Here is a 72,089-nt window from a genome sequence, read left to right on the forward strand (position 1 = left end):
TGCTCTTGCTATACATGGATAATCTAGACCAGGTACCAAGCCTAAGATGGAACCCCAAAATTTGTGGTTATGTGGAACCAATTCGAGCACATACTTAATAGAGATTGTCAAAGTTATTACGGATGTAAGAGCAGGCTGCTTGGGACGACCAGCGGCCGAAGAATTTTATAATTTGGTCAGAGATGCCCAGCCTGGCTGCTGTGGAGGCTGCTCCTCTACAGAAGGAATGTACTGAATAGTGTTCTGGGTATGAACCAGGGATGCAATGAATTCATCTAAAATGTTTCCTGATCAAACCTGGTGGCCGCTTCACAGGTTTCAGAGAGGAAATGTGGTTCTCAAGTAACAAGTTGGTTGAGACACGAGTGCAGTCGGAGGATGTGGATGGGACAAGATGCTGCGAATTAGTCAGTACTGCTTCTGCAGAGAGTGAATATGAGCGAGTCGGTAGAGGATAAAGGGGTGATGACAAGGAAATCGTAAGGAAGATGGAGAACGTAGGGGAGTATGTAGTTGTTGGTGAGGATCCAATATAGAGTTTTGGAAAAGGAGACGAAGATTTGGGCGCTGCTTCTCCAGCTGATGGTGGGACAAATGGCAAAGTAATAGTCGCCATTCCAGGACATGCCATAGAAACACCCGAAGTCGGGATGAATGGGCTTTGAAGGCGTTTGTAATGTCTGTTTTACAGAGCCAAGCACTGTATACTGCCAAGCAAATGAGATTAATGCCATGGTCAATGGTTGCATACTGCATGGAGAAATGGAGTGCATGCTGTGGCTGGCTAGCTCACAGGACAGCGATGTACTGGTGGCAGTAAAGTTCAGGGCTGAACGGTGCCCCATTAAGTCCCTTGGCTGAACTGCTGTAGACTCCCTGCCATCTCTGTAGCAAAAAGATTGTAGTAGTTAGAAAAGCCTGTCCCTTCAAAGCGTAGGGCCATGTCTAGAATGACTGAAAGATGCTCCTCTAGTCCTAGCCGTTGGTCAGGGTAAGATTGACAGATTACATGTCTGCAAATTGAACAAAGTAGTGTGAATACAGTAGGGGTTAAGCCTTTTGACTGGGAATGAGCTGGCTGGCTAAGCTGCATTAACCCTTGGCTAGTCTGCAGTCCTCTGGGCTGACTAATGTTGACAAATTTGCTGGGCGATAGATTGATGAGGCCGGCTGGACTGGTGGAGCTCAGGTGAAAGACATGTTAGATGTTGAAAAGAACATTTGGGTTTCCGGGAGGGGAAGAAGGATAGATATTCTACCTCAGCAGCTCTAGCTCATGTGGTGTAGTGGCGTGTCCAAGGTCGGTTGTTCAATCACCCACTAGAGGGGGGTTAGCTGTGCTGTACCTGGACGAGGGGGCGGGGCTGTGACGTCACGGGTCACGCCCCTGTAGGTGGATGGTTCAGGTGAGGATGCAGGAAGCGCGGGAGGTTCAGAGTTTGTAGTGGCAGGAATGAATGCCGAAAAGAGCTCGAGCAACCTCTGTTTGTTGTCTGACAGGCTGAAAAGAAAACCTCTCCTCCTCAAAGCGGTCTGCAGACGGACCTGTCTCTTGTTGCGGTTTTGGGTCTTGGAGAGGTCCGATGCGGTGGAGACGTGCGCCATGTCGCGCTGTTGGGATTTGGAGGTGACGGACGCGGCTGAGGTGTGTGGTGACCTGCTGTTCCGAGGCCTCGTGAACGGAGCCAGAGACCGATTTGGAGATGGAAAGTCTCGTTTGGTGAGCTTGGAGGTCTGGGAATGCGCACGTCGGAGCGCATGCGGCTTTGGAGCTTGGATATAGTCTCACTGCTGAGTGGATGTTGTGGCTGGAGGGAAACTTGTGGAATAGACGGTCGCCTCAATCGGGTGAATTGATCAGCAGTCCGGGATCCATGGTGAGTAAATGAACTGCTTTTTGAAGTAGCGTTGGAATGACGAACAGTGCTGGATGGGTTGTGTCATAAAGTGATCCTCTGCCAGAAGGGGATTGAAGGCTGTTAGAGCAGTTATTACTTTGTCACTGCTATTTTTTAACCCGCTTTGTGGCCTGGATTATAACCAATCCAGTTGTTTTCAGCTGTTAAAGTAGCTTAAAATTGCCTGTTTAACTCATCTAATGCAGTTTTACATTTTCCTAATTGTGATAGGGGACATTGTGACTGAAATGACTGATTTCACTCCTGAGGTTACATTTGAGAGATAATAGCTTATAGGATAATTGCCAAAGAGATAATTTCTTTGTTTTATGTATGAACGGCATCCAGAAATCATGTTAATTACAGTCTGAAAATAGTCTAAACATTGGAGAAAAAAAATCAATAGTATTGCCTATAATGCATCTTAAAGGTAAGGCCTGATTACACCATAAACTGTAAAAACGGTTTCACAAGAGACACACATTTGTCATGACCACAGAAATATAATTATAGTTATTTGAACATAAATTGAATTTAAATGCCACTCATTCCACAGAAACACAGGTGTCACCTGTAAGTCTGCTGCTCCTATTATATAGATAAATACTCAGCAGGACAGTTTGGAGATACACGGACATTACATGATTGATAGATTATGCTGCAACCTATAGGATTTTGTGCTCTTGTCTGTTGTCATTGTGCCTGTGTTTGAATGGAGCTCTCAGTGCACTTCTGTGCTTCTGTGCACAGCATATATGCTTCAACCATCTCTGGGGATGTGGAGGTCATGAGACACAACATCTTTGACCTTTCATACAGTGTGAACATCATGTAGTTTCAGTAAAATCTTGAAGTAGGTAGATATGGAAGGCCTTGTAGTGAGGAAAATGTTTCTTCCTAACGATACAACAAAGTATTAGGGAGTATTTAAGGGTAAAATCTGGTTCATTAAGTTTACATGAACAGCAGCATACCTGAAATGAAACTTAACTTTGTTCCTGGTGTTACTGCTCTCCTGCTTGTGTTAGTTGTATTGACTGTGTGTGTGTGTGTGTGTGTGTGTGTGTGTGTGTGTGTGTGTGTGTGTGTCGGATGTGTGTGTGGGGGGGTGAGCTTCCACATTGTCATTCCCACAGCTTAGCATGGACGTACTTCTTTGTAACACAAGAGGAAATCATTCACAAAAAATGTTGCGTTTTTCAATTTTACCGGAATGAAAAAAGTCCCAGCAGAGGACCACTCTATTGTGCAATCAAATGAGATAGCAGGATGAGTTTCCTCTCGCCGAAATTGAAGTCATAGCGCAGTTCAACCATGACTGATTGCCTCTGCTCAGGCCCAGTAGTACACAGAGATTTATCTCTATCATTCTTTTGCTGTGTGTCTGCAAGCGTAAAATGAGACACGCTGCCGTTCAGTGTGGCCGACTCTTGTTGCTGCTGATGGCTGTTCATGGGGAAGCAGATCCAGAATGACATATGCCTCTTCAACACATGGCAGGTCCAACTGAGACTCGCATGTTTGTATTCTGTTACAGATAAATAAACGACAAAGAATTTATCCCTGCAAAAATATAGCAAGGTATAAATATAGTTCACATGCTGTTTTTATAAACTGAGTTTTCATTTGTAACTCTAAATCTTCCTGTAGTCATGAACAGTAAAGAGACATTTAATCCTGGCTCTGCTCCAAATATAAAACAACTCCTGTACAGATTGTTCCACGTCAAATATATTCAGTATCAGCTTGTTTGCTTGCAGATTGATGTTTGCAATGAGTAATATTTTCCTATCGGAGAGCCCACATGGTGCAGTGTGAAATATTCTCAACTGATTGAGCATCATCTTCTCTAGAATTAGAATCTGATTTACTGCCAAGTAGGTTTTCACATACAGGGAATCTAACTTGGTGTTTTTGGTGCAGGAAACACTGGAACATTTTCAAGGATGAAAAGATCTGAAACATAAGACAAATAAGGAACAAGTCTTGAATAGGGGTACTAAAACTGTCAGATCTCCACCAAAATTTCAGACAAAGTTATGCAAGTTTTAACAACATTTAGTTGCCTTTACAGCATTATTTTGCAATGACAGACAGGCTACTGCTTACTGCGTCAAGCTCATCTTTAATCAGTCATCAATACAGTATCAGTGGACCAGTATATGAAAATATAGTACCAGGAAAGACCATCCAAATTCAAGAGAAGTTGAAATAATAATTTTCTGGCTTTAGCTGCTTGCAGCTGACAGAAACTGTGTGTAAAGGCCTCACTCTTAGTCATACTATGATGTCTTTTAATATCAACACATGGCTAAAATACACTAAGATATTCCATGTCATACTTACCTTAAGACTAATACGATTACAAAAATAGTCTTTTAAAAATGGGCTTCTTTAAAATTACTTGAAAATTGACAAGCTTCTCAAAGCTGACCTTTAGAATAACCTGTTTAAAAAGTCACCATATGAATCCCAGCATAACAGTCATAAGAGAATCAGATCTGAATCTTCCTCTGACCAGAATAATGATAAAGCATCACTGGATTAACTTGGCTGAACGAATCATATTACCAGATGCCTGCAAGGTGCCGATTTCACAGCAAAATCACGTATGCTTACCTCAAACTACGTAAAACGACTTATTTTAATACCGTTGTCATCAGCAGTGTCGAGTAAACAGCTTTTTGAAAGCAGTTTTAATGGGTAGAGTTTTAATTTAGTACCAATTAACAGCAGCTAAAATTAATTAAAATTAGTCACAACTAGCAGAGAATGATAAGAACACACAAACAACATCACACGAAATTAAACTCTAAAAGGCGAAGGGACTAAAGCAGCATGTCGTGTAGCCACCTGTTTACTTTCAAAACTTTCCAGACTGAGTTTGGTTGAACTAAGTATTTGAATAAATCTTCTGTCCTGTCCAGCTGGTTGCCTGAGCTTCCTTCCAGGTGTTTTGAATCTTTTGTCTCATTCCCAAAGAATGAGGTCAGCTGACTACCTGAATATACTGAATGACCAGGTCTTTCTATCAGTGGAGTTTTTCTTCCCTGATGACATGGACATGTTCCAAGATGATGATGCCAGGATTCATGGGCTCACATTGTGGATGAGTGGATCAGGGAGCATGAGGCAGCATTTTCACACATAGATTGTCCTCCGCAGAGTCCAGACCTCAGCTCCTTTGAGAATCTTTGGGATGTTCTGGAGAAGACTTTGTGCAGCGCTCTGACTCTCCCATCATCAGTATAAGATCTTGGAGAAAAATGAATGCATCTCTGGACAGAAATAAATGCTGTGACATTGTAGAAGCTTATCGAAACGATGCCACGGCAAGTGTGTGTCGTTCTCAGAGTTAAAGACGGTCCAATGAAATGTTAGAGTGTGCGGCTTTTTTTTTTTGGACTGGCAATGTATCTTTACAATCTCTCTGATTTTGTTGTGCAGGCTGTAATTTTACTATGACAGTCTAGTTCAGTAGTGCTTCCTAAGATTTTTGTTACAGTTTCCTCCCGTTAAAAGATATTAGGAGATGTTTTTCTTTATCCAAATGCAGGCTCTAAGAATAGAGAATGTCGTATGCTGTATAGACTGTGAAGCCAATCCAGGCAATTGTAATATTGAGCTATTAAAAATTACTTGATTGTATCAGTGAAATATTCCTGTTTCTGAGAAATATCTCAGCATTATTCAGCTTTATACAGTTATGTTCCTAGACAACACAATCACTTAGGTTAAGTTTAATGAATGATCAGGGTCTTGGTTAAGTAACAAAAAAGTCTATTGATTTGAAGTGCAAGTTGATAATGTATTTAATCAAATCGTCAGTCTTTTCCCTATTTGTTTTTGCTGCCTGAACCTAATCAGAGGCAGGATTGAGGATACAAACACTGGTCTCCAGAATGATATGAATCATCTTCTCTCTTGGCAAAAAGAAAAGTGAAACAAACAAATGTGTTTCCAAAACCATCATAATATTCCCCTGAACTGCTACTTTTCATCAAAATCTGAAAATAAATACAGAAAAAGGACCAAAATGTCGGCACATGGGAGTGTTCAATCTTTGGTGTTGAACTCAAAGATACTAAGATGTCTGCGAGTGGGTTCTTTGGCTGTTGAACATTAATTAAAATTTGATCAAGTAACCGATTAAATAAAACACATTTAAAAGTGATTTAAGCCTTTAGCTGTATACCAAAGAGCTAATTTGCAGTCAGAGACTTTTAACACACGGCAGCGTTGCTTCAGTGGTGAACAGGTAACACGACCTGTTACTATTCTAAAAATATCCTCGGGGTATTTCTTCTCTCTTCCCTCTTACCTCCACTGAGCCTTTGTCTCCTTTAGCAGCTTTGAGCCCCTCGGTGCTCTCGGTCCAGACTAATGATCTTTATTCATTGCGTTCTCAATTGATTCACTAATCAGTGAGCTGAGGATGCTTCAAAGTTTCGATTGCCTTTTTTTTCCTCCCCAGCATGATAATCTACCTCAGGTCATTGCAGCTGAGCCACACAGAAGAGCCAAACAAAGCCAAGCAGGGGAGGATTATTTGAGCAGGAGATCAGATGTGTGAAGAAAAATAAAAAGTATTTATCACATGAACTTCATGTTTTTTTTCTCTATGAATATTTCCACGTTTCCCAGCTAGCAGGAAGATATATTCCATTTATTATAATGCTCAAACACTGTTTAAGGATATTTATCATTTCAAATAATGTTCCCATGAGGTTAAAAGTTAAGTATGGCACATTCTTGACATGATAAAGAAAGAAAGAACACTGTCCAACCAACATTCAGAAGATGTTTTTAAAAACTTATCTTAAACAATGTTATGTTTGAGGAATGTTGCTAAGGAAGCTCATTATAGACTATTCTTCGATAAAATATTACCACAGTTTTCAACAATGTTAGATGATAAAGGAAGAGGATTCTCAATGCAACACTCAGAAAATATTTTAATCATGGTGGGATGTAATGTTCTAATGATGTTATCACCAAGCATTTTATGCCTTTTATTCAAGAAGATCATTCTGGGAATTAAAAGCAAACTTCTCACTGAAAACATTAATAGAAATTTGTAGAACTTTCTCAGAAAGAACTTTCCAAGAGCAAAATAAAAAAAAAAGAGAACTCCAGCTGGGTCACTGTGACATGTCAAAGGCGAACAATATTTTTACTGTATCTTGTTGCATATTTGGTGATTGTGTAATGCTGCATTTATGGTCTTTTCTTACTAATAACATTGTTAGTTGTTTTTTTTTTTTTTTTTTTTTTAGAAATTAGTTTAATCTCAGTTTGCAAAGATGTTTTTTCCACTTGGAAGTGATGAGAAGTACAAACCTCGCTTTTGTGGCTAAATCCAATGTTCTCTTGAGCAAGGCATCTCACAGCTGTGCTGAAAGTGCTCAGTCATGATGATGATGATGGTGATGATGATGATGATGATGATGATGATGATGGATGAGCTGAAGCTTTGAAAATGATTGTAAAGAGTAGTGATGCAAGAAAAAGACATGAGTTGAAGACTGTGTACACGTTTTACATCCTTCACAAAATGCGGTAACGGTCATTTTATCTCTTCCATTGAAAATCCAGGCGAGGATTAACATCAATACCACATGAAGAGACCAATCAGCCGAGCCTGATTCACCTTTCTCTCACTGAAACCTCATCAGCAATGCTGCTCATGAGACCGTCCTCTTCCATCCAGTTTCATTGTAAATGCACATAATCAAAGAGCGAAACAAGGTGATTCCTCTCCACAGACCCTCCGCAGTCTCTGACCTTTCATTTACATTCCTCAGTAAGTACATGTTAATGGTGGCAGAGGTAAAATGCCACCTGTAATCAGGCTTAGTAGATCAATCCATTGATGACGCACAGCTAAGAGTTGTAATTTTCTCCAATGACAGTGACATGAGTGTAGAAAAGTGCGTTAAGCAACTCCTCGGTGTAAAACAAGTCTATAAGCAAAGCTGTGATGGAATTGCTTGCACTCAACGCAACATAACAAGGCAGTCATTTTATTTCAACTCCAGGAAAATTAGTCTTTAAAGATGAAAAATGTGAAGGCAGTTTATTGTACTAGATGCAGTGTCGTTTTCCCACAATGACGGCAAAGAGGATGAAGCTAAATTGTTTTAAATCTTCTGTATTGCTTTGCAACTCTCAGGGAAATTACATTTCCACAAGTACTTATGAGTCCTTTACATGAATCAATCAAAACAACCTTTAAATGTGATATTATGCAAGCAGGGTATATGAGGATGTATGAGAATTTTTGACTAAATGAATTTAATCAGGTATTCTCTCAGCAGAGATAACAGAAATGAATGTTACTTGCTTGAAAAAGATTCAAAATGGGCATGTTCAACCCCAAAAACATTTTATTGCCACATCTATAGCACTTCAACATTGTATAACCATCAGATATAAGCCAATAGTGTATACCTATGTGGATATATAGAGATAGACAGTATGTTTGTGGGGAATCCCTAAACAAAATGAATGGCTTTGAAAGACATTTTAGTGTCTTCCTGTCTAAATATGTCTAATTATTATGATCGGAGAAATTTTGTTGCTAATAAACTCACTCCCTTTGCTCAGTTTCATCTTCTTGGTTTGGCGATTTTTGGTGGAGAAAAGGAAAAAGGGAAGGACAATGTATGATTCAGTATGCTGAGGTATAAACAGCCACGACTGCACTGTGATCTGCATCGTATTCTACATGTAACAGTGTGAGAAATGGCAGTACCAGCAGGAATACATGACAGGGTATTTAGATGTGGAGCCGTTATCTGTGTTTTAGTGCCCTCTTGTGATTATTTCCAAACATGAACTTCATGCCCCCACAGCATGCACAAAATCTACATTGTTATCATTCTCTCTCAACACTGGCTATTTCAGAGTTAGGTAGCATTGTGCTCTAGCTGTTCATTGACACAAACGTTTATGCTGATTGAAATGTTCAAACCCAAAACTAATTGTTTTTTCCACTGCTGCACTTTTGAATCAGATGGAAATGATTCAGCTGGTTCTCTGTGCATGATTTTAGACACCAGAACTGAGGAGTACTTCAAAAATGAATGTATTTGCACGGTCACTTTATCTTTTACTGATGTTTGCATTCAATTAATTATTGAGCTATTTAAAAATAATCTAAATGAGTCTGACAGTCCGGTTGTTACATTTGAGAAACAAGATCAAATAGTACTTCGCATTTTATTTTAATTAGCTGATAACTGGTTATGTATGAATCACTTCTTTCCTACAATCTCTTTTCTATTAGAATTCAAGATAAAGCCGTGTATGTTTTTAACAAGTTGTATTATGATTTTGTACTATTTGACTCATGCTGACTTTCCTGAAGACTACAAACCAATGCTGCTAGGAGTTTGAAAATCAAACATTTGTCTGTATAATTCTATTTATCCCTTTTTATTGAGGACTGTTGACTTTCTCTTGGACTTTCTGAATCCTAATGTTGTGAGTTCAACATTTTTTGGCCATTTTTGCCAAGTTTCAAATCACAATGTCATGACCACATGATATTTGATCCAGCCTTCTGGGCCATAATTGAATTGAAAACTATGTTCAGAATGACTTTGTGATGATTGTAAGAAAGCGCTTTGTGGACTCGGCCCCCCAAAAAAGGCCTTTTCAAAGCCATGAGACATCGAATTAAAACACATTCAGTTTAATATTATCATCTTGAGTTGATGCCATACATTCTTTTCAAATCAAATAAATATCACAAACAAGACCCACACACTTATTTAAAGAGCTTCCATAACAGTTCTTCCATTGTACGACTACTTCTTTCAACGGGTTTAGCTTCTTGCTCTGATTGTTTGTTCACATCCGTCAACGTTTCCTCGTCCCTTCAGGTGTTCCTCCAGAGAAAAGCTTTGTTGCCCAGCACACTGGCCAGTTTATGGTTGAAGGGCTGATGGAATTTACTGAGGAGTTCTCTGGTGGATGGAAGCATGGGACCAAGATTCCTGTCTGCCGCCCGCCGAGTGTTGGACATGGGCTGTTTGGTCAGCGCTGCCTCCACCTGCTCCGACAGAGGACCTGCAAGGAAGAATGAAGCAGAATCAAGGCACAGCCAAGAAGATACAGGCTCTCTCTATTATATTTGAAGATTTTAAAGTGCAGAGAGAACGCCGGTCTACGTACCCACACTCAGAAAGTCAAAAACTTTCTTTATCGTCACTTTAAGGTTGGCTGCGTAGTCCTCCAGTCGAAGAACTAGAATCTGCTCCTGATGGAAAACCGTCAGCCAGTCCAGTAAGAAGACGATGTACATCCCCAGATTCAGTCTCACCTGCGGGGAAAAATCAAAACGAATCAACATAAGTCTTTTGTGTTGAGATTGTTTTTTCAGCTGCTGTTTCCAAGGTCAATAGTGAGATTCCAATCTAATTAAACTAGAATAAAAAGTCTTCAAAGAGCTCGTGGTGAGATTGTTTTGTCAAAGACAAGACAAGACATACAAGCTGTACATCAAATAATGTGAACTACGCTTGGAAATTGACTATTGTGTCAACAAATCTGTTGAAAATGTACAACATATGCATCAAAAGTGTAATATAGCTGAAGCCTGTGTCACAAACTGCATAACAACACATCAATTAGCCACATTTTTCTCATTCAGTACAATGACTGTAGACATTCAAGATCATTTTGATCTCACATAAGACATCATGCTGCTGCAGATACTTGCAGATATTTGTTTTAACCGTGTTTTAAGCATTTTTGTGAAATTATTTATTCATTTTATATGACAAAATGTGTTTATCTATTTACATCTTAAGTTACAAGAAGAGGTATTAAATTGAGTACCACAAATACATACAAACACGTTTTTGGTTTTGTTCTTTGTCACGGTATCTCTGTCAAAAAGTACAATACAGATGATGTTAAGCCTCATTTTTTAATTATTCTTTTCCTTTTTTTCTTTAAAGTAACTTTACCTCAGCATAAATTACTGTATATCCATAATTTCATATCTGTAAACATGAGAGGTTCACATAGTCTTTATTATATCTCTTTTCATCATTATTGTACTTTTGTATTTATTTTACAATGTATTAATTTATTATATTTGTGTTGCTATGCTCCACTAGATTGTAGCTGCTGTAATGTATGAATTTCCTTGTGAGACATCAATAAAGTTTATCTCATCTCATCTTATTGTACAACGATGGCTCATTTTAGGGTAGCTAGCAGTTAGAAAAGCTTGTCAGCTGCAATCAGTACTTTTATATATGAGCTTTCAAAGCAACATGAGAAAACTATTAACCGGGTTCAAATAGACCAAATTATTGATGCATCAGTCAACAAAAACTATGCCCTCAATTCTTCACTCAGTGGAGTGCACCGATGCTAGAATTCAACATTGGTACAGAAGCTGAAACTGCTTGTTTAAGACAGAAAATTAAAAAAAAAAAAAAAAAAAAACAAAATTGGGGCCAAGCTACAAAGAATTTCTTTCAAAAATCTAGAAACTGTTTTAGCCGCATCTTTAAAATAATCAGCAAAGCATATAATTGACATCTTCAGTATAAATGGAGAGAGCCAACACTTCAAATTGTGAAGCAAACTAATGTGACCCCTATGTGTACAAACATAATATTATATAGATATAATTTAGTGGCTTTTCTTTGTGTCCATGAAGTGATGAGTGAATTTGCTATTAAATCCTGATTCACAGACACTGTGAGTCCTGAAGAGGGCACCACAACACAACACCACCTGCTGAAACCCAGCTACTGTGGCCTGATTCATGCAGAGAGGCACAAAGTTGAACAGACCTTCATCTTCGTCTCCATAACAGAGGAGTCGTGTAAACAAAGCATCTCAGGGTGTTTTTTCTGAGCGTTTCTGTTGCATTTGAGATGAATTCTGTTTCTCTTCCAGTGGTTTAAGGCAGAGCTGATTGCTGCTTTCACTGCAGTAAATCTCTGAAGATAACAGTGTTGTCACCTGCGTGCTGTGATTAGGAGTGACCAGCTGACAGCTCGTAACTCAGCTCACTCCTGAGGGAGCCCTGCCTGATAGGATATATGCTGGAAGTGATTCCGGGCTGCAAATTGGTAATATTTTTTCCCTGCACAGCGTGAGAGTCACTTCAAAGCAGTAACATCCAGGTAAAATGTCTTTGAAGACAGATGGAAATTCTCAGAGGTATATATCGTCAAATATGGCCTAAAAGCTGCGATTTTTGTTAAACAGGTAAAAGTGAGAACTTCATTTCAGCTAACCGGCATGACGTTGGAGAGGCTGGTGTTGTAGACGCAGGAACGCAGTGACCTCCCAGACAGACAGGACTGAAACAACTGTACGGACTCTGTGACCTTCTGGTGGAAGTCCTCAGCTGACTTGTTGGCCATCTTAAAGTACAAGTAGTCAGAGTAAAGCCTGGAAACAGAAGGAGCAGGAGAGAACATTTAGCTGGATGTGCCATAGGAATTCTTATTTAAAACATAAACATGATCAAATGGAAGCCCTTTAGAAGCAATTAAAACTGTTAGAAACTGTTTAACCGCAGAGTATCACATCTGGGGCTATACGAGCAGATGTGAGGATGGATTTCTTTGTACCTTTCTACTGGATCTCTGAGCATGATGATGATTTTGGCATCAGGTTGGACGGCGTGGATGAAGTCCTGAGCCAGGAAAGGGGGCCCTGTTTCCTCCTCCCTGTCTCCATGGAGATAGCTCCAGGCCTGGTTGTCCCACATTGTGGATGCACTGGCTTCACCTGTAAAATGACAATCTTAGTATAACCTCAGTATAACCTTGGGTTCATTTAACATGCAGCCGGTAGAGCACACAGTCAGGAATAATGTGACAAAGTGAAGCTGAGTTTTAGTCCAAAATGTGCTAGACTGGGAGCATCCTGCCTCATAAATATATGTTTGAGTAGCTCTGCAGAAGTTAGCTTTAAACGTTTTAGATTTTAAAAATTAATTGTGGGATTTATTTATTTATTTATTGGGATGCAAAATCCACGTGTTGTTTTCACCTCAGCAAGCTAATTCAGGAGAATAATAAAAAATGACTGCACAATTTCAAAGACTGTTAAACATGCAGTGATTTTTTTCTAAAACGGGACTAATTTCCCTGAAAAAAAAAATCAATACTCCTACTTTAATACAGTACTATTTAACTTCACAAGTGTTTTTTTTTATTACCATGTTGACTTTGTAGTTTTTTTCCCCAATTGTCTTTCAAAGTTGGCCAAAGTTACCAACCAATCAAATCTTGAATCACAACTTGAACAGAATGAAGAGTGAATAAAGACCGTTGTGACAGTACCCAGAGGCATCTGAGCTTCTGTGTACACTTCTAAAGACACCGGGCTGTCCGTTTCAGACCACAAAATATCTCAGATAATGTGAGCGGTATTTCCCCTCCAGCGCTTCACATGAGCGCCGAGGTGCTTCTGAGGTGAGAGCCACTTGCGGGGAAATCCAGTGAAAATGACAATGAAGGAAAAGGACACAAAAGAGAACCTGTAATTTGAGTCGCGGTCGGGATCCGATTGTTCGGCTGTTCAAAGTCCCTCAAAATGAAAACTACAAAGGCGGGATGTTCTTCCATCTGGTGCGCGATGTACGTTAACAATAGCAAAACATTCTCCAACCCACACACACAAACACTTTCACATGTGTTCACCTGTTATGAGCTGGAGAGTGCGGTGGGCTCCAGAAGAATTTCCACTGATTCCTTCTTGGATGTTGTGGGCTGCCAAGTCAAACAGATCCAGGTAATCTTCCACAGGAAAACTTTCCTGGAAGCCGTCTTTGAAACGGATATAACCTGGTACACCACAATAACATTTATTATACACTCATTTATAGACTGCTTTGCCATAAATGTCACTTAATGAATTGTGTAAACTGTACCCATGGTAGAGACAATTAAACACATTTAAACCTCCTGTGGAAAATAATCAGCAGTGTTTTTGGTCATCTACATGCACATAAAAGTAACTTGCACACAGTAGGACTGGATTTATACATTAGACTGACAATAAAACCACAACCAGAAGGAAAAAGAATCATAGATCCAACAAAGTTCAAATGGGAACTTGAAGCTCTTGCAGCCCAGTTAAGAGTCATGACTTCCAAAAATATATGATCAAGACAAATAATTTTCTCTCGTTGTGTATGTTAGAAGAAGCATGTTGAAGTAAATTTGGAAGTGAGTCATCTGACTGCATTTTCAATCAGCTTCAACTCAGAAGAAATGAGTTCATCCACTAAGAACAACAGTGTGGTTCAGAAAATACTGCCGTTTACATAAGCACTGCTTATTTAGAGTAAAGGTCCTGTTGAAGGAATATTTTGACATTTTAGGATATATGACTGTTTGTTTTTTTGCAGAGTTCAATGTTTAGTTTTATACCACAATCATATTCATCATTTGGAAACAGCTAGTCTGGCTGTTCAAAGTAAAAAAAATATATTTAAAAAAACTCACCCATAACCCATTTTCCCTTTTATTTTTGTTTAAATTGTCTGAGGTAATTTTGGTCATTCTTGTGAAGTTTGTGAATAAAAGTCATCATTAATACAACACAAAATATACATTTGTTTAACCTTCTGAATCCCAAAACCCACTAGCGAGTTAGAAAGGCATGTTAGCTTTGCGTACGAGGTCAAATTTTCAACTTTCTGACAGTCCTTGAACTCCTCACCTGTGATTCACAATTACATCTGAAAAGTTAGCCAAATCTTTATCAAGACTACTTTATTCTACGTGTTCCATTTTTAAAAATCACTAAAAAAAAATAAACCGTATCCATGAACCAGATCCTGTAAAAGACAAAAATACTGCAGTCCTTGGTGGAATCATGAATCCGTTAGTGGCTTACCTGTACTCAACAGTCATATGACAGAAATTCTGCAACTTTTTGGCTAAACTGGACTGAACTGAAGGCTGTGTTTACATAGAGCTGATAGGAGACAAGTATGGGAACTGTAGAACTATAAAAATCTATAAGGTTATATATACTATTTAGCGCCACCATTTGTGGGCACTTTCAAGATGTTCTACATACAGGTTATTTTTTTACATGTAAAATGAATAGTCAAAGAAATGTTGCTTTTTATTACTTTTTCTGATTTATGGCATTATAAGTTATTCTGCACAAAAGAAATGTTTGAGTTGTTCCTACTTCTACTTCTAGGACTTTATACTGCGGTGAAAACGTTGAGTAAAAATGTGACAGGGGGAAAGAAAAGCCTAGAAACTATCTGGAGTTCAGAGAGTTAATCAGCACAAAAAAACACAGAGTGCATACAAGAAGTTGTGGTTTTATGGAGGGTCACAGTGGATGTGGTTGCTGGATCATTTCTTGGCCATGACCAGCAACTTCCTGCAGTTTCTGTTGGTTGCTGAGCAACATCACAGTGAACACAAAGCTTCCGGATCTTACTTCCTGCTTTCAAGAAACAGTCCAGTGCATGATGCTTGTAACCCAACTATCTCCTGGTTGTATCTTTAAATAGAAGTGACAGATATGACCATACTATGATGCTTATCATCCAACTCTCTGCATGGAAACAAACGTGTTTCCTGTGCTCTTGATCCATCATCTCCTCCACAAAACCATTTCAAAATCTAATCCTGAAGACTTACCAAAGCGTTTCCTGGTCCACCAGTGAGGCTCCTTCATGGTGTTGAACTTGAGCTCTGGATGCAGCAGCAGTCTGTGGAACAAGTCTGTTGTGCCGCACTTTGGTTGACCGATGATGTAGAAGTACGGCAAGCAGCGCAGACGGAAGTCTTTGCCGTCTCTGTGGTGCAGGTGCTGGTGGAACTTGGTCTTCAAGTGGTCGCATACGGTTTTGAAACTTTTCGAGCGCAGTGTGAAGAGGTTCCTCCTGTATGGATCAGTGCTGAGTTCACTGGAGAACTCTTCATACCAGCATGGACTCTTGATGCCGGGCAAGAAATAGCGAGGAATTGCTGAGAACAACTGCAGAGAGGAGGACAAGCATTGTGTGATATCATGTAGTTTTTTGGTGACTCATAATTTAAAAACTAATATTAGGTTCTATTTCTGTTAAAACTGTCAGAGGTGCCATTCGTCATTTTTGTGAAGCTTGCAGCTTGTGGTGCTGTTACAGCAGAAGTCCTGCCACAATGTTCTCCTTCAGTATCTGTGTGCTTGAAAGGAGGCAGCTAAAGATGACAGCTTCTACTTTCTCAGAGATCAGCAGCTATTTTCACCTTCAATTTGTCACTTTTATAGCACAACAGTGGTTACAAGTTCTTGTGACATAAAAAAAATGTCAAAAAGTCCTTAATTTTGGATTGTATGACAAGATTTTGAAACTCCGCAACTGATGTGTCATCACTTCTTTGCACAACTGATTGTTCCTCTTAGATATCCTTACGTCTGACACACACCACTAACTGACATTTAGCTTAACGACTCACTTGTGTTGCTACATTCGTGATTGTGACTTATGGCGTAACTACCACAAATGCTGACGCTCTTCCCATAAATGCTGTGAAATTATGTATTGGGACATGGATGTGTATGATGCAAACACGCTTCAACACAGGAGACGTGCATTAGCACAGTGGTCAGCAGGGCTTTAGCAACACTTAGTGAGAATGTTCCTAGCAGACACTGGTCATTATGAGCTTCACCAAACAAGCATTTACTGCAGGGTTGATTGTAAGTTTGCTTGTTATTCATCAATCTTCTACAAGTCACGATTGAAAACAAAAAATAAAGAAATCACCAGCAGTCACTTGTAAACATTTTCAAATATGGACTTAATTATCATTTGCCAGTATGTGTGTGTATTTCCACTGACTTACATGTCCGTCTGTTTCAATGATGTCCTTTTCATCAGGAACCCTCCTGGGTGTGTATTCCTGTTTGGAGCTGATGATCTTCACCAGCATTTTCATGTCTATTAAATTCTTCTCTGATGAAACTGCTGCTGTTGCCGTGCCGGTCAGAAAGACGGCAGGTCTTAGCTGGTAGGGTGAAGGAGTGAACAAAAGTCCTTTCTTGTCCCACATCAGGATATAAGAAGCCATGATGAGGAATGTCAGCGTCAGGCCCAGGAGGAAGCTCACCACTTTGACTTTAGGGATACGCTGCAGGTTTGTTAAAAACAGCAGCGGAATGCACTTAACGTCCAGATTTGCCTGCACATTTGTGTGCCTGAAGTCGAAAAACGTCCTGACAGACTTTTTCCCGTAGTTTTCAGCCATAGGCAAGCTGTGGAGGCTGTGATTGTGGTCCTTGGGGGGGTTGCTCCCATATTTGCAGTCTGATAGTGACATTCTGACATGGAAGCAAAGTAGGCATGTAGAAAAAGAAGCAAGGGAGTAATTCCTTCAAAAAAAAAAAAAAGTTTAGGTTTCACCGAGAAGAGCTTGCCTTTTTAATCTCGAGTCCATCATTTGTCTTCATTTTGTACACACTCCTCAGTCTTCAGCAGGGCCTCCTGTAAAACAGAAACAGTTGTTAAAACACGACATATGGCTTTTCACTCAATATGGAGTTTCCTTTGAAGTATTTCAGTCATCCCCCGTAATACCGAGAAAAGTGGCATGAACATTTTTAATATTAGAGTATTTGATGGTGCCTTATTGCTTCTCTGAGGGAACCGTATGTGAGTTCCCAAACTATAGTGCCTTCTATAGCAGGAGTCACCTCCATGTTTGAGGTCGGCTGCAGAGTGTGTGTGGCCTGCTGTACGATGAGCCCTCGCTTTATGATGAAGGCTATACGGCACATGCAAAGGAGACCTCGGCTAAGAGAGTTTCAAGGTCAGAATAATAGTTACCCTGTAATTCAAAACTAAAAACACATTATTTTTCTCTGTGAGCTAAAAGCCTACTGAGAGCTTTATTTTTGTAACCTGCAAATGCTGTTTTTCAAGATCAAGGTTTTTCACAGAAAACCCAGTTAGGTATTGATACAGGTGGACATACAGTGTGGCAAGTGCATGCGTTATGTTTTCTTTTCTCACCGCGTGAATAGTAAGAGAGTAGGCATTATTATTTCAGGGGCGGCGTGCTAATAAAGTCCTGACACTGAAGCGTGAAATGTTGTTTAAACACTTCTCTGACACTTCCTCCGCCAGCAACGTATTTCTTTTTTCTTGTGTTGCACGGTTTGTGTGATTTAACAATCCCACTGGACCAGGGAATGAAATCCTGCACCAGTTCTAGCTGACAGCGTTTTTTTTTCTTACTGCACAAGAGGGTCTGTTAAAATGCAGCCACAGTAACATTATGTGACTCAACCTGTTCACACTCAGATCATTAGAGGCACAATTAATGAAAGGTGCCTCCACCTCAGTGCTTCATTTCATTTCATGCAACTAATTAAAGCAATAAAACAATTCCAGGAGAGAGATGATATCACTGTAAGTAAAACGGAAACCAGCCCACAACCATTTCCACAGATCCTGCAGCCACATACAAACGTTGCTGGCAGGTTGCCATCATAACCGTGGGGCAAACCTCTCCTTTAGCCTGCCATGTTTGTTGCTGACACCAAACCACGTCTACGCCTGAAGACGTCTCCAGAAGTTCTTGGCCGTGTTGTTGAGCAAGAGATAGAAAATTCAGATGTTCTCAGACAATGCAATTAAATTTTTATACTCTGTTCATATGCACATTAAAGTCAGTTTTCAGAGGCAATCCACCAATTGTGCACATCCTGTTCAGTGTCTTGAGGACTGTAACTCACGTCTTGTCGAGAGAGCTTTCCAAACTCTAAAGCAAATAACCCTGATGATGTAATAGAGAGGTTGTCTGGATTATCTCAGCGTGGGTCTAAAGATTTCTAACAGAGAGCCTGCATTGTAGACTGGGGGTACAGGGCTTGAAAGATGTCAGAATTTAAACAGAGGAGAGTTTAACGAACGACAGTATCTAGTTACATCAATGGAAATATAGGATCCAGCATTTAGGAGAGCGCATTTTGGCATCTGCTGCTTTGATACTAATCATTGTTTTTTCGCCAGAGTCCTGAACACATTTTCAAAAATCATAACTGATGTATCTTTGGATGCTCAACTAAAACACAGTGGTCAAGAGTGATGTCTACACATGGAAATCTGTTCTCTCCTATTTGTTCTGATACTTACAGTTTTCCACTTATCCTTCTTTTAATGTGTAACAACGCTGCTCAAAGTTGTGGATTTGCAAATGCAAAGTCTGCCTTAGCACACATTTGATGAATACGTCCACGAAGGGCTTCAGAAGTCCTAAGAAAAGCCCCCCACGCACTTGCAGATTTCATAATGGGACAGCTCTAAGCCCTCGCAGACTTATCAGGAATGCATGTCGATATCTGCTCTCCTGCGTGGGTAGCGGCTGCGATTGGAAAAAGAACTTCTTTTCTTTTTTCTTTTTTTTTAAAAATCCCACTGGAGGTGTTATGGGCCTCATTTAATGAAATATCAGATAAAGGTGAGCTCTTTAAAATGCCAATGACTCACTAAATGCAACTCTAACATCAAAAGCAGCAATAGTTCAAGTTATTAGTGAATGGTGCTGCCTCTGATATTGATTTACTTTTATGTCCATGTTTTATTGATACGTAGTGCCCTTTTGAGCTGTTTTTCAAAAAGTATCATATTAATGGCTTCTATTTTTTCCTTGCCTCTGCACATCTTTATTTCTACAAACTCGGGTAATTATTATCTCCTCTGTTCTCTACAACTGTTAATCTATTATTCCCATCAAACATCACTGTCTGGCTTGTTAGAGCAAAATTTCAAAGTGTGAGGGAAGAGAAAGATTTGGAAATGTGACAGCGTAAAGAGGACAGTAAGAGTCAAGGGTAAAGTACAGAGAGGAGAAGTGAAGCAGCACAGATGAGAAAAACAGTGTGAGAACTAGCAGGAAAAATCGCCTTTAGACCTCTTTGGTTTAAAAATCGATCTGAAGCAGAGAGCAAACAGCAGGCGGGATTGACTGAGGTGAAACTCCACCATCTAAATCTTGATGACTCAAAATAAAAACCTGCATTCATCACGGCACTCGATGCTTTTGTTGTACTAAGTGTCAAGCTAAACTAAATGCCAAGACAGATCTGATATCAAAGCCAGAGCGGGATATCACTCATCTTGTTTGTAGCAAAAGTGTTGGATTGTTTACACTGTGTATTTATCAGATTATCTAAATCCTGCAGATCCCGGGCTGCTTTTTTTTTTTTTTTTTTTTTTTAAAAAGGTTTGTGCACAATAAATATCAGTTTATCACATAAATAACAAGAGCTGCAGTAATGCTACAGCTTGGTGAGGCTATACTTTAGCACACTGGTGGTTTCAGCTAAACGCTCTCATCTGTGTACCAACATGCTCAAAATGACAATGCTAAGTTGATGCTGAGCAAGTCTGTTTACCATGTTCACAGCTTAGTTTAACAGTTAGCATGCAAACATTTTCCAATTTGCACAAGTGCACAAATCACAACTGTGGCTGCAGGTATTTGATCATAACACAAAATGCCTGACATTTTGAGGGGATGATAGCATTAAATGAAAATACAAAGAAATCACAGAACAGTTATACAGTTTGCATCTACAGTTGAAGTTAAACTAAAATCATTCATGAGGTCTTAGGTTATCATTTATTAGTCCGCCAAGGAATGCAGCAGAGTTACGTGACGATCGGCATACGTTTGTCTGTCTGTGCACAACATTATTAAAAAATGGAATAACGGATTTGGACAAAATTTTCAGGGAAGATCAGAAATGACACAAGGACCACCTCATTAGATTTTGACAGTGATGCGGCTTATAGTCTGGATCCACAGATTTGTTAAGGATTCCTCTATCATTGCGAGATAGCGTCATGGCGTCACTGTAACTATGACAACAAGTGAACACTACGTCAGCTGCCTGTTGATGATCACATGATTGCGATCCTACTACAAATCCACCGCTGCAGACTTATTGGGACTTATCCGTTGGAAATGATACAAGGAACAATTGATTAAATTGTGGGGGTGTTTCTGAGTCCCATCAATTCCCGCCGCCATATTTAGCTACATATTTAGGTCACACAATTCGTTATCCGTACATAATGTACACATGCATAACACACGCCTGTGCTCAGCGCAAGGTCATTTTGTTTGTGGGTACATTTATATTAAATGGACACATTCTATGTTGCTGTGATTTCTGATCATCAGTAAGTACTAAAAAAAATGCTGCATTTCTACATAAATATGCTGCATTTCTGCCAATGCAATATGGGGGAATGAACAGCCTTGGCAGAGTGCTTTTCTTGTTATTTTTGTGCTCGTTTCATATACATGTGTTTTTGTTGCTGTAGAACTATTTCTAGTGGAGTAACTTTGTAGTATCTCAGCATAAATTTTGAAAAATTGCCAAAGGGTCAAACGGTTAAGGTTTGAAGCCAACCAAAGAAGATATATTACATCCCTGAAGTGGTTTTGGGCTTAGGAAAGAAGGCCTCGGCAGTTTTTTATACAGCATGGAAGCTGATAACAGGGTTATCTTTACATCTGTGTATACTGACCATTGAAGATTTCTGACTGTATGTTCATTATATAACCTATTCTATTTGTAGTTCTCCTTCGATAATCTGGAGAAACCCTGTTATTCTGCATATTGTATACAATAGTAAATCTGCCAAGGACCCAGGGAAGTGTTTTGTGTTTTCTGAGTTTAATGATACTGCAAATTTCCATGACGATAGCAAGCCAGCTGCTCCAGTTTCAACCAAAATAGTAGTAAAATCCAACAGATCAACAATGCCATTCATAGAACCATGCCACTAACACTGCTAACTATCCATACAAATATCATCACATGCATGCATAGCTCCATTTTTTTCTCCACATCCCTGATTCTCCATAAAAATGGTGACATCAGTCAGACAGTTGCTGAATCCGCCCCACACTTTGGACCTATTTAACATATTACAACACCTGCTGGCTAGATGTCCTGCTGGATATTCATGGACCGTGGAGAATAAATAATAATTTTTCACTGAGTTTCTGACCTTTCCATTAGTGCCACTATCAGGCCAAGATTTCCTGCGTTTTGGAAAATAAATTAAATTGGCAGTCTGCCATGTAATTGAAAGACCACAACTAAACTCTCACAGGAAGAACTTTATTTTCCATTTTGGACACTGAATATTACTCTCACCTCACCCTCATGTCAAATTATAAAGTCTGCACAAGATATTTTATGAACCGACGTGCAGATTGCCATGAAATTTGTTGGATTTGTTCAGGCTGAGCAGGCAAAACTATTTGATTTAATTGTCCCATTTACTTTTTGCTCTATTGTCACTTATTCGGTCAAGAATTTCACTGAATAATTAAAACCCAGGAGTCTTTTACATACAGCTGACAGGCTTGAAAATCACAGGTCTCTTCTGTTTCCATACAATCAGATTATACAATTGAGCCATAACTGTGATTTTTTTTTGTGCAATACACTGAACAAAATCCATTTGAAAATTACAGCTCAAACCCAGTCACTCCTGTCATCCTGCACCAACTTAACTGTACTTCTTTATCTTTGTTCAGTCCTTTTTTTCAGATGCCATTAATTTTACTGACTAAAGTACAAGATTGAGTCATAGGTTTAATTAATGCAGAAACACTATCTGGATGAATAATGCATTTTAAGCAGCTGTGAGTAAGTTATGAGTAACAACTGATCCCTCATTCAATAAAAAAAATGATCTGATGATGGCACCAAATGAAAGATTAGGGTATCAAAGACAATGAATGTGTGAAAATTTCACAGTAAGCTATGCAGCAGTTATTTTAATAAAAAATAAATTAAAAACATGGGGCTGGGCAACAAAACTCTGGATCCTCAAGTGAAAATTTATACAAAATTTTTTGCCAATCCATGCTGTTGATGTTGAGATGTTTCATTGAATAGTAAAATTAGTTTCTTTGGAGATGATGCTTCTTCATGCCCTGTGTAGACACTGAAAGTCACAAAGGCTATTGTGAAATAATTATTGTTTTACTGATAGTAATTACAGCATGTTCAGTAGTAACAAAGGTTCCTCTCATCAGTGGCTTGAGGCTGTAAAAATGGACAAATGATGATGCTCATTATTTTTAACCAGCCCCAGCTGTTCAGATTCCACAGCTGTGTGTCATATTTGGAATTCAACCTATTGCACTAATGAAAAATATGAACAATTTCTGCTGTAAACTGCAGGCCCATGCCAGATCCCCTGTCTGTGCTTCATCCTCCATATAGAAGAAAAACTGGCAGCTTATCAAATCTTGATTTCATTTACAGATAGATAAGCTGTTCTGCACATGCTAGAAATGTGCTTTGGGTGCAGGTTATGGCATTACATGGGCGTGTAAAACCATGCAGACATTCATATTAACAATATGCACACTTTATGCATCTACATACACAAATATGTGCCTTTATTTCCACCCCCTATCTACCTCCAGGATAAAATGAAGCCAATCAGACGCAACTGGTGTTTTGCAACATCAACCCTGCAGAGGTCTTTCAGAGACAAAAAATGCTGCGTGTTTTAAGCAGATGTACAGCTTTGTTTAGCCTCAACATTATCAGTATGAGAACTAGTGCTTTCCTGAATGTGAGGAATGCCTCGAGAGGATAAACTCTGACCACAAAATCAGCCAGAACATTGTACACATACATATTCTCGCCTCTCCTGAAACATATTTTAATCATGTCATTGTGTTTATAACTGTGTAAACACATCCTGACCTTTTACAGTACGCTCTGTGACTGGAGCTTGGCTGGATCCCAGCACTGGGAGATGGGAGGCACAAGAAAAACTTGATGCCACAAAAGGAAATAAGACAGCCTCCCCGTCCATGGGGGAGTCAAACAAAGATGGATGGCAAACCCAACGGAGGTAATAATAAAAACTTTCTCTGTGCGGATGAAAAAGAAATCAAAAGTCAAAGTAATCTGAAGGAAAGAAAACAACAATTACTTCCTGCTAGGAGTTACTCACATATCAGGTTTCTTTCTTTCCTCAGGTTTCTGAGGCCCCTTTGCACAGTCAGATTATGGATGAAATCTTCACAGGAAATCTAAAAGCGCCCTGAGAGCACAAATATCTCAGGAAACCGACTTAATCCACCTCATCGTGCTGGTAGTCCTCCCTTTTCCTTTCCACTTACCACTAGAAGTGAAAGACAAATTGAGCGGGCCGTTTTTTTCTGTCACTGAGAATGATGTTGCCTTCACAGGAATCTGACTGCTTAATCTGCTAAATATGCAGGCTATTGGAGCAATAGTGCAGCCTAAACAATCAGACGCATGCTAAAAAGAGAAATAAATTAAAGCGCTTGTTTCACCACAGTCCACCTTGACATCTGGAAGGCAGATGTAGTCTTCGGTTACATTTGGTATTTATGGATGCAAGTCAGTGTATCTGCGTGCATGTGTTTTTCTTGTAACAACACGTGGTGTGCTTCGGCATAACTTTAAAACCAGTGTGACATTAATAGCAAGCAGAGAACATCTGACATGTTACCGACTGTTTTTTAAGTGAGAAGGAGTAGGCAGCTCTGAAGACATGAGGGCCAGACAGGGTGAGCAGAGCAGCGTTTGTCACTAAAAGGGGAATTCCTGTTTATTACACCTCGAGCTCTGGCTACTGCATCTATTTGCTATAAAAACTCTGTCCTCATGTTGAGCTCTGGTACGTGATGTCAGATGCTCCAAATAAGAAAACAGATTTGCACATTTTTCATTGAAAGCGAAAGCAAAAGTGAGCACACATGAAATACTAGCAATGTTAGGTCACAAGAGAAGCAGATGTCAGTCTGAGAACCATATGGATGTCTTACTGGAAATCAAAAGTCATGTCTCAAGATGGTTTATTCCAGTAAAAGGTGCTCACCAGACTTCCACAGATTTCCAGGTTTCGGAGCCCGTGGATTATTCATATTAAGCCACCCACGTTGGGCTTATTCTCTTCCCAAAGACTGTTCTCCCGTTAAAAAAACTACCCGTGCCATTTATGCAATCTTGTGATGTTGTTCTTACTGTTAAATGAACTCGTGGTCGTGGAAGACAACATCAATCATCAACACATGTTTACACTCAAGTGACAAATTTGCGGTTATTGAGGTTATTTTAGCTATTAAGGGAGGGAAAGGAGGAAATGTTGTGATGCAGCTGTAAAGCCACAAAGTTCACATAGGGAGGAGGTCAGGGTGGATGGATGGGTTGCCAAACGACAGAGCTTTAACATGAGAAGCTGTTGTTTGCTTCCTGTTTCATGGTGATACTTAACGCTGTTTCTTTAATTGGTCTCTAATATCTATTATTTGTGTATATTGCAGTAAAAATAACGACTGACCTCTGACCTTAACAAAGTCTAGAGATTTAAAACAGCTTAGAAAGAAAAAGTTAGAGGACTTGTTGGCTTCTACAGTGTTGTTCCATTGTTGTTCACATTCTGTTAACATTTCAGTTTAATGTCTCTTGATTGCTCATGCATGCTTTCTGTTTCTCCTTCTGTCACGCTCTGTCACTAGTTGGTTAAATGACAATTATTTGTGAATATATTTCTATGCCTGATGGCAATGTCAGGTCACCAAAGCCAGCACTGAAGTAGTTGAAGTATGAAGATATTGAAGAGTTTTTCATTTCTGTTACATCTGGAACTAAATGTAATGACACTAGCTCACGTCCAGCTTTGTGATGCTTAGAAAGATGCATTTCTTTCATAACGATTGTTTCTTTGGACCATCGAGTGTAATGCGACCAACAACTGTGGCCACTAAGCCAAACTTGCCTCACAGCCAAGCACTGCTTTGTACGGCTTGATAAGGACATTTGGGGTCGAAACACTACGTTTTGGCCACCATTGGCTCAGATCACATGACTGTCCATGTTTCTGTCTTTGATCTCAGCAATTGACTTGGTGCGGACAATATTTTCCAGTAAACCAATCAGAGTTTAAGTAATGTTTTACTGTAATTCAAAGATGTTTAATCACATTTACAAACAGCCGGTTGAATCTGAGCAGTGTAATTCTTCTGCCTGATCACATTTTCCCATTGATTAACCAGATTAATGTGCAGAAGAGGCGAAAGCTCTGCTGCAGTTTTACTATGTGGCCAAATCTTTGTGTTCCCTGAACCCGACACATCTCTTCTTGAGTTGTGACCTCCCCTTTCTGCAGCTCATTGTGTTGGTGAAAAACAGCTGAAGACAGAACCTGTCAGTGTTGTTCAACTGCTTTTACTTGTGCATACGTACTACTGTAAATCCTGCTTACACTCACAAAGTCTTGTTATGGGACATGCAGTAGCTTGATTTTAGTAGGGTGGTTTCTTTGTTCATTCTTGTGAACCTAAAGCGCTTGTAATGTACTCAATATCTTTACAAAATATGTTCGTGGTTAAAAAAAAATCTCATTTTGACATCTTTATCTTTAGACTGTAATTATTGTGTGCCATGAACATAATAATTATGTCTTTTTAATGAATCATGACTTCTTAGCCCATGTTTCACTTGGAGTACTGCCTGATCCCACATTATAATGCTTTTATACATTACAGGAAATATTTTTCTTGGCTGGTGACTCAGACTGGATTTGGAGCTACAGTACGTATGCGGCTCATTAGAGTTGCATTTTTTTGTTTAAGCAGTTTGGGGGGTAACATGTTAAAACATGCAACTTTAAAATCTATTCTTTTAAAAAAAAAAAAAAAAAAACAAGTTGGTTAAAGTGTTTAAAGTCACATTAGAATAACTTTGCAAAAAAGAGCCATAATGGCCAAAACATGGACTGTATATGTGCATCTAAATGGATGAAATAAAATTTAGTCATCATACGCCACCTTACAAGTGATTTGTGTGTGTTGTCTTACATACAAATAAAACCAAGCAACTCCATTTTGAAGCTAAAAGAATGACAGAATCGCAGCAAAGTGTAATCTTTTTGGTGCAATAGCAGCAACAACACATCATCAGATGGCCAAGAAAAACAAACTCAGAAAACTCCCAGTGGAAAAACATCATCCATCAAGAAAATTACTCAACAGCAAGAGCAGAACAACAAGCGAGTGATGGATGCAGATAAAAGTTCGACTCCACTGAATCATCTTCTCTAAAACAGTTTTCATGTTAGAAATAATGCAGAGACAATCTCGCATTATCAGAGCTCGTTGTCATCTCAGATTAAAAACTACCGACTCTGGAAATAGAAGCTCCGACACGTTGCCAGAACACTTTAGTATCATGCCGTCCTCCTACATTCCTAATGCTCTCTTACAGAATCATTTTCTTCCATTTGTGGTGGACCCCCAGAGTCCAGTCTAAACAATCTGATATGGTACAACTCACTCACTCACTCACTCTCCCTCTTCCCTTCTCATACTTCTGGCATTACCTAAGCCTTCCAATGCCGGCCCTTGCCAAAAGAAGCATGACTTTGACATCTCAGCAGCTCCAGACATTCGTTCTGCAAATTTGGTGGTAGTGGGGGTGGGGGGTGGGGGCAACCTAAAACCTTCCTGCCCAGCAGACCAGACAGGCTGCAGGGCTGGGTGCAGCACTGAGGTTTACCTTGGGTGTGTGTCTGTGTGTGTGTGCAGAGTTATGGGGTGTGGAGAGGTGGTACAACTTAAAAAAAAAAAAAACAACACTATATCTGTCTCTTCCTTCGCTCACACTCCACTCCAGCTCCCCTCCAATTAACAAAGAAATACAACTTTTGGAAGCTGCACCGGGAGTCCACAGAGGCGGGTTTGTCCAAAGGTCATCTGCCTACCTGTCAGGACTTAAGCTCTGCAACCCCGAGCGGAGCTGCAGCCCCTTTTAATAGACTGAAATGGGGAAGAAAAATGAACTTAATGTCAAACAGAAATGTGCACAAACATCTCACATACCAGATGATCTCACTCTGGGCTACAAAACCAACCCCAGCAATGGAAAAGAAGACACTTCATGGTTTGGTTGCTGGGGACGCATGAGAAAAAAATCTGGCTTAATGAAAGGAATTTACAGGGGAATCTCCCAAATATTTGGATGTTGCAGAGGACGCTCCGGTTGGTTATCTGATGATGGCGGAATAATAATTAGAAGATAAGCGGATGAGTTTGGAAGCATCTACGCAAATGTTTACAGTTTATCTTCGCCTCATGACACAGTCCTGTTTGTGATTCAGTCTCTGGTAAACTAAGCGTCTTCAACCCTCCAGAGACTTGTCAGTGTGAGACTCTGCAGCTGCTCGGTGAAGGACACAGTTTAAATGTGAGGATAGATAGTTTTATTCCGGAAAAAACAAACCAAAACTTAACTTTGAGGAGCATCAAAGCTCATTAGTGGACAATTGATGTTATATTTTGTAATGTTTCAGTTCGTTGTAGGCTGTTAGTGAATGTTACTGCTGTATAATCAGAGATGCAGATTACCACAGTGATCCCTTTAAGATCAATGTTTTTTTCTAAATGGTAAAAAAGAAACCAGAAGGATGAGTTAAACTGCAATTTTTAGTCTCAGGATAATGGACTTTTAAATAATTAAACAGACCATGATTCAGCTGAGAAATAATCCCCAGGAATCTGACAAAAAAAAAAAAATCATTCTTGGAACAAATAAGATACTCACACTGGAGTTGAGTCGCTCTATTCCAGACGTCTTGCGTGCGTCCGCTCACGAACCGTTGTGGCCACAGTCAACCCGAGCTGACAGGTGTCTTTACCAAACATTGGGAGAAATAAACCTTCAGCAGGCGTATCCTCGGTGTGAACGGCGTTCATGTTGACAAGCGCCGGCGAGCTTCTGTCACGAAAACGCGCGACTTTCCGGAGTCTCCATCAGACTGACTGAGCTCCGCTGCGCGCAACGGAGAGGAGAGGAGAGGAGGCGAAGTGGGAGGCGCGCATGGAGGGCATCACCACCAACAGCAGCTGATCCGGTGTAGATTTCTGCCTCAAAGTGACTTCGCTGGTGAGATTTGACTTGCTGTTAGGATAAATGCTACAGTACTTATAATTAAAATCAAGCAAATGAGTGGAATCTGGTTACTTGTGCCAACTTTTAGGGCTCTCAAAACCTCCTTAGTTGATTACATGTTATCCTAATGGAGGAAACACTTGATGACATTCAAAAATGAACAAATGCAACGATCTGGGGTCCCTGGAGCAAAATCTGCGGCATAAAATGTATCTATGTGTGGATGATTTATCAAAAATCCTGTACACTGGAGGTATTTCTGTTACTTTTTGTGAAACCCTTGATTACACTTATTGCTTCTAATTTGTCTTGTAACACCAACTACCTGACTGGCAGCACTTTTTAAAATCTAAATGTTACTGTTTACTGTTAAAAGTCAAATTCTGTGTTTGTGGAAACCAACTGTTGACACACAGCCCTAGCTAGAATTGTATTGTTCTAAAAACATTCTGGGGAAGTTCTAGTAATGTTTTTGGCAAGAAGTTCTATTGGAGTTGCCAGAATGTTCCTGTTAAAGGCCAGATAAAGATATTTTTCTAAAAATTACCTTGAAACATTTGCTGAATTTTGCATTGAGAAAAGCTTTCTCTTGTTATTGTGTAACATTGTGGGAACATTTTATGTTTTTCTATGATGTGTTACCTCAGCAACGTCCTCAGAACATACTCAGAATCTTGCAATTAAAATGTTCCACCTTTGTTTACATGTAACATTAGAGGAACGTTTCAGAAAAAAACACATCCTGTCTTCTGAGGTCTTGAGAACATCTTGCTGATGTTTTGAATACTGGTCTGAGAAAGTTCAGCAGCATCCTCCAAACATCCTCTGAATATTCCAATTAAAGCGTTCTGTCTTAGTTCACCTTTAGCCTTCTGGGAGCATTATTTGAAATGAGAAAAGTCCTGAACACCGCCGTCGAACATTAGATTGAAATATTTTCTGATTCTAACTTATTATTAGCCATTGTTGGTCTTCACAGCGCTCCACAGAGTTCAGATTATACCTAAATGTTTCGTTCTATTTAGTTTAACTGCATCAATGAGATTTTACTTTGATGGACAGACCAGACTCCTGGATCTGCCTCCATAGCAGCACATCAGCCTTGATATTACTATTTAATCTCCGGTAGATGCTCACCATGTGTCCTGTTTTGAAGATGAAAAGATTTTGACGCAAAACGCAGCGATTTGGGGAATGTTTGAAGGTGAGCTTCAGAAGTGTAACACACACAAGCTTTCATTATGTGATTTCTATATCAGCTTTTTATGCTCTCTTCTAAAGGACAAACTGTTCTCACATTGAACCGACAAATGCTGATACTGTTTGAGCAGCCATTCATGATTGTGCAATGTCTATATCGTCGCGTTACAGTCGTCATGTGCACACAACAGGTGATTATTGGTGGCCTTTAAATGAGGTCATGATGTTCTACTGCAGAATTTTCTTTCTTCATTAGTTGTCATGACTCACTCTGTGTGAGTGGGAGTCAGTAGGCCTAATGAAAAAAACACAGGCTCTGTTGAAAGCGAAGCGAACCACAGGTCCACAAATATGGGACGATGGTATTCATCACTTTATTTGTAAAACACAGACCACATATTCATTCAGTTTATCCGTTTCAGAAAGTGGGTGAGTGTGTTTTGCCGTTTATGCTTTGCCATCTGAAGATTCTGTAGGGAAGATTCGCTTAAGAACGTCACTTTTTGAGAAGTTTCAGCTTCCCTGAAGTGTCAGTTTTGGTGTAGTAATTATCCCACAGCCTGTCTCATCTAGGTTGCCTCGGGGAAGTGTGTTTCACATTTCTTAGAGTTTTAAGAACAGGCAGGAATTTGATATAAGCTGAGCACAGGTGAGGTTATGCAAGGTAACTATGCACTGCTGTGTGGATGATCGCTGCAGTGTTATTGACTAAAAACACAACACAGCTTATGTTTTCTGATGTTTTGAGGGTGCGACTAGTTAAGAAACAAGCCGCTGTTCAATGACTCTGTTTAAAGCTGCCATTTTTCTCATGTTCAGTGTGTCTGAGAAGTTACTGAAGTCCATTTTTGATGGCGCCATCATTCCACGGACAAGCCACTCCGCTGAAAAATTGAGTTTTTTTAACCTTGCTAACATGTGCATACAGTGTTCTTGAGAGAACTAAGCATTTCTATGATGAAACTGCAGTGTATCAAGGACAGTCTCAAAAGTAGAGATTCACTTTTCTCAGGTTTTATATGTCACAAATCTAAGGAGCCAATTCTGTCAAGTTGCAGGATGGGACTTTCTGAACATATATGGCCAAATTACTGACAAATTGCCATTCTGTAACATGGAGGGACTTTTTAAATGTCATATATGAGCTGTTGTGTTAGAGGTGCAGTGAGTTTAGATGGTGCATGAAGACGGATGTGCAAACTTCAAATTCTTGCAGGCAGCAACGGTGTAGAGTTACATCTAAACCATTTTCAGGCTTCAACAGATTCTTTTTATTCACAAAAGGTCTAAATATGTAACACAGATAGGAGTTTTTAGGGATTAAATAAATGACCAGAGAGAGACTTTATAAAAAATGGCACCACCAAGCAACAATATGTCCAAAAACGTCAAGCTCCACTTCCAGTCTTATCAGCATAGATGGTTAAAAAACGATCACGATGAAATGAAGTCCTTTCACTTCACTATACATCACACGAGACAGAGGCTTCTCAGTTCATTGACGCATTTCCTCCCTCTTTACGGCAGGGAAATTAATTCTCTTGTCGAGATCCAACCCCCTCACCATTCGTCAAGACATCTGTTTCTTGCAGGGAATAAACAGGGGGGTAAAAAAATGAGAGAAATGAAATGAAATGTCGAGGGCTGCCATGATGTTCATCTTTGCTGCTCCCACTGGTTGCAACTTTAAAGAGGTAAGATGGTTCATTTCTGACAAGTGAAAGAGCGTGCCCTGGGAAAATGACGCTGCTATAAGAAGATAAAGTCCCATTTGAATAAACTGCCTCCCCTTCAGAGCATATCCATATGCATGAGAGTGCGAGTCTAATTGCTGTTAATTCCTGTTAAATTGATTGTGATTTATTCACGTCTCGCGGAGATGCACAAGCTGTGTGTACGAGGGGAGTTCAGCAGTTAGATTTCCTGCAGTGAATGGATCTGTTTTCATCAGTTTGAATGCATCTAATGTGGTTAATGTTGATTGTTATACTCATATTCAAACACACCATTAGGCTTCATTATGTTAGCAGTCTTGCTGCATCTCAGCAGGTACATTTAGCCTCACTAGCAAGATCTTTTTAGGGATGAACCAAGGTCAAATATACCGAAAACTACCGAGTAGATTGCCATTAAAATATAGAAACTCAGCTTGAAAGTGGGTTCAGCTCAGTTTTTAACTGCGGGCACCAAATTTACAGTACTGGTTCATTCTTGACACTTATAGTAACATTTTTAGCCTTAGCATGCTGCCATTTATGACAAAAATCTTCTAAAAAGCCATTGTTTGGTACCTGCTCAACACCAAATTGATAACAGTCTTAATTAGCAACTCAGCAGCAAATAAAGTTGATAATTTGGCACTTGAAAATACCGAAATTTTAACAGTAGATGGAGACCAAATGCAGAGCTAAAAGAGAGCAAATATTGGAGTTTCTGTGTTGATACAAATATACTTCGATAAATTCACCTTCTTACTGCTGGTAACATGCTTTTGCTCCTTTGTACTTTGGTTATTTTCCTTTTGTTAGATTAAATAGGAATGAATCTGCAGCTGCATGTCAAGTATTTGTAGTTCCATATTAATATTGACTCGTTTAACACTCTGTGGCTTCTTGTAAAGAACATTACATTCTTTTTAATTTCTTTTCCCGTTCTTCAGAAGTATCCTTCAGCTTTGTGCACCCTCTTACATTATGGAATCTACTGAATTAGACCAAAAACACACAGCTCAGACCTGCAAGCTCCTTCCGTCATCTCTGGAAAGTTGACACTTTCTTCAAAGGACTGCAGAGGTATTCCAGGAAGTTACTGGAGATCCTCGAAGGGAAGCAAAGCTCATTAAAGCTGAAATTTATTCCCCTGCATACCGCTTCCACCCAGCATTAAGCTTATGAGTCAAATATATGGATGTCGGCTCACCTTGGAGTGTTTACTGTCCCAGCACAGATTCAGATTTCATCAGTAAACAGAGGCTTCCAGTGGCGAAAAAATATGCTGCTGTCTTTTCCATATTTAACAGCAGCAACAGATTTCACGAGAATGCCATTAGTTCAGTCAGCAGTGACTGCAAGATAATGTTCTCTAATGATGGTGTTGGAGCTGTGTGTGGCTATAAATGTGTGTGTGAGGGAGGACAAGCTGCCTTCCAGTGCTGTGGTCTTTGACTTTGAGACAGACTGCAATTAACAGCATTCGGTCCTCTTCTGTGTTATTAGCTCAGCTGACCTTTGAATGCATCAAATCAGTGAAACAACACATCTGGTGAAGCTGCAGTTTGGGAACGATGGAAGTGGAGAGAATTTTAAACAGCCAGTGAGAGGATGTTTTGTTGATTATTGATGGACTATTTTTGCTTTGCTTTAATCAGTGGGTGCATCAATACTTAGATTTGGCTTCAGCATCTGTTTTTTTTTTTTTTTTTTTAATGATTTATCAGACCTGTCTAGGGTGTCCCCTGCCTTCGCCCGAGTCAGCTGGGATAGGCTCCAGCACCCCCCGCGACCCTAGTGAGGATTAAGCGGTGTATAGATAATGGATGGATGGATGATTTATCATCACAGAACCTTTTTACAATGGAGAACAATAATATCTGGTCCTATCTGATAGCAGACAGTTGAAACATTTTATACCAAAGGCCCAGACTTGTGAGAACTATTTACAGCTTCCTTTAAGGGCAACGGTAGGGAATACATTTGTGTCAGCTTTGGCTGCATTCAGCTCGGAGTTCAAGTTGATTCAAGGATCTGGAATCCCCCCTCGTCTTACTGGCGATTAAATCACAAGCCCTTTCCTTGGAAAAATCTGTTTTCATCCTCTGCTTAGCTCCTGTGCCAGTGGTCTTGTAATCACATCAGCGTGTCTATGTTGGCCTGTCTGTAAAGATTAGAACTCATGAAGTCAAAAAGCTTTGTAGGGAAAGTGGAAAAGATGGACCAGATGAGCTTAAACAGCGCTGCCTGCCAGAGATTTATCAAAGACATCGCTCACACATTGGCGTGCCATTTCCGGTCCATCTTGAGCAAAAACCCTAACTGGGAAGTTGTCCAAATATTTCCCCCTGAACCGAGATTAGTCCTGAAGTCTCGCTCTACGTCGTAATTGTGCTTGCTGTAGCTCATTTGTGTTCCTGTAATTGTTTAGCCACTTTGAATTTTCTGCCTCTCACGAGGAACTTTTTCACTCCTGTTTAGAAAATTGCTTTATCAAACCCACATTGTTCATCATAGACAGAACAAATCAATAAGGGAGGGCAAAGCCGGGCTGGATGAGACAAAATATTGACTTTCTCACACACTGTACTCCCTGAGGTGGATCCACAGACAAAAACCTGTCAAAATAGAATTTGTTACGCCACATGGAAACTCAGATTTAATTACGAATGCAGAAAAGAGGATACTTACTTACTTTTAACACTTGGAGATTTCATTTCATTACATTTTTTCCTAATGACTGGCAACAGCTAGAGAAGACAGCTAAAATGATGACAGACTGCAGGCAAACAGAAGGGAGCATTTGTCAAGCATTTGGCATTCTCTAACTTCTCAAGCACAGTAGCTGTCTGAAGTCTGGGTAATTTGTGTTTTAGCTTCAAGGATTTGGAAAGGGTTTAACAGCTGGTGATTCAAATCTGAAGTAAATATTCTGTATGCGACGTAAGAAAACACACAAGGATGTACAACAGCTCTTTTCCTCGGTAATGGAGCCGATAAAGTTCTCATGACTTCCACATTTTGTTATGGAACTGACCCGGAGATGAAGTGGTCTGAATTTTGAAACGGTGAAGCTCTAAACCTCTGAGGGTCCGCCCCCTCCCTCTTTTAAACCTCAACCTGACTTTCCCTTTCTACAGCTGATTAAAACTCCATTACAAGCTGGCTCCTTCTGCCAACCGACTGCCGCTTGAAGGAATCAGATTTTTCCTCCTCCTGCCTTGGGTCCCTGCTGTGTCGGTGAATGCAGCCGAAATACAAAACATCTTAGATGTCAAGCAAGACTTCAAGCAAAGAAAGCAGGATGTCTGCAAACTCTCCACGACCAGCTTTTGCTGTCATGCCGCTGTCTTTTTCTTGGCCTGCCGTATTACTCTCAGCAAGACAGTAATGTTCCCAGCAGATTTACAGACGGCTACAGGGAGAGTTTGATTCTGCTGTATTGCACCCTTTGATTTTGCTAAGCTAGTGAAGCTGGTGAGATATGGGTGAATATATAATTGGGGGACTTTTTGTAACATAGTTGACAGGTGTCATAGTTGACATTTTTGCTGTTTTCAGGCCTAAAATCAACATGGCCGCCTATAACCAAACACCACATGGCATTTTTTACAGAAAGATTCTTCTGAATATTATATATACAGTTGAGTAAAATTGAAATTGAAGTTATTTATACAGATATTGTAGTAAACCTGTTGACATGCCATAAATCCACACTTGACTCACACACTACTTTATACTAAATAACTCAGAAAGCCTTGGAGTCTGGCCAGACTTTTCTTCAGGAGGAAATGACATCATGTGGAGCAGGTCATGTGATCTGGAATTAACACACTTCCTTGAGAGGTGTTTTTGTAATGGCTAACTTTGTTGAAAATGATTTCTCGAACACAGATGCAATTTGTTAATTTCCATCTAAAATTTGATATATTGCTAAAAAAATATCTGTCATGATTATGTCAACTTAATAAAAAGAACACAATCAAAACAGTTTCTGAATCAGCTCATTTTATTGTTGTTTAGCTAATTAGAAGGTGGTTGTTATTAAATTTGGACAGTTATTTAGTTGACATTTTAGTGATATCCAGTCATTTTTATTAATACATGATTGTTTCCATTTTAATAAATAATTATGGAATTTGTAAAGACATGATCATAATGAACATAAAATATATATATTTTTTTTACTTTTAATAAAAATGTATGCAAGATATAGCCCATGGACTTCAAAAGTCCCTCAATTTGTGAGAGATCACAGAGAATTGGCTGCAGTTAAACATTTATAGTAAAGAAAAAATGCTTCTCTTGAATTGGCTTCTCTGCAGTGTTTTTCTGTAGCACACAGAAAAAAGAAATCACTGCTTTCTAAAAATTATCAAAGTTCACCAAACAGGAGTACACAGCCCACATGCTGTGCTGAGAGAAAAAACAAAGCAGAGTTTTATATGCAGTGGTGTGTGGAGGTGCAACTATCTGAACTGCTGCCGCTGAGGCTTCGAAACCAACTTGTTGAATCCTCGCTGCTGCTTTGAAGGCTGCTCGGCACACAGACGTTAACATATTGTATTTAGGCGATTTAGTGGAATTATAATTGTAAAACATATTGTGAGCTGTTTTGAAGTTTTCTATTCCAAAAAAACTTAAGTCACGATCCACCTACGAGCTTTCGCAGTCTGGCTTGGTGCATGGAGTTATCATTGTCAAGGTCGTGATGACAAAAGGAGCTGTTTCCATGACAACCGAGTGAAATCCATTTTGCCGAGGAAGACTTCGAGTTGCCGTTGAAATCCCTGGATAAAGCTGCAAAGTTGACGCGGACTTATTTATTCATCTGTTTACTTTTGTCAAATGTTGGACCTCGTTGCAAGGTCAAGGGAAAAACCTCCACCCTGATTAAAACTTCTTTGAGGGACTTTATTCACATTTTCTAGATTAACGATGGATCACATCACTACTTGATTGTGAGAGAGGAAACTTCTAGTGGCAAGAGGCTCTTTTTAGCTTCATTTTCAGCAGGAAATGTTACCAAAAACACCTTTACTGTAAGTTAGCGACTAGTTTTTGAATGAAGTGGAGCATTCAAGAGTGTTTCATAAGGTGATAATTTGCTCATTTTAATGCCAGTTCAGGTGTTAGATACTTACTTGATCTTTCTTTTGCAGCTAAGTCAAGGGCGACCTGCTAAATAATGTATGATATCAGCCTGTAATCATGAATGTGGTTGTTTCGTAAATAATTAGAAGGAATCAGAAACTGGATTTGCAGTTATATCCTTATAAATCCCTCCCACAGCGTTCTGCCTGGATCCCTCCGTCTGTATTTCCTCCTGTATCTCTTCTTGCCCTCCTGATCGCACCATCCGTTCTTCCCATCTGACCTGTGAACCTCTGAAAAAGATGCTGTTCCCTGTGGACCAGCACAGCTGAGGATAGCACACACACACACACACACACACACACACACACACACACACACACACACACACACACACACACACACACACACACACACGCACACATACCAGGAAATCCTCAGCTCCATTTTATTTATTCATGCCTCCAACTCCTTTCTCTGCAAGAAGATAAGTACAGCGAACACGGGGCTGTGGACCACCACACACAGACACACACACACACAGGCATTAAAGCACTGTTACCATTAACATCTGACCTTCTCCCAGCACATTCCCCAGCATGAATTTTAAACAAGCTCCCTCTTCTCCCCAGACCTAAATGACCCCCCTCAAATACCTTGCAAAATTATTCATCACATTGCCGTATAACAGTAGCCTCAAGCCAAAACATGGGATGGGTTCCTTATGCCGGATTTCCCCGAGTATTGATCAAAACTGTCAAATTCTTCGGCTGCATGCCAGACGTTGTTGAGAGTGAAAAATATCACTGAACCCAAGGGGGGGACATTCATATTTACCAGTCAGAACAAACAAACCTAATCTATTAATGTGTGTCCTGTGCTTGGTGGACAGCAGGTTCAAAGGTATGCATGTAAAATAGGGGGGAAAGTTTTTTTTATTAAGAGAGAAAAAAGCTCAGATTGAAGCTCCACTAACTCCAGCACCTCAGTGGCAGGTTGATATTTTCCAGGTTTTGACAGAAGAGAGAAAATTCCATCTAATTGAAGGATGCTTGTCAGCCCTCCAACCATCAAACTGATGTCAGGAGAAAATTGCCTACCAGCCACAGTCTGCTCTTCCCCGGACCGTCTCCAGATATAGGCAGAAGCCTCTTATTCAGCCGGGGCATTGAAGATCAAGCACAACACGCTCTTGAAAGATGTCACCTAATGGCAGTGGCCTGACAGTGTTTGAAGCTCCCAGTCCTCTGCTGAAGGACTGCACTGATCATCCTGGCTACCTAAAGCTGTAGCACAGAATCTGTCTTCGCTCTGCTTTGTTCTGCTGGTTGGCGTCTTTCTGCTCAGCGGGTGATATGATAGTTCAGTCACATAGAGAAAGAGATGGACGTATAAAAATAGGCATATTTCCCACAATCACACACCTCTTTTACAAATAATGTGCACAAATAGCAGGAGATTCGAAAATAATTCTGGTTATATTGGTGTATTTTTCTCTGTATGTACCCTCCTAAAGATGTGCTTAACATGCACAGGATGGCACATTTTCATCTTTTTATCCTTCCTTTGCTATGTTTTATTCATTTACAAGAAGATAGCTTTATTGATCTCAAAGTAAATTCACCTAAACAGGAAGGTGCCACCACTTATACAACTTTATTTCGTCATGAAAGATACTCACTGAGATAAATAAAGGGATAAAGTAAGTCAGGCAACAAGATAAATGTACTTTTACATTTAAAAACACATTGCAGATTTAAATAGAAAGTATAGAAAACAGATACGTTTAAAAAAAACAAAACAAAACACTGATTTAATCTGAATCAGAAGGCCAGAATAAATCTTATATTCACAGTTGTTTTGCTGGTGTTTGGGTATAAAGTGAGATTGCATAGAAAGAAAGAAACGAAATGGTGACACTGTGTGGTTGTAGCATTTAAGTGCAAGTTAGACTTTGTGTAACCAGTGGTGGAGAGTCATTCAAGTAACGGTTCTGGATTTAAGAGTTTGCCTGAGTTAGACTACAGTATTAGTAGTTCCTCCTTTGCATTGTTTTGGCTATTCTACACTATATCTGCCATGCCTCTTTATCTCATGTTTACATTTCACTCAGTTCTGCTTTTCTTAGTTCTAGTTTTACTTCCTTTGTTCTTACTTTACTTAGTTTTTGCCTTTTTATATCTTATTTTGTACATTATATTTCTAAATGTATTTGACTTTGACTAGTAGATACAATAATAACAATGATAATGCTAAGGCTAATAGTAGTAATAATAAAGAAAAGATCGTTATCACTCCAAAAACAAACCTTGAAGAAGATTCGGTTGCTAAATATACACACAGCATTTAGGGTTTATAAGCTGCAGTTGTTATCTTTATTATTAGTGAATCCTATTTTCTAATATTTAATATTTACAAGCCAGTGATTACAACAACTTTGACTTGCCATGTTGTGAAAAATCCTCCTCCATCATGACACTATAATTAATGAATCTTTGACTAACTTGTTTCTACAAAGTCATATATTGACAGTTATAAATGTTGGTAAGTCATTAATACGAGATTGCCACTCACCTATAATTATAAATAATCATTAATAAGTAACTAATCATAAGTCATTGGTTAAGGGGTCTTAAATTAATGTCCTGTTGTTCATAAATCTAGTGGGCATTTTCATATTATTCTATATGCTGGTGGCTGTAACTTAGCATTTTGTCAATAAAGTTAGTGGTAACATGAATAGCTAAATGCATGTATTTTGCATATAGATTAGTAGATATTATAGAAGGATGTGCAATTGTGTAATTATCCCAATGCCATTTATTGTGCATTTTTTATTATTTTCTTGCATTTCAGAACCATATGTGACTCAAAATTCAAATTAGTATTTCATCTTTCATCTCTTTGAAAGTTCCACAATCAGGCAACCCAAAAATCTGCTAGTTGTTGGCCCATAAGAGCAATAAAACATTAGTAATTGATTTAATAACTCATAATAAAACCAGTACTTGCAGCTTCTAAACACATTAAGACATGCATTATTAATGGATTATTGTCTCCGGTTTATTAACTCAGATTTATATACAGTTGAGTGGTTTAACCGATAAAAAAGCAACATATTATTATATGGGTCAATATATAATTGCGTGACTTTTTGTAACATAGTTGATAGATATAGGTGACATTTTTGCTGTTTTCAGGCTTAAAATCAACATGGTCGCCTCTAATTAAACACCACATGACATTTTTACAGAAAGATGCTTCTAATTGAGTAAAATTGAAATAGAAAGTTATCTATAAAGATATTGTAGTTAACCTGTTGACATGCCATAAATCCACACTTGACTCATACACTACTTTATATTAAATAACTCAGAAAGCCTTGGAGTCAGGCCAGTCCTTTCTTCAGGAGGAAATGACATCATGTGGAGCAGGTCATGTGATCTGGAATTAACACACTTCCTTGACAGGTGTTTTTGTAATGGGTAATTTCTTGGACACAGATACAATTAGTTATTTTCCATATTAAATGTGATATATATCGGCAAAAAAGAAATATCTGTCATGATTATCTCAACTTAATAAAAAGAACACAATCAAAACTATTTTTGATTAAGCTCATTTTATTATTCTTTAGCTAATTAGAAGGTGGTTATTAAATTTAGTTAACATTTTAGTGATATCTAGGCATTTTTTGCTAATAAATGATCGTTTCCATAATAAATATTTATGGAATTTGTGAACACATAATGAACATAAAAACATTTTTTTTTTTTACTTTTAATAAATATGTATGCAAGATTTGTCTCATGGACGTCAAAAGTCCCTCAGTTATATATTGACCCATATAACTTGCATGTGTAATAGTTGTAGGCTACTGAACAGAGTAAATAATGAAATATTTCTCTCTGAAATGCAGTAGAGTACAAGCGTAAATATATAGCATTACAGGCAAATACTTATGTAGCTTACAGATACTACTCTTTTTGGAAGCTGATTTAATCTGTGATTTTTATGTGTCATCACTGAAATTTAAATACTGTATTTGCTTCCATAGAGGCTGTTGTCATTCAGTAATTCATGATCTACCTGGATTTACTTTTGCCAAACACTCAGCGGTGTTGCTCAATAGATGAGTCATTTACACCTTTTACTAGGGACATGATCTGCAAAACCACAATTACAAACCACTTATGTCACCTTTGCCAAATGAATGCTGAAGAGGTTTGCAAAACATCCACCAATTTATTCCCATTTGAAATGCTTTCACTTTGCAATACAGAGGACACAAACAGATTTTTTATGTTTTTTTTTTAATTAAGTTACACTGATAATGTTGTATAAATGCCAACAGATGCAAGATGTGCAAACCTTTGAGAGGTAGAAACGATGGCGCAATATGGCACAGGTTGAGATGTGAGGCAACACACTGATACAGGAGATGCTACTGTATGAGCTGTTTAATACTGTGAGGAGGTGTAATAGCAAATACAACGATGGGATATTAGTGGAGACTGAACTAAGGAACACCTTAAATGTTTAAATAATTGTTGGATTTGCTCACAGATCACAGATTTGGCCTTTTGTTATCATGTTGTTAAAGATTAAAGACGGTCAGTAGAGTTTTATAACTTAAAAAACTGTTTGACAACATGATAAAGGACAAGAAATACAATAATCTGGGCAGTAAACGTTCAAAGTAGAAAAAAAATCATTAGCTGAAAGGAAACCCAGCTGCAGCCTATCAGTCTTGGTTTGTTTCATAGATGTGGATTGAAATAAGTCGGCTGGACGAATCCATTGGACATGAAGGGATGCAGGAGCCCTCCAGTGGATGAAAGCGGAACACCACCGGCCGTGTGGAAGATCACATTCCCAGAGCTGAAGTTGGAGAAAGTCTGGTGGAAGCTGGCGGAGCTCGACCCACAGGGGGCCTGGTTAGGACTGACCAGGGAGCTGGAGCCGGGCTGCAAGGTGCTGTCCACCCCGGGGTTCTGCTTTTTCCACTTGGTCCTCCTGTTCTGGAACCAGATTTTCACCTGGGTCTCGGTCAGACTTAAGGACAGGGCCAGGTTTAGTCTCTCGCACACGGACAAGTAGCGAGTTGCGCGGAACTTGTTCTCCAGAGCCACCAGTTGTTCGTAAGTGAACGCTGTTCTGGCGCGCCGCGGTTTGGCGCAGGCCGCGTCCGGGCGCCGACGCTTGTGCGGTGAGTGGTCCGGCAGGGGGACGGTTGACTCCCGGTCCGCGTCCTCCTGCTCCCCGGTCGGGCAGGGCTCTGTGTCGGGTTGTGGGGAGAGCAGGAGGGGGTCACCAACCGCTGCAGGGTGCTGGGAGAGCGCAGAGTGGTCATCTCCTGTCTCATCTCCTGTGGAGAGAAAGGAAGAGTTATGGAAGATTCAGCTTCTAATGGGTCGATATGAGTCCTATTACTTCATTTTTACAAAAATAAAATAAAACTGTAAATGGTTTGATAGGTTACAGAACTATTTAAGAGCCAATTTCAAGGCCAAGAGTTAATTTTGAAGGTGAACAATCAAGGACACGCTTGGTTGCAGTGGTGGTTAAAAGTTACAATATTTTCTGAAGAATTGGAAAATAATATTCTAATTTTAATAAATGAATACTGTAAATTGTGTTTTTATCGCGTATCTGTTTGACAAAAAGATAAATAAATGCCCCTAAGGGAACTAAATTTTCAGTGGTGCTGAAGAACAGCTCCTGACAAGACAGAAATCGTGCGTCAAATCCAAAAGTTGAAGGCCCGATGAAGAAATGTGTCCTCGTGATCCTCTTTATTCAGTTTGAACACACAAGGCCTAAAGTTGACATCTGCAAAGTGTTTGATTAGGATCCCGAGCTCGTCGAGGCGGAACGAAGCATCGGAGGAGGGAAAGACTTGGTCACTAATCCTTAAATAATTTATAAACCGCACAGCGCCTCAAATGTCATGTTGCGGAAAGAAATCCCGTCTAAATCCAGCTCCGCCACCTCAGCCGTGACGTGCTAATGGAGTTTCATATTTGCGAGCGGATCAATAAATGTCATCTATTTAAAGGGAAGTTTTAATCGAACGATATTTAGGATCAGACATGGATGGGGTGTGAAGTTTGTACCTGCAAGGTGCTGGAGGGAGATATGCAGGATGCAGTAATGGGATATCGATCAAAGCGCGCACAGGCATCCTCAATGGGACGATTTAAACAATTATCTAGCCTGCCTGTCCCAATGCCAATCACACGCTGGGGCTTTGGGAGCAAGCCTTTGTGGCTTCCTTGAAAGGAAACGCAGCCTTGGAAATTAAGGGAAGGTCATACAGAGATGGCAATAAATCTGATAGAAAGCGTCTCAGTGTTGTGGTGTTTAGTCTGAACCAACGGCAAAACTTTTCTTTCTTTTTCTTTTTTCCTTTTTTTTGGTAAGATTTCAAAGCAAAGATTTATTTTACTCCTGAGCTCTGATTTTGCAGTGTTTGGACATGACATTTATATATTTAGATATGCATTTGCTGACATGTCTGGCTTTAAATAAAATAATTCACTTATGCAAACAACACATAAAAAGCAATTTATTGCATTGCACTGAATAATATATATTTAAAAATGTTTTCTTTACCTGCTTCTGTGCGCTCAACTCTGAAGTCTCCGGTTGCTCTGCTGTCCGACTCCAAACTTGTTTTCTCTGCATTTGGCACCAAAAACTTCTCCTTCACGATGGAAAGTTCGTTCACCCTTTTGCTGTTGAATTTGTTCGGATCCAATATGTCAATAATAGAGAAGGAAATCTTATGACTGGACGTCATTGTCACTCTTTGGGCTCCAGCATCCTTCATACGGAAAGACCCTTAAAGACGGAAAAGCGACCGCTGTGCGTAATTACGCGTGTGGAGAGCAACTTCTCATAGTTTCGTCTACTTCTCGTCTCCAGGCTTCATCAGACCGGATTAGCGGTGATGATCCCTTCCAGAGTGAATGTGGGCTTCGCTCCTCTGCTTCTGTCTGTCAGTCTTGCGGCGTGAATCAGATGACCGGAGCGCGGTCTTTAAAGCGTCTGTCCCCCCAGTCTCTCATCCAGACACGTGACACAAACACTATTAGTGTTTCACACGACCACCTAATGGGCTCAAAGCATTCGCCGATAATCACCCATATCATTAAATTCAATAATTCACGACTTGAAAGTAAATTAGGCACAGATGGCACCTGATTCATATCAGACATCGTCCTGTCTGCCCAAATTGGAGTCTTTTGGAGGCGTCAGTGTCCGGAAGGGGATTTTTGTGTCCCCTGAGAAACAAACTTTCTTTTAATAGAAGCCAAACTGCTGTCTGTTTGTACTGTTACACCACTGACTGTTTATGGAAATGTTGCAGCATCAAAAACTCCTATTTGTACAATAATAAAAACCTTTTATGTTTAAACTTTCTATATATAAATACATTGGCATTTGACATGTAACTGTGTCAGTAACGAATCATACACCTTGATATCCACCTATAATGATCAAAGTGATATTTAAGTATTGATATAATATTAAATAGCTCTGGGTGATTATTATTTAGTGGTATTATGAAGATATTGTCATTTATTAACATTTTGGCTCTGATTTAAACCCCTAGTTTTACCATTTTTACTAATTCATAATTGCAGGTGTATTATTTAGCTGTTAAATTATTTATATTCCCACTACAGCAGTTCCAGAATATTTAGTGCAACCTTTCAGTGCACTAAAATACATTACATAAAGTTTAATGACAATAATGAATGCTTGAAATGGCAAGATTTGTTGTCTTTTAATCTGTAGAAATCAGTATTTACTTAATTTTCTTTGCTGTGTTACAGTAATTTACACTTGCTTATCCGAGAAAACTAAATAAGGATGCATGCTTTGGGCAGACTTAAAGGATCCATGATGCATCACTAATCTATATGCTTCTTTAAAGCCTCCAAAGCCATATTGCGGGCACAGAATAAATGCAGCTGATTGGTTTCTCACCTAATGTGATAGATTTATATTCACAATCAGTCGGCTCTCTAGTCGTTGCGATTAGTATTCAATATAAAGTGACATAGGGTTGTTTAAAGCTTGATGCCTGGTGATGGCTAAAATGGTGAAACCAGCACAGGATCAATATTCTCAGCAGGTGTCCAATACAGATAAAACCTGATGGCTTACAGACAGTCATTTTGGATACTGGGAGGCTAAACCAGCAACTGCAACTGCACAGACAGACTCATTTGAAGCTTCCCTTAGTCCTTGAATGACCTAAATAAGTCTAGTTTATTTACACTTTCAGTTTCTCCTCAATTTGTAATAATAATTTTGTGTTTTCTAGGATTATGCTAGGTCCAAATTGGTGATAAAAGCGTATGTTTTTTCTTCTGCAGGCTGTGGTTATTAACATATTTTACCATCTAAGTCTGTGAGGTCTGTGCTGAGTGTGGATGAGACAGAAGGCTGTCCAGTGGTGGTGACATGGGAGATCTAATCATGTTTACACACTGTTAAAAGCCTCCCATACACAATTTCCTGTGTTACTTACACAGTTGAAGGTGATTGTTCTGCTATACGTGGAGGTTTAACTGCTGCCCAGTCACAGTCTGCTGGACTGGTCTGCAGTTACATAGTCAAACATTTGTTAAAGCCGCCACTACAGGGTGTCTGCATGTCAGCATTTGCATGTGTATGCCGCTTGCACGGCCATTACTGTAGTCGCTCCATATGAAAAGAGGCCGCTGCACACTGGAGGTTTACAACTTCCTACGAGAAAGCCCAGTGGCCGGACATCTGTTTGCGTGGGTCAGCGGGACAAAGAGACGAGCCCCGAGGACAAAGAGGCCTTCAGGTGGACTTCAGAGAACGGGAACGGCAGCTGGCTCAGTTCTGAGTCTGTGCCGACCGGAGCAAGACTTCAGAGAGGAGGAGTATCCCCTGTCCAACACCGCAGGGAGCCGAGGAGACACACTTCCACCCGAGACCCCCCTCCAGGGTCAATAAAGTCATCACATCACAGGGAGGCTGCCCCCAGTCTGCTAAACGTCAGATAATTTGTCTAATGGCAGGAGTGGCATCATGAGCTGCAGTTCTACTCACAGACTGTAGTGTATATTGTTTTCCCTGAACTCCACCAGAGTCTCTGTGGCTCTCCTGTAAAGTGAGACTCAAACAAAGGATCAGCAAGTGTCTGGTCAACCATTAAGGAAGCTATGATGTCCTCTGTGTCAGATTCCTCAACTCTGAAGCTGCTGTGTTTTCGAGAAGATGAAGAAATATTACTGAAGAATATAGGTGTGATTTTTCATGTTTTTATGCATAACTGCACATTTAATTCCTGTTTGACAGCTTTAGTGGAGTTTTTTGTTCGCTTCCTTTATTTTGGGGCAACTTTTACACCATTACAAGAGGTTCAGTAGGAGAGATATGACCGGAAAATGTGCATTCGAGAGAGATTTTGGTGACTTTTTCCTCAAAGTTTTGGATAATACTTCAGTTTATGTCCAAATAATAGCAACTCTACAGAACATTCCCATCAGCCTCCACTGCAACTTCTGTTTAGTGCTAATTTGCAAATGCTATCAAGCTGGTACACAAAACTATGATGCTGAAGATGTAACTTTATTTCTACCAAGTATTGGATTGTTAGCACTGTCATTGCAAAAGTTCTGACATTAGTATTTAGCATGCCTGCTAGCACAGCTTCAGAGCTGCTAGCAAGCTGCAGACTCTTCCCTATCGCTGCATTCAAGTGTTTTTGACTTGTAACTGGAATATTTTCGACACATTAAACTAATAAATCCACATTGTCCTTTTTGCACCACCCGTGTTTGCTCAGTATTTATAATCTGACTTTGATTATCTGACAACAGAAGTTATTTTTGGCAGTTGCAGATTTTGGAAGCAGTTTCTGCAAGTAATCAATGCAACTTTGACTGTTAAATGGTAACAGATGCATTATTCGAGTTGTAAATTCTCTGTAATATAATTTGCATTATGTGCTGACATTAAAGGGTCTCTGGTTCTCACTTTATTGTTGGTATTTTAGTCCTCAGACTGTCATCATAAAAAACTTCTTCTCTATAAGTGATCAACAGTGTTGTGATTTGCTCATAAGACTTCCTGGAGTGTGCAAGAAGTTTGCATGTTGCATTCTGTGCTGACTTCAGATCTTTTGATGGCATTATTTGGAACACATTGTGAGCATTTATGGTTAGTAGTTCATGCAAAACCTCCAGTTTGGTCATTTGAATGCCGTCTCTAGTTTGTCTTTTAATCTGAACACAGTGGCAGTTATCTCACAGTATTGACTTCTGCTGCTACGTTTGCTGCTACTTTATCTTCACTCGGAAGCAGCTGGCATCGATGTGTGCCAGTGTAGATCAATACAGTACAATCTTCCTTAACGGGCATAAAGCTTCTCTGTTTTTTTGCCAAGGCTCCCCCATGTCTGCGGATGTTACCGGCAGCCAGGCCTCCTTTCAGTTAGACCTCTGTGTTTGTTTGACTCTCTCTGACAACAAGGTCAGTGGCATTGCCCAGTAATTGTCCTAACGGCCTGTATACCTGTTGGGTGGAGGCGAGTAATGAGAGTTTTTCATTACAGGCGGGACGGGTGAGTGCGCCTGGCAGATGCTGACAGGCAGCAGATGTGTAAAGTTGGGGGTGATTTGTAAAGGGGTCAACTGCATCACAGAGGAGATGGAGGGCGATGCGGGGTGGGGGTAAATTATGCTGAGGGACACTGTCAGTCATACCGCACCCCTGTCACAACAAGGTAAAGGTCAGTTCAAACATCGGCGTTGTCCGCTAACATCCAGAATGTCGTGGCTGTGTCGGCAAAGTGGGCAAACTTACTTCCACATACCGACGGCAGGAGTTTAGCTCAGAGGGTAGCAGTGTGTTTGGATAAGATTGTCACTGTAAAACTGCCCTTATAGTTTGATTTATATCATGCATTTTGATGCACAAAGCTAGATGGGATGGGAAGTGTGGATTCGGTTACGACATAGCTGTGGGTGACACAAAAGATCAGAGCACTTGAGCTTATTTCCATTGCTAAGTAAAATCATACAGAAGTTAAACAGGTGACACATGGCAGCATCCTCCCAGTGCACAAAGCCAGTCTTATATCCTGGCTGGACTCTAAATTGTTTATCCTGTAAATGAGGCTACAGAGGTGTTTTGGCCTGCGTGTCTTGTCCACACAAAAACTTCAGTTGCAGCCACAGGGAGGTGAGCAGAAGAGAGAGTACATAATTAGAGCGACCAGGAGGACACAGGCGCTGAAGGCTGCCGCTGCCTGTTTTCCACGAGGCTGAGGCCTACTAGTAATGGCTCTGGCATCTGCAGCGAGCGCACTGTCACTCAACGCGAGCATCGATTAGCCATTGTTCTGAGAAGGTCACATCATAATTCATTAACAATAATTAGTCCCGCAGTGCCACCTGCACTCCTTCTCTCAATTGCCCTGTTAAATTACGAGCAACCATCACGGTTCACGCGTGGAACAATGAAGATGTATCCGCAACGTAAAGGCAAGAGCTATTAGTTACATTATTTAAATGGACCCGTTTAAACCTGGGGAGCTGTCTTTATGAAGGGCAATTAGGCACTAACCGTAATTGATAATTCGCGCTAATTACAATTAGGAAATATAAATAGTGGGTGTGGGATTAATCATCGTTGTGGTTAAGCAGGGAGCAGCCATGGTGCAGGCTGGGTAGGTGTGATGGAAGGCAATGGATTGTGCTCCATTCATCTCCATCTAGCGCAGAAACAGATTGTGTTTGTCCCTTTATATTTTTCCATTGACCGTTATCTCTGTTTTGTTTCTGTGCCCTTGCTAAATAGTTCATGAGGTTGTGAAACTGTGAGGCTGGAGTTAGTGAAATGCAGAATGAGCACAGTGGCTCTTTGATGGTGGATGTTACTGGGAGAAGTGGTGTCTTTTCATCCGTTCCCAGTGTAGAATGACATTAAAGCCTGGCAAAGGTAGTTCATTCACTTCCAGGCAAGATTTAGTTTAGTTTTTAGTGATGTTTTACCATTACACGTTTTTACAGAAGGTCTTTTTAGAAGATATCATGATTAAAAAACAGAATATGTCCTTTTTTTTTCTTTTTTTATGGCTGCGTTTTGTATTAATGTAAGAATGTATTTCCATTCATCTGATGAACAGAAATAATCTCAGTAAAGATGTTGCTACTGTTGCGTTTGCAGCACTTTTGTATATTTTCTCTAAGTTTTAAAGCTATACTCAGTCCATGTGTATGTGAACACAATTTTCCTAACTGATACTGCAATACATTTGTTAAATACTCTCCTAAATCACAGCTTTGTTTGACAATCCGTATTAAAATTAAGTACCTAAAAATGTTATTTGACATTTTGCTGGATAGTTAATATGAAGTGTAAATACACAATACATACAGAACTTGTAACTACATTTCATTGTTTGCATGCAATCTGCAATTAAGCCCACTTTTATACTAACTACAGTGTATTTTTTAGATTTTATGCACCTTATTTTAGGGGCTAATTGGCATCACTCAGGTTAGTTTAACAGTCAGCAGAAGATGCTTTGGGAACACTCTTGGGATTTTTCACATCACATTTCCACTCCACCTCTAATTAGATGAAGGTCACCTCCTCTGACCTTTGAACTTGGTATCTGAGCCGTCGGGATGAAGATGCATCCTCTAATCTGGCACATTCACTCACTTTACGGTGCCTGATGCCACGATCATGTGACATAAGGAGATGTAACCCTTTTCTCTTCAGAAACAGACTCAGCCTCTTGTCTTGTTGTTATGCAATGATAAGATTAAACCACATTACAATTTGTCACTACGCCAAAGGAGACACTGTTCCAAGCCACCCGTGGATGCATGCATCTGCAATCTAAACAAGTGCACTGATAAGTTAACGTGCACGTCGCCTTTGTCTTTGATCTAAGAGGAGGCTGATTTAAATACAAATACCGAGCTGTCTTAGCTGAGCAAACAAACGAATAACGACCAGCTTCTCTGGCTGGTATGTCGGCATGTTGACTCAGATGTGCCCCCATTAGACTTTATTGCTTTATTCACAGGGGATTTGAATTAATCATTGGTGTTTGAGTGTGTATGTATGTGTGTGTGTGTGTGTGTGTGTAGTAAGAGGTGGCTATATTCTGCACTGTCATATGCAGATCCCAGCTTCATACATATGGAATATACAAGAAAAAGGGAGTATTTGGTAAAAGTGGCACCATAAAGTGAGGTGAAAAAACAATTATTTATGATAATGAGGTAATCATTTGCCATTCCTCACTAAGCAGGGCACCAGTTGACCTAATTCATTATCATTGTCTCTATATTAAAATGATCTTTGTGAAGTGTTCCGTACCTTCACTGTGAACGCTCTCCAAGTCATGTAATTGTGGTTCATGTTCTTGCAGGAAAGTTTGTTTTAAATGTGACACAGGCCAGAAATGCTTCCTTATTTCCCATCTTTAACATTATGGTCTTCAAACGGGGCCCCTGCACCAGGAGGCCCCCGCTGTCGCTGGCAGCCGGTGGTAATTGCTACAGTGAGAGCTGGATCAGTGGAGCTGCTCTAATCAATAAAGCCTTCATCAACCATTTCCCCTGATGATTCTCCCTCATTTCTTCCTTAATTGTTCTTTTTCATCAAACAAGGTCTGTGCCGTGAGCGTGTGTGTGTGTGTGTGTGTGTGTGTGTGTGTGTGTGTGTGTGTGTCTGCCGTTGTGTGTTTGTGTGCTCCCAGGAGCGCCCTCCCTCCATGGACTGCAGCTAACAGATTGCTAATGGAAGGTGGGCTGGAAACAGCCGAGGGAACCTTTACCTCCCATAACTAGACTGTGACCTCCATAGGAGAAGGATTACTGTTGATCCAGGCTGAAGCTTCCCCAGAGAAGCTTCGCTCATGACACTGGGCATGACCACCGCCTCAAATAAGACCTAAATATGTTCCTGAGAGGTTGCAGCTGTGTTGTACTTTAACCCGGAGCAGTAAACAGGAATATAGTGGCAGTACTGACAAATGAGATCCAATGCTCCTTATTAGCTTAAACACTTAGCAGCATTAGATTTAAATAAATGCACTGGCACATGTGAAATATGAGAAAAGCACTGGTAGAATGTAAGCAGAACCTGATACCTATTATTCATATTCCATCCTGTAAAAGGCTTATTTGCCACCCCAAAAAAAATATATATGTTTTGCCCTACGTGACTCTATTCCCATGCAGTTACTTTTGGTTTTATTTGTGCTGATTATCAGATATCAAACATAGAAATTTCTGCTGCCATCACAGTCTTCTTCCAAGCAGAATTATTACAGCTAATTAGCAGACATTTTCAAATAGACTCTCTGCAAAGTACAAATAAATTGAACTGAAGTACAAAAAACTGAACTTTTATCACTGATTTTCAAGGACATTTTCTAGAAAATATCTGTGGTTGTTCAGGTGTTGATAAAAGAAGAGCAAAAAAAATGTTTTCAGTTTTGTAATTTGGGTGAACTGACTGTTTATGGAAACAGTTTTAACACAGATATAAGACATACGTGTTAATTAAAGTTAATATGCCACACATTCAACTTTCTAAAAGCAGAATCAAATCAACTTTGAATCATTTAGAGCCATCTTATTGATTCGATTGTTGTCTTTCCAGCTAACATGGCTCCCCAACACACAGAAAAATAGTATTTAAAGTATTATTTTCATTCTAAATGTGTTTGTAAATTTGTTTTATAAGCATAACTTCTCTCAAACATGTCTTACAGTTTTCATAGCAGCCCCCTACTGCCCCGTAACCTTCATCCTCAGACCGTTTTGCCCCGTGACTGCCAAAGAATCGGAAATGATTGCTGTTTAATTGTTTTCCTTTAGCACTTATTGCCCTTCTGTGCTAGTAAAACGGTTTGGGTCCTCGCCTTCCCCCAGGGGGAGGAGTAGCTGGCTTTCATAAGGCGTTCCCCCCCTTCGGTTGTCTGGCTCTGCAGGCATCACTGCCCATGTGGAGCATCCAGCAATCAACGGACCGACTCTGGCGCAGAGGCTAGAAAGAGCCGGACGTTTTACAGCTACGACACCTTATTCCACTTTTGAAACTGACAATCCACAACCCAGGAAGGTTGAAAAGTTTGATCAAAAGAGGTTAAAGAGTTTCCAGTTTTTCAGAAGTCGATGCACATTAAGAATTCTTCACAAAATACCATAAATTATCTTGTGAGTCGTCAATAAATGTGGGAAGTTGAGCTGAGGATCATCTGCAGGAGGTGCTGTGGGTCATTAACTGCTCTTAATAAGATAAGACTAGACAGTCCTTGAAATTAAAATGAACTGCCATCACTTTAACCTTATTGATTTCAAACCTGCAGCATAGAACAGGGAATAAAGTATCAAGAATAAGTCATTTGGCAAACTTCTAAGATCTCTGTGTATGTCCTTCAGTCTTTCTCAATTCGTTACTCATATTTCCTCGGCATGCTTACATTAGATCCAACCACTGAGGAAACAGGAAAGCTGTTGTTATAACTGTGGTTTTATTTGAAACCATAATCTTCTGAAAATGAGTCCCCAAGAGACTAAAATCCATTCCCTGTGAATCTCAAACAAAAATACAGCACAAGTGCAGATGGCAATATTATTTAAATGATAAATTATTTTCTTGTTGGACATTGTCTTGTATTATCCAATATGATCCCTAAAAAAACACAATAAAATGACGAGAAAATTAATTCTGGGATTGTTTAGGAATAATCATTTGGATAAAACATGCAAAACTAGGCTAACTTAGCATGGTTATCGCACATTTGTAATGAAATAAAAGGTCTAATTTTGCCATTAGAGCGCACCTACTGATGGGATTAATGCTGCAGTGGCTCTCTGCCATAATAATAAATATGTTCTTGATGAATCTGTCCTATATGAAGATTTATGAAACCTTTAGGGTTGTTGACTTACAGGGCTTTATTGAGAAAATTAGATTTGAGTTGTCTAACAGCCGGCCCACTCATCTCCTCAGTAAACTGCCGTAGATTGTGCCGCTGTGGGTTTTATCGACATATCCCATTTCTGAAGTCTTCACGTTTTACGACCATTTCCATAAATTCTGCCCGGGACAATCTCCGCCTCTCTGTGGGGCTGATGGAAAGATCATCTCGGGGCTGTAGTTTGACGCTTCAGCACCCTCTCACATTCACACACACGAACACACACATATATATGTTTATATACTACGAGCTGTGAGGCTCCCTCTATCTCATGACCAGAGATGCCCCCCTGCTCAGCGATGGAAATGATTCAGACTCTCCCAAACGTCAAGGGAGAGGACGCTGAGTGTTGAATGAGTTTACAGATGATGAGAGTCTTAGTTCAGGTCAGTCTGTATTTACAGCTCAATCGCTTAACGGAGCAGGCCTCTCTATTAGACCTCGATCTATCTGGCTGGGTGACAGTCAGCAGCAAATAGGGCAGTTTAAGGGACAAGCAGGGCAACTGCTTGCAGGGCAGCGCTCTCAGTGGGGAGTTGCTCAATTTCCCTCCCGTCCCCGCTCCGCTATTAATCCATTTACGGCAAATATTAAGTAATTGGTCAATTACAGGCCGTGCTCTTCATTGGAAAAGATGTGCTGATGTGGCTAAATTGGCCATTATAAACAGATTCCACCGGTTGTGTTCTGCTCAATTTTATCTTGGTTTGCATAGTTGAAAAAACCTGCCAGATCTAATCCCAGCTTAGTCCAGTTTGTCTCAGTTACCAGACGATCAGCGGAATCATACTTCTGAACACATATGGTATGATGTTTTGTTGATTTCCTCCAAGCGCCGTTAAAGTCAGAGCGGCGTGAAAAGGGAAATTTAAAACATTTGTAAATATACACATGAGGACAATCTGGTCCAGATGCTTTAAAGTGTTGATTCATCCAAATTACACACAGAAAAACACATTTTCCTTTGTCTCCATACAGTTTATGTTGATCCACGATACATGAACACCAAGCTAGCAAACAAACGAGCCCAAAGGTCAAAGGTTAAGGTTTTTCCTTTAATTCGTCACCATTCTAAATGTGGTGGCATCAGTTATCATTACATTATGACACCAGAGTAATTGTTTATTCAGTGAGTTATTTAATCTGAAATAATCAATTTCAGATTCAGATCTTCTTGTGGCCGTCAGGATCTGTCTCCATCATTTTAGGGCATCTTGCATTTGGAGAGTAATGTTGTAAAACCCTTACTGTTGTACCATTCAGACTTTTAGAGGCAAATGAGCGGCAGTGCTTTTTGTAACTATGGTTTTCCAAAACATTTTGAGTTTTTTCAAAATCCAAATACTCTTTTTCTTGTAAGGAAATCCACACAATTTACTTCCCACATGCTGGAGTGAGCTGCTGTTTGTTATATTTTGTGTGTCAGAAGAGGGAGCTGTGAGCCTAAAGATCTCAACGTTCCTCTAAGTCTTGGGGGTTTGATCACCTACGTAGATTTAAAATGAAACAAATGGCATTGGGGGGAAAAATGCCAACGTCAAAGTGCAGGAAGAAGAAAAAACACAGTTGAGATTAATCATTACTACTTCAGAAAAATATCACCAAAAAAGATTTACACTGTTAAACATTTACATGTTAAGTTACAAGAAAAAGCCATTATAAAACAGAGATGAATGTAAATATGCTATGAAATAGGAAAGCTATAAAATTAGAGAAAAGGTTTCTCATAATTAAAGACCTGAATCTAATATGTGATTTAGAAAATAAAAGCTAAAACTGATCTATGCTTCGTTAAGATGTTTATGATCTTAATGGAGTTTTGCTTATGTGTTCTGATTTGAAAAATTATAATAATTGAAAAAAAAAGAAAGATTTATAGATAATAAGGTTCAGCCAGTTAGTTTTTTGACACTCTTTCTCATCTGATCTCCACCCATAAATAACCTTTTACAATAGGAGCATATAAACTCCTAACTCATTCACTGCCTGTGCAGTTTTTGGGGGTAAATGTGTATTTAAATATGACTGGAAACATGGAACTCATCACCTTTGCTCATATTGAAGTAAAATGGTGCCATCTGCTGGCTCTGCTCTGTAATGAGCTGCTGTACTAGTAGAAACTGGTGACTGCGGTGTTTTCCTACAAATTACACATTTGTATTGATTGACTTTATTATTTTATCCACTGGGTTCAGTCTTAACATGCCCAGTGTTTGCGGTTGTAAAACCTTACAAGTCTAAATGTTGCTAAAACATGTGGTGCCTTATATGTAAGAGTGTGTGTGAGTGTGTGAGTGTGTGTGTGGTTCACAGGGAGGCTGCTGGGTGTCGTTATTAAATATGAGCTTTTATTTTCAGCACAGCGTGTTCCTCGGAGAGAATGAAAGGTGTTGTGCAACAGTCTGTGAAATGATTATCGGCCTTAACAAGGACCGTTAAGAGATGAGCCGGGTCAGGACGGGGTTATCGCAGGGAATAAACACACACATGCACACACAGCCTGTCACCTGTGTTTGTTGAACATTATCAGCATCATTCTGGGTCATTTCGGTTGGCATTTGAAGGAAGGTTAACTGCTATATTGTTGCTTGAGCCGCACACACACACACACACACACACACACACACACACACACAAACACACACACAGCTGCCATGCTGAAGAGTCAGTGCAGCTCTCCACCCTGCTTCATCTATCTGCCGCCACAAAGGCTCTGCTCAAGTTCAAAGCCGTGGGGAGTCTTTGACTGCGTATCCCTGACAGCTGCCTCTCGGCCACGGTGTTGAATAATCATCGCTGGGCTTATTGGTTTGGTTATGGCTCCTCAAATTTCCTGTCCTTCTGCCAGATAGGCATCTAGATGGCTTTTTCCAGGAACACAGTGTAATAGAATGGCATTTCATTACATTCTCAGTAAATATATTTTGTTTCTGTGTACATTAACTGCGTGCTCGAATGCAGTTTGTACATGTGTGTTATTCGTTCAAGGCCCAGATGCAAAAGCTTTGGTTCATTGCATAAATACTTAGGTGCTGCCCAACCCAAACCTGTTTATGTCTCGCTGCTCTGTGCTGCAGATGAAGGCCAGCTGATTAGTTCATATTGTTTTACCAAGTCAGAAGCTTGAGCAGTTTGCTCGTTTAGCATTATGCTCTATGCATGCAGAAACTATTAGTGCAATTACATACTATCTATAATTGCCATCCTGATTTTCCATACTGTCATTTTGCTATTGCAGAGAAAAGAGAGATCCCTCCTCTGTTTTTCTTCTGTGGGTACCTTCTAATTTTTTTCCTTTTTTTTGTGCAGTAGATCCATATCAAGGCTCTAGGGTACATTTGTGATTTATGATATTGGGCTATATAAATATGCTCATATGGCAGATTGGATGATTGATGGAATAGATATCCATTCACAAAGATGAAACCAAAAACTAAAGTAGAAGGTTACACTCACAGTATATCATGTGGATCTGAAGCGCGGCTCTAATTTGAAAAACATTTCCAACCATTTCTGCAAATCGTCGTTCCGAGTCAAATCAACTGAGTCCGTTTGTCTGTGGATGTTTCCCAGACTCATCTACAAGAAGTTGCACAAGACAAAGCAACTCAGTGTGTTTCCTTTTTTTTTTTATCTTGCATGATTTATCTTGCTTTATCTGAGGAGGGAGTGCTGGAGAAGATAGCCAGGTTGAGACACTGTCTGCATTTATCTGACACACACACACACACACACACACACACACACACACACACACACACACACACACACACACACACACACACACACACACACACACACACACACACACACACAATAGGCCAGGTCTCATAAAAACTCATCATTTACACATTTACACTAGAATTACACATGATTTAATTTAACATCGGTGTGTTTAATAGCTTAATAAATCATTTGCAGCAATGATGGCTCAACTTTTATTTCATCATGTTTCAGCATTACCTGGAGCTGAGGCTGTGGTAAACAACAGAGAAGAGTGACATTTATGTCATTAATTAAGTTTGTGCTTTTAGATAGTGTTGAAATCAGCTCTGTGACTGAGCAAACATTCAACATAAACACATTCACAGTGGAAAACACACGCTTTTCTCTGGTAGATTTTGCATCCATACAGTCCTGTAGTGTGCTTTTGCTGCAATAGAAGGAAAGATTGCATCATAATTAGAATTTAGTTGACTTATTATTTAGATATTTCAGGCTCATTGTGTCGCAAAGATACACAGCAAAGCCACATCATCGGGAAAAACTCAAATGGTCGATGCCAAACATTCTCTTTTTTCTTACACCTTCACACTTCAGTGCTCTGCACACATCTTATTTTTACACTTGGCCTTAATTCAAATACATTTAAACGAGAGATCCTGCATGGTTCATGATTTGTTCGCTGCGTCCTCCTCCACATCCCTTCCTGATAAGTGCTGGTTTCCTGCATTGTTGCATCAGTCTTCCAGGCAAGCAGCTACAGGGCCCCAGACAACTGTGCTAATTACACTGCACACACGCAACCAAACAAAAGAGAAAGCTCGAATGTCTTCTCATTGTTCTCTGGCGGCCTCGTCATCATCGCTGAAGATTTTTCTGCTTTTAGGCCCAAAAAAATCTGCACACAAAGACGACACAAAAGTGAGGTCTGTCTGATTTCCCAGAGTGAATAGGTTATTTTGTACTCACTGACTGGAATGGTTTCTGTGCCTTTTTGTAATCTTAATTCTGTCTGAATAGTTTTTTTGTCTTGTTTGGCGACAATACAGCTTCTTATGCGGCTTTAAGATCAGAATCTTCTCCAACAATAAAAAGAAAAAGTTGGCTGCCTGTGCATTCTGTCATCGGCCCTTTTATGACAGGAGTTTTGTGTTGGTGATAGCGACAGCCCTGTGGCTATAGTAAACACAGACAGACAGACAGTGGCAGAACTAGATTCTGTGGAAGTGTTTCTCGACGGCGGTTATGGGACACTGCCAGAAATGGAGCATGTGCTCACAGAAGTGCAAGAACAACAATCGCACAATCACGCATATGTAGTAACAGGATCTGAGAAGTGTTACTTCTTCTGTCGCAGCACGTCTTCTCACGGCAAACATTCACAAGATGACGGACATCATCTTTCACACGCAGGCTCGTCTTCTGCACACAAATGCGAGCAGTGAACACATTGTTACTGCAGGGATTTACATGTCATGTGTCTCCTCTGGCAGTGTTTGTTTAGTCGCACTAGCAGAGGCCGAGGTGTTCCTACAGGGACTCAAGTTCAGTGTCAGCGACCGCACTTTCACAAACTTCCACTTTTTAAAGATGATGTCAGTGCCGAGCTTGACAGTCTTCATACCTTGAAGCGCTCTTATCTTTGCCAGGTGTTATGAGTTTGTGTGGTGTCTTGCCCAATTTTGGTGGCCATATGTTTGTGAGGGGACTTTTTAATTCATGAGTGACCACAGTGAAGGAAATAATGCTTAAAACACATTGATCAGTTCACTTGAGTTTTGTGTCTTGTATTTTTGGCCATTCCAAACTTGTTTTGTGGCTTTGTGACTGCAAATGTGTGTTGTTTTGCTGTTTTTCCATATGTGTCTATGTGATCAGTGTTGGGACACTGGTTGATTAGGCTGAGTGGCTACAGCTGACGCACCTGCTGGAGTGATTGGTGACACTCCTTTAAAAGACAGACTCTTGAGCTGTTCAGATGGGCTCCGACTTCAGAGAACTGCACATCATATTTCTCTGTTCGTTTGAGAGCGGGTGTCAAATAGCTCTCTTGTGAGAAATAAAGCCCCTTTGAATTGTGTTTACACCCTAAGCACATTTATTTCACCCTCCCCTCCTTTTGTTTGGTTTTGTTTATTATAATTCTTCCAGCCATTTTGGCTGGCTTAGTGGGTGATAGAGGCAATCTACCTCTATCACCTTTCCGAACTCATTTTGTGACTTTTTGTTTGGTTTATTTGTGTTGGGGTTCTTTGTTTTGTTACGGTTTTCCTTTTGATACTTTAATAAAGTTTGGGGTTCTGGGTATTTTCCTGGGGTCCCGCTTGGGAAACGTAACACAGGAGTTAAACCAAGGTGGCACCCATTGTATCATCCTGTTCTCCCAGAGTAACTCATACCTTTGACCCCTGCAACTCTGGCTCATAAACACTCATTCCCCCCCACTCTCCTCCCAGAACAGACCTTGACTCAGGCACCCCAGGGGCCACCCAAAGTGAAAAGGCAGACACCCCACCCCCACATCTCCTCGCCCGTGACCCCCTAGGACCACAACAGGAACCACATTCTTTCCTTTGTGACTGCTCTTTCATCCTTTCTCCACCGCCAAAACACCAGAAATAACCTGCAAGGAGGTATTGTGCGGCCAAAAGACACGGGGGCCTTTTGTTCAGGCTGTGCCACGACGTGCCGATAAAGTCAACACATCGTTCTCCATCTTTCTCACTTTCTCTCCGTGAGTTTCTGCTTGAGGTGAGGCTTTTTTGTGTGTGTGAACGCATAGGAGTGACAGGTAAATTTGACCTAATGCATAGTTTGGTGAAGCAAATGCCCTTTAAGGCTTCATGATATAATGTGTTTATAGGTATGAGTGCTTAAGGAGTGTCAGTTGGTGCATCTCTCTCCTGTGAGCACAAGCTGTTCCCTTGAAACTCAGATAATTACATGTGCATTGAACACACCTAGTTTCATTTGTGCTTTTTTAAAATTTAACCTTTCTTTCCTTTCAGTTTGTACATGGACAGATCATGCCCTCTCAAGTGTGCTGCAACAGATTTGATGCTTTTGGCACGATGAAGGCAAAAACCTTGTTTAAAAAGTTGGGCACATGCAGCTGCTGCTCTTGTTGACCCAGAGGCAGCAGCAGCAGCAGTCAGGCAGAGTGAGACAGGATCTGACAGGACAAGACAGTATGAGGTGTGGTGTGTTTATCTTTTAGTTAGGCTTCCTTCATTACACACGCACTTCCTGCATTATAGATAACCCCTTGGAAATGCGGTAAACATAGCCCTGTTTTTTGCACCATGTTTTCATGTACATGGATGAGGATGTGGCCTTTGGTTTGCATAAATGCAAAGAAATCATTTGGGGAAATGCTTAACGTGGTTTCTGGCAGATGCATCAGTGGGAAGATGGACACCACTCTCATGTCTGCAGCAGGTTAGCTTAGCTTAGCTGAAAGACTGGAAATGATGGAAAACAGCACACCTGGCTCTGTGTATCTACCAGCACCTCTATAGCTTGCTCATTAAAGCAGTTATGTCTCATTTGTCCAGTTCATATTAAAAATGGAGCATAAAAATACCAATTTGCCCATTTACAAGGGGTTATGTGCGAACAGCTTCATGCAGTAACTTCCTGGAGTCGCTCCTGGTTGCCTGGCAATCGGTCCTGGCCAGGAAATACTCTATGACATAACTCCCAATAAAACAGTGAATTGTTATTTTTAGGCCAAGACAAGAACCGAGGTGGAGGCGTGTGATCAATAGTCTGTCATCCATCTGTTTTTTGTAAAATCTGCAGAGGAGAACTTCAGGAGATTTGGTAGAGAGGTGGAGAATTGGCCACAAGAAGAACTCCCTCAATTCTGGTACAGATCCAGGCTACTTTTGTTAAAATTCTGAGATACACTATCAGTCAAAAGTTTGGACACCCCTTCTCATTCAATGCTTTTTATTTGTTTGTATTATTTTTTACATTGGAGATTAATATTGAAGATTAACACTTTTTTGTTTTACAACATAATTCCATATATTCTTTTATAGTTTTGATGTCTTCAGTATTATTCTAGAATGTATAAAATAATTAAATAAGAAACACCAATTGATAAGATGTGTCCACACTTTTGACTGGTAGTGTAGGTCCTCATGTGATCTCTGGTACAAGATATATATAATGTATCTGGTATAGATTCAAGATTCAACAGTTTTTATTGGTTTTGTTTTATACAGAGTCAGACTAGCTGTTTTTACCTGTTTCTATCAGAATCAGAATCAGATTACTTCATTGTCATTCAGGCAGTTTACCTCAGAGATGCACTGCAGAATGAAATGACAATGAAGGGTCAGCAATAAAAACACACACCATTAAAAACAGCTGAGATAAAATAAAATAAATTATAAATACTGGCGCGGTAGGGCAGTGAATTAAATAAGTGAAAACGAGAGAATAAATCAGACGTTATTGCACATGTCCAAGGTAATTGCACTTGTGAAAGGCAGTAGAGTGCTAATGTTTAATATTTACAGTCCTTTGTTTTAAAGCTGTAAAGCTAAGCTAACCTGCAGCTTTATGTTTTAGGGAACACAGTAAAAGTGATATCAATCTTCACAAATATTCACTAGAAAATGGATAAGTATGTTCCTCAAATCTCAAAGTATGGCTTTACAATTCAAATGGTGAAAAAACGAGGTGGGGACCGTACCTAACTGAAAAAGCAGCTGGGTCAATATATGATTGTGGGACTTTGTCACAGGTATCATAGTTGACATTTTTGCTGTTTTCAGGCCTAAAATCAACATGGCCGCCTATAACCAAACACCACACTGCATTCTTAGAGAAACATTCCTCCAAAATATTATATATACAATTGAATAAAATTGACATTGAAAGTTATTTATAAAGGTATTGTAGTAACTGTTGACATGCGATAAATCAACAATTCGGACGGTTATTTAGTTGACATTTTATTGATATCCAGTCATTTTTTATTAATAAGTGATTGTTAATATGTAACATAATAAATAATTATGGAATTTGTAAAGACGCGATCATAATGAACATAAAAGCATTAGTTATTTTTTAACTTTTAATAAAAATGTATGCAAAATATATCCCATGGACTTCAAAAGTCCCTCAATTATGTGTTAACCCAGCTACAGCCTCACCAATAGAATTACATATTCAATAAGTCAGTGAATAAATTCACTAATAATCCTGGATATAACAGGCCACCAATGAAACTACTAAAGAAAAACTAATTGGCTGAGTAAGAGAGTAAGTATGCCAAATATTCATAATAGCCATTGCACTCTCAGAAACTAATCTACCTTCAGAGACAGTCTGGCTTCTTAATAGTGTTTCTCATGATTGCATCTAACTGGGTTACTCTAACAGAGTTATGACGTCTGCTTGTGTCAAACCAGGTTACTTGAGGGTGTGTGGGAGAAAGACTTCTCTGTGCCTGCTGATTTTTATTGAACACAAGCATTAGAGAAGAAAGAAGAAAGACAAGGGGGCGGGGAGGCATGCAGGCAGACAGATGGAGGGCAGAAACCTAACACCAGCCTGGGGGTGAGCAGGGCAAGACTAAAATGCTAAGGAACTGGTCTGATCAATGGCAGCTCAACTTATGTACTGTAAATCATTCATCATCTTCACTTCATTTATCAGAAAAGCAAACTTAGGATTGCCCTGATATGTTGTTTACCTATCTAGTGACAGTTTAAGGCTATAAATGCATGTAGAACTCTCTCTTTACGATTTCACAAAAGAAGGAAGAGTTGTTTTGTATCTCAGATCTCACCCTCTTTCATAAATCCACAATTTCCATGTCAACACTGAGTGCTTTTCCCTCTCTGACATTCTTTGTTGGACAAACACCTTTAGTAATCCAAAAGGCTTGGTGCCAGTAATGAAATAGTGTTCAGGTAATTCCAAGAAAAACATATACAGCAGTGTTTGCAGTCAGACTTTTGAGGAAAGTAAGAGTAACGGAAATGGTTGCTTATGTACAAAAACAAACTGTATCACAAGTTTGGAGGGCATCCAGTCATGAAATCAAAGGGACAGACACAGAAAAAGATGGAAAGTAGACTCATCCATCTTTGGATTCACTACTTGCACTTATCTGTCTGTTTTACTTTATCATCATCTCAGATAAAAGAGCATAAAATGCTTCAATTATACTGATGGAGATCCACAAAATGATTTCCTGACTCTGAAGATGGCCTAAACACAAAGCATTTTCAATTTTTTTGGGTTAACTTACACTGTAGAAAGTGTATTTGAGATTTAGCTGAAGTAAAGTACTGTATCTTAAAAAAAATCTTACTTCAGTTTTGACTTTTGGTAATTGAAGTTTACGTTTGTGGATTGTAATAAGTTGAAATTACATTTTGTCCCTTCAAACTGTAATTCTAATTTAAGTTTGAGTGCAAAGTTCAGGCCAGCTCTTCTTGTTGAGTGTATTTTCAGCTTTAGCAGGCAAAGTTTTATGCAAAGAAGTTGAGAAAAACTCATTTTACAGTGACTGCCTTGCATCAGACAGTATCTTAGTGGCTCGCTTATAAACAGAGCGAGGCATTTAGCAGCTAAAGAGACCGATATTTCATGCTAATGTTACTCTGTGTCTGCAGGACATGTAAATAGACAACTGTGTGCCAACCATTCACCGTGGCAATGTTAAAAGCTAATAAAGTGTCAGTTGCAGCTTGTTGAGTTGTCACTAGCTGGTTTTACCAGCTAATGCAGGGAAATGTTGCTTGTAATCCTTCTTTAAAATAAACCACGCAATAGTTGAGGCACCCGGCATCACAAGGAAGTGCTGTAGTTATTCTTCCTCCCTCAGTGCAGCAGTATATGAAGTTTTAACTCACATCCTCGGAGGATCACCTGCCACAACAACTGTTTCAATGACTGGCTGCCCTCCAAAATATGATGCATGGGAGAGATTTTTGTCCCATGTCCTGAACATTAAACCTCCTGAATTGGAGGAAGCTTTTAGTAAATATTTAGATACGGCTAAATTACAGATATGTAAAGATCTAAAAGCAGATCGACTGTGTTTATATGTTAATCTGTCCAAACAAAAAGTGTACGCTGTTGTTGAACATCCAGTGCGTTCGGCCTTTATGTCCCTGTGGCCACAGTTTTTTAAGTGGTGAGGCCACGGGGAGAGCAAAGCACAGACAGGACATATGACACAGATTTAAAAGCACTTTGCGGCTGGTTGTGGCAGCTGGAAACACCACTATAGCTTCTATGGTATGCACCAGGGGGAGATAAAATGGAGCGAAGAAAATGAAAGAAAAGAAGGAAACTGCTTTAAATGAAACCTTTTTTTGTTTGTAAGGAGGCTTTGCAAGTCTTTGCATCCACCCAGATCTGTAGATGAGTCCATATGGGTTTAGACTCGCAAATATGTTTGTTGTTCTTACCCAGTGGAGGATTTCAGAGAATAGGAAACAAAAACCCAAAATGTCATTTCATAGTGGTTAAGTGTAGGATTATGGAGAAAAATGTAAAAAGTCAACCCACTTTTGGAACCAACACAGTCCCTTCTGATGCTTCCACAGGGCTATATGTGTATCACTGCTGCACACGTGCTTTTACACATGAGGTTTTACTCAATCAAGGGACTGCAAAAGTTCTATAATAGATGTACAGTGAGAGAAAAGAGAGAAGTTGGTGGGAAGCAGAAGAGAAAGAGAGAGAGAGAGAGGTACTAGTGACTAATGCTGAAAACAGAAACTGGAGCTCAAAGCTCATAAAGCTCCTTCCTCCTACTCTCCTGACACCCAATCAATCTGTCCCTGAGGTGCTGTTCTCTGCACAGGTCCACCCATGAACACAGACCTTTTCACATGGTACCATTTTGTTCTGCGCAGGTTACATAACCGTTTGTTATGACACTGGGCCCAGATGTCACAAGCTGTCATTAGCTGACAACAACTTTCATTGTTAACCGTGTACTCACATACTGATGTCACCGAGACCTAATGTCACAGAGATTGACTGGTATAGACTTATTGGCTTGACACCGACGAATAGCTGTTATAATTTATCCTTGAAAATCAGTTCACATTAAAATTGCTCCCTGACATTTATTATGATGACAAAGTTCCTTCCTGTAGCTACATTCGGTGTTAAAAAGCACCAAGCAAGTGCTTCAAAATGTTCATGTTTTCCACAGCACAGTTTGTAGACTGACTGTCGACCTTCCAGGCTCATGTCTTTACTACACACACTTAATTTTCTGCCAGCAAAGTATGAAAATTAACTACTAAATGTACATAAAGATGGATGAAGCCTCCATGACGTCACCAGTGGGTTTCCTGAGGAGTGGTTTTGAAGCTCAGGGTGTGTTTCCACAATGCTATATAGTATGCTGGAAAAAGATTTAGTATGTTGCATTACATAGTACATCAAAAGCCATATGCCAAAAATACCAGGATGTCCCATTACATCCAGCTGGATTTTGCAGTATGCAAGCCAGCATGTTTTTTCTGACTCACACTCCTTTTCCTAGCTCCGTCACATGTCATAGTGTCTGGCTTGAGTATAAATGAAATAGTATGTCCCAGTTTATTACATATTGCATGCAGCAGTAAGCACTTTGTAAGGGCAGCTCCAGCATGTACTGAAAAGAAAACGAAAAAGGTCGCAATTTGGAATGGAGTTACTGTGTAGTGGCTTTGAACATTGCCATCTTGGCAGTGCCTGACTTTCCCAAGCTCCCAGCTAATCCAAAAATGTGCAAAGAGGTGTAGCGTAGGTGGAGATGAGTCAGGCCATGCAAACATCTGAGGGCCTTGAATTGTCCATTTATGGTGCCAACTTGTCAATCAAGCAGCCACACCCTTAATTATGAATACGCTTAAGCCTTAAAACAATTTAAATGAGTGAATTATATAAAGATTTACTCCCTCTCTAGATGACATGAACAAGGAAATTAGCTATAGAGACCAAAACCCATTTATGTACCAGTCTGTAAACATTTTTATTTCTGCTGTAAAGTTGGGCATTTTAACATGGGGGTCTATGGGGATTGACTCAGTTTCTGAGTCACTCTCAAGTGGTAATTTGTGGAATTGCAGTTTTTGCCTCTTCCACATTGGCTTCAGTGTTGTCCTCTGCATGTTTTCTGTCATGTTTTATATATTTGGAAAAGCAAACCAAGCTGGCATCCTTTAAAATCTCTCCCATCCTGGTGAGCCAATTGCTTTATGAATAGCCTTTAATCATCAAATAGCCATTTTCACAACTCTGTCTTAATACAATACTCTTGTGTCCATATAGCATTTAAATATTCCACAAACTGAGGTGATATCTAAAGTTGCAATAGAAAGAGAGAGAAAGACTTTTAAAAAAATGAACCGTTTGCTTACTTGTTGCATTTTGCATCCGATGTTCTGACAATAAACTATTAAATTTATGAAAAAAAATGAACAAAAAGGACAATTTCAAAAATGAAGCTACTCTCACAGGTCCATTAGGATTCAACCTTAATGTCAAATGATAAATGTCTGATGAATTACTTGTCTTGCTAAGTTCCTGCAAGTGTTTTTCATTCAAGTTTTCGCTCTCTATAAGGTATGGAAAGAATCTAGATTAAGGCTGATCATGTCGGGTTTTAATTTTAAGATTTATAAAAAGTTCAAACTGATGTGTGTCAGAGTTCGTCATGGAGCCTCCTCTCTGTGCCAGTGTGTCTAGAGGCCAGCTTTTGTTGCCTGCATGTGTTTTTTGTCTCCGTGTCTGGCAGTGGCACCATTAAATGAGCTGGTGACTTGTATCTCACGCCTCTTGCCAAGATATGTTTTTCCTCTGGACTGTTTTTGCCTCTCTTGTTTTTGCCTCCTTCTCTTAAATATTTCTTTTCTTCTTTCGGCCCGTGTTTCCCTCTTTCATGTCTCTGTTTGTTTACATTCACACGGGATGGAAATCACAGACTGAGGAAGATGCAGCCAGGAACACGGCTGTTCTCTCCTTTTCTTTGTCCTTTTCCTTCCCCTATTTTCCTCGCTGAAATGCAGGCGGTCGGCGTGCTTGGGGTTTCCAAACTAGCGTCTGTGTTGGGGGTCCCTGGAGAGCAACCCCGCCATAATAGCCGGGTGGAGTGGGCTGGCGAGCGCAGGGGAGGGAAAATGAATAGCATGCTATGGGGCTTTCCAAACCCAAACTCCTTACAAGGCCTTCGTCGACTACATTGTGCTGAATTTTTGCCTGTATTTGCCTCAGCTTTACAAACCATGCAGCATGTGATGAAGGACAAAGGTTGAAAAATGTGTTGCGGTTCGAGTGGCTCTCTCGCACACATGCTCGGTGAAAAATAGCTTGTAACACTGTAAATTTGCAGAGGAGAAGTTGTTTAAACTTGGCTGTTTGTATTGTTGCTGCATTCTTGAATCAATCCTTCGTACAACTTTCCCCTACATTTCACAACTCCTTCTCTTTTCCCCGTTTCCTCTTTTCTCACAGAGAGAAGTGTGCTCAGAGTGTGCTGATATTATGGAGTCCCTGTGGTATGTGTGCATGTCACTGCCCATGCATATGTGCACCCATATCTGTGTGTGTGTGTTGCGCTCTTCATAGCAGCCTGTGGATTCTTGAGCAAAGGAGTAGGCCATGATACGACTGTAAATCTTAACGGGAAGCTGATAAATTGGAGCACCAGTGACAGTTCGGTTTCCTCCCCTCGGAGTGGACTCCGCTCACTAACCTTGGGAAAGAACTGCCACGTGCTCCGGAGAGGAGGGATCAGACATCTCAGCGATGGAGTGCAGGGAAGGATAACAAAAAAAGAGAAGAAGAAGAAGGGACCCCCACATCTTGGCTCCTTCCTCCAACGCTCCTCCCATCCCTTCATCTCACTGATTAAGAGTCAAAGGAAGGGAGGAGAGAGTACAGGGAGCCAGAACAAGAGGAAACATCCAAATCTTAGATAGGCGTGAAGTGCATCAACTGACTCGCTCGGTACGATACCCAAACAGTGACGGACTCCTACGCCGGCGACCGCATTCTTTAATCGCTGAAAGGCCTGCACAGACTGTACACAAACAGTACAGAGGCAAGGTGCACACTTGGAAAGTGCTCGCTGTGCAAGCATGGGAAGAGGCCTCTCTCTTTTGTCAGGGACATGCAAACCTACCAGGAGGCAGAAATAACAGACACCAGCCCCGTCTTTGCTTCCCCATAGAGCCCCATTGTCCTTTCTGTATACCTCTCTGATTGTGCTTCATAAAGACACCTACCGTTTGCCCTCGATCACCCTGTACAGCTTCTACACAATGCCCGACTTTGTTTGCGTTTTTGTGTGCAACACTGAGATTGAACACGTAAGAGGAAGTAAAAACATAAGAAAACAGACTCAGAAAAGTAAAGCCTTCCAGTGGAGAAAAAAAGCTGCAGACAGATGGATGTGTGCATACAGTAAGCCTCCCTTTGTCGCTTCCTGTGTCGGTTACAGGTGTAACCTTTCCCTCTCTTTAAAGCACAGATAACAGAAAATGCAATCACTTCAACCTTGAAGTCGATGAGAAGCAAAACCAGGAGTACAATGAGTGCGAAACATGTTGTACTGCTTCTCCAGAGATAATGGAAAAGCTCCCGATGCCTTACCAAGGATTTTCTAAGCACTCTAATTTTCTCTCTTCCCAGCTAGATCAAACACAACTATCTGCTGTATCCTTGACAGAGACCCACACCAAAGCAGCAACACTGGCTCACACAGATTAGTAATCTGTCAGTACTTGGTGGGAACCTGAAACTCTGCAACCAGCCGCATCAATAATATCTGCTCCCACAGGATGTGATGACATTCCAAAATCCTGTTTGTTCCTCCTCCCTGCAGATTTTGTGAAACAAAATGATCACATTTATCAAACTGAATCCATTCGATATGCAGCTCAAGTTGCTTAATGAGCACTTTGAAGGATAAAACATGGAAAATTGGAAAAGGAAAGAGGTGGTGCAGATGAAAGAATGATGCCAAATGTCTAATGAGCTGTGAGATGCAGTTTGTGAGTCTGACACAAGTTTGTGGTCAAAGTAAAGTTTATTTACTACAGTATATTTCTGTCAGTAACTCTGACAGCACTGTAGCTTTACAACATATTAAAAAAAAGATGGTATTTTTTTGTTATCTGCAGGCCAAATGTGCAATTTCTGTGCTTTGGAAAAACCCACTAAAACCTTGTCTTAGCCAGGGGCTTAAAGTATTTACAAGCCTGCTATCTCCACAACTATCAACATTTATATCCAAGGGAAAATCCAAGGACTTTTAAAAGACATGGAGGCCCCACTCATGGACTTCCTGAAGGATAATCCCAAGTAGGATTCTGCTGTGCTAGGTTTTTTTTTTGTTTTGTTTTAAAGCACAAAGTAATGACTTGGTTTGGACATTTAATGCCGTTTAAGCTTATCTAAAAGCCTTTACTGCACTCTTAAAGTATGTGTTTGCTTCTTGAGATGTTGGAAAGGACTTAGCTAAGAAGATCAAATTCACAGTATCACTTTGTAAAACATGTCATCAAGCACATGTTGCCTCTACAGTGGCATAATCTGCAGCCGAGTGTCCCGTAGCTGTGTTTGTTGATCAGCCAGAAACCTACCAGTCAGGTTATTCAGAGACTTAATTTGAAGCTAATTAGCGTTTTCATGTTCATTTGTTGTCTGCCCTGTGGCTGATGTCTGCTGTGATAACATCGGCGACTGCTGCCTACTCGTCTGCCCTTGTTTACAGATGTGAGTGCGTGGCAGACGCCTTTCCTGGATGCACCCACAGGACCCAGCCGGGGGCTAGTAGAGTAGATCTGCTGGATATCACACTCATTATTCTCACTCTGACTGTGTAATCTACACAACGTGCTGCTATAGCTGCAGCTGTAGTCCACTGGATAACTGATGCAAAGCTATGATACCAACTGCATGTGTTTGATTTAATGAAGACATGATGATGGTGTTTTCTTCTTCAACAACAGCTACAGATTTCAACAATTATACTAAACATATGCACGCCTGGAACTTATTCAGTCAATGAAAAGAAAAATCTGGGATTTATTATCCTGAATTATATAGTAATATTTTATCAGTTGTGACGAGTGCTTAATGATTTTTATGTGATCACATTATACTCCTCGCGTCTGAGACATCAAGAAGACCAAGTTCAGATGACACAAAGGCCATGAGTTGGATAAACCGGTTACAGATCCCCAAATTACCACCCAGATACGTGATTTGTTCTGCACTCCACAAAAGTTCCCATTGGTATGAAACTGGTAAGAGAAATAAATGACCAATTAGAGCTTTGTAGGTTGATGTAAGTATAAGGATATCATCGTTTCACAAGTTAGGTACTAGCAACCTTCCTAAAAAGAAGTTGCAGCAGAAAAGTAGTGATCAAGCAGTGGTGACATTCCTACAGCTGAACTGGCTGGAAAAATGAAAAAAGACATATTGGCAAGATGGATATCAAACTTACTGCTTATTGGTCAGGGCAAACCAAAATGAAATCCATATTCCAAAAAGTAGCGATCCAACATCAGCACGATGTCAGGTTGCATTTATGAGGTGAAACACATGGAAATTTAGTCCAATTATCAAGCTACAAATGACTCCAACAGTTTTCCTAAAACTGATATCATCTCAAAGTCTGGCCAAGAATAAACACAGAGCGTAGACCTCTTGAAATCAATACAACTGTTATAGGAAACAGAACAACTACCAAATCCATTTCCAAGTCAACCCACCCAGCTAAGTAGTAACTACCTGCCATATTAAATCTGACAGCATACAAGTACCTATAAATGTTGGCTGGACAAATGGGCTACAGGCCAGGAATCCATAGTAGTATCAGAAATGCCTTATTGTAATAAAATCAATCTTACACAGTCATAGACTATGTCTGATTTAAATATTTTAAGTTGCTGTGCATTATTATTCAACAGGAAATCTATTGAAAATCACATTTTATGACCACCCTAACACATCCATAAGGTGTTTTTTCATATGTGGAAGTCATGATCGAGCTTTTCTGCCTCGAAACTGCAGAAGTGGTGGAAAAACGTTTTCTGACACCTCATGCATTTGTGAAATATTGCATTAAGAATAACTCTTAGGTCTTCGGGTGTAATTTCTGTTAGTATAGTCACAGCCAAAATACTAAACAAATCCAAAAAAGCCACTGAAAACTTAAAATTGTTTGGTTCCACAAAAAAAAAACATAAGAAATTTTGAGTATTAGGTTATTTTGGTACCAGTGATCCACTAATGAGGGTTGTGCTTTTTATGAAAAGACACAATTTTTGTTGCCGTGCTTCTTGTCTACATGAAGCCAGCACATTAGAAAGTTCTTCAGAGATAGAAACGGCTAAAACAAGAACAAAACAACAAAAATTTAAAAGAATTAAAAGCAGTAATTCAAGAAGAATTGGACAAGATTACCCCTCAACAATGTGCTAACGGCAGGACCACTAAATACTATTTGGATGATGGGATTTTTAAAAATTTTTTGTTCCGCTTTGAACACATTCTCTGATATTTGTTGACTTTGATAGCGACATTGTTGAGAACTAAGATGTTGAAACTGTCAAGAATTTAGTTTTGTTGTAAACAATAAACCAAAATCTATCTGATGCAGCCACACCTTTTGAAACACAAAAAGATATTTTCCCACAAATATTTCATGAGAATATTTGAGAGTGTGTAAAATTTTAAGAGTGTCTGAAAACTTTTTTCGACCACTGCATCAATGACAGTTGGAAAACCACTGAATCAGACTTCTGGGGTTTCATACATAACAAACCTGAGTCAGCAATCTTGTCATCTTGCAGGTTGAGGCTTTGGGTGGGACTTTCTGCGTCATTGTCCTTCTTTAGAATCAATTTTCAGTTTCAAACATGTATAACTGAATCACTGTAGTATTACTCACTAGCTTTACTGTGTTTGAGCTGATTGTAGGTGAGCCGGTGTGCTTGAGCTGCAACGCTTGGTGAGGGGAGAGACTTTATACAGTACATCTACATGTTATAGGCAGCAATGGTGTAGTGTTAATTCCAAGTCATTTTAGAGCAGGAAAGGGTGATTTTTGTTGAAAAAAAACTGCTAAATCTGGATCACAGAGACAAGATTTAGGGCTTTAATCAGCGTCTGTAGTACTAAAAATGTCTCAATAGGCATCGCCAACACTCAAAATAGTTTTTCTTCCATTTTTCACCTGTTTTACACAAACTCTGGTGTGTATTTGCACACTGGCAGCCTTACCAACTTGCCATAATAATAAATTGAAGTATTATCTTACAAACGTGTGTGAACAATTCACGTTAAACTGAATGATGTTGTCAAACCGGGGTCATTTCACATCCATTATCACACCAGGTGGTAGTTGTACCAAGTCAGCCTCTATTAGCCCTGACCAGGGAACAGTCCTGAAAAGACCACAACCCCACCTCCACCCCAGCTACCTTTATACCTGAGGTCAAAGGTAAGCAAGCAGGCTGCAGCTGTCTG

General features: G+C 39.9%; 2 protein-coding genes across 2 annotated transcripts; both read right to left on the reverse strand.

Annotated features, from left to right (window-relative positions):
• Positions 1–9,578: 9,578 nt before the first annotated feature.
• LOC111580094 (carbohydrate sulfotransferase 15-like) lies at positions 9,579–28,763 on the reverse strand. The gene is made up of 8 exons (XM_023287677.3): positions 28,512–28,763; positions 16,742–17,379; positions 15,548–15,887; positions 13,580–13,723; positions 12,503–12,662; positions 12,164–12,320; positions 10,077–10,224; positions 9,579–9,971 (listed from the first exon to the last, which is right to left on the reverse strand). The coding sequence occupies exons 2-8, from the start codon at positions 17,213–17,215 to the stop codon at positions 9,781–9,783; spliced, it is 1,614 nt and encodes a 537-aa protein (XP_023143445.2). The 5' UTR covers positions 17,216–17,379; positions 28,512–28,763; the 3' UTR covers positions 9,579–9,780.
• A 12,163-nt stretch (positions 28,764–40,926) lies between these two features.
• nkx1.2la (NK1 transcription factor related 2-like,a) lies at positions 40,927–43,857 on the reverse strand. The gene is made up of 2 exons (XM_035956002.2): positions 43,478–43,857; positions 40,927–42,230 (listed from the first exon to the last, which is right to left on the reverse strand). The coding sequence occupies exons 1-2, from the start codon at positions 43,692–43,694 to the stop codon at positions 41,623–41,625; spliced, it is 825 nt and encodes a 274-aa protein (XP_035811895.1). The 5' UTR covers positions 43,695–43,857; the 3' UTR covers positions 40,927–41,622.
• Positions 43,858–72,089: the final 28,232 nt, after the last annotated feature.

The sequence above is a fragment of the Amphiprion ocellaris genome, chromosome 16 (assembly GCF_022539595.1).
Source record: "Amphiprion ocellaris isolate individual 3 ecotype Okinawa chromosome 16, ASM2253959v1, whole genome shotgun sequence".
NCBI lineage: Eukaryota > Metazoa > Chordata > Actinopteri > Pomacentridae > Amphiprion > Amphiprion ocellaris.

Excerpts from the sequence above, each read along its gene's own strand:
- LOC111580094 (XM_023287677.3), bottom strand. The coding sequence starts at position 17,215 with ATGTCACTATCAGACTGCAAATATGGGAGCAACCCCCCCAAGGACCAC. Across the intron at positions 15,888-16,741 it reads TCATTGAAACAGACGGACAT|TTGTTCTCAGCAATTCCTCG; the intron begins GTAAGTCAGTGG and ends TCCTCTCTGCAG. Across the intron at positions 10,225-12,163 it reads GCCTCTCCAACGTCATGCCG|GTGAGACTGAATCTGGGGAT; the intron begins GTTAGCTGAAAT and ends TTTTCCCCGCAG.
- nkx1.2la (XM_035956002.2), bottom strand. The coding sequence starts at position 43,694 with ATGAAGGATGCTGGAGCCCAAAGAGTGACAATGACGTCCAGTCATAAG. Across the intron at positions 42,231-43,477 it reads AGTTGAGCGCACAGAAGCAG|GAGATGAGACAGGAGATGAC; the intron begins GTAAAGAAAACA and ends TTCTCTCCACAG.